The sequence below is a fragment of the Periplaneta americana genome, chromosome 4 (genome assembly GCF_040183065.1).
Source record: "Periplaneta americana isolate PAMFEO1 chromosome 4, P.americana_PAMFEO1_priV1, whole genome shotgun sequence".
In the NCBI taxonomy this organism is placed as follows: Eukaryota; Metazoa; Arthropoda; class Insecta; order Blattodea; family Blattidae; genus Periplaneta; species Periplaneta americana.
In genome coordinates this window covers 56,716,926-56,789,014 of record NC_091120.1, presented here as the reverse complement: position 1 = coordinate 56,789,014, position 72,089 = coordinate 56,716,926, and the positions used below count along the sequence as shown (strand labels likewise).

Here is a 72,089-nt window from a genome sequence, read left to right as displayed (position 1 = left end):
TAATACTATTTTATATGATTCCATTCTTTATTTATGATTCCATTATTTCATTTGTAATTATCATTTTATTTAATTTCCATTAATTTAATTATTTCTTTGTACTTTTATTGTAAATTATTGCTAATGTTTTTGTTATATTCTTTGTGCTGAACTATAATTGACCACTGGCTGTTGTACAGCACATTAAATATAAGTAAATAAATAAAATAAATTATTATTATAATTATTATTATTATTATTATTATTATTATTATTATTATTATTATTATTAGAAATTCTAAATCTCTCTCTCCGGTCTGCAGATGTATAAAATATGCTAATTTGCATGGATCTAACTTGGATTATTTTAACGTGTAGTATATACTTTGAAGTTTTATATTAGTTTTCATTTATGTCTTTTTTTTTAATATGTATTTTAATATTATTCTCGCTACCTTTCATATCATTTTGTTAATTATTAATTTACTTGATTCCATCCTTTCTTTTTCAAATACAATTACTTTTAATCTCATTATGCTATGTAGTTTAGTCATCCATTTTATTCCGTCCATTCAATGTCATTATTGTCGTTGTATTATAATCTTGTGTATCTATGTAATACTATTTTATATGATTCCATTCTTCATTTATGATTCCATTATTTCATTTGTAATTATCATTTTATTTAATTGCCATTAATTTAATTATTTCTTTGTACTTTTATTGTAAATTATTGCTAATGTTTTTGTTATATTCTTTGTGCTGAACTATAATTGGCCACTGGCTGTTATACAGCACATTAAATGTAAGTAAATAAATAAAATAAATAAATAAATAAATTATTATTATTATTATTATTATTATTATTATTATTATTATTATTATTATTATTATTGAGCATTTATAAGCTATGAAAATACTTTGTTCCTGACAACGCAATGTCAAACTAGTACTTCAGTTATGAACAATAAAATAGGTAATTCTATACAAAAGATCCATAGATCGAGTCCACACCTGTGGAGTAACGGTTAGCGCGTCTAACCGCGAAACTAGGTGGCCCGGTTTCGATTCCCGGTCGGGGCAAGTTACCTGGTTGAGGTTTTTTCCGGGGTTTTCCCTCAACCCAACATGAGCAAATGTAACTTTCGGTGTTGGTCACCGGCATTATCACCTTCATCTCATTCAGACGCTAAATAACCTGAGCTGTTGATAAAGCGTCGTAAAATAATCTACTAAAATAAAAAATAAATCCATAGATCGACCACATAGAACAGTTTCCACACAACTTTTAAAGACAGAACAAACCTAAATGACTAAGGAATTTTGTTATTGATTAGCATACAATTACTTCATTTCCATTAAAATGATAAACTAATAACCTTTGAAATGACTATTACACTTTTACTACGTCATACTACTTTTGACCAATAAAACGGCACGGAACATGTTTCAATCAACTTATGGGGGTTATCTTACAATGTTTATCACCTCCACAGGATTTGTTTTTTTCACCTCCCTACCATTTGTTTCTTTGTTTGCCAACATTATACTCTCAATAATGTACCTTTTAAAATGATTCATGTTTATTTTATCATGCTTAATTAAAACTTTTCTATCATTTATCTTGTTTATATTATTTAGGTTATGTTATAGCTTCTGCTGTATGAGATTATGGATAGTCACGTATGAGAAATTATTTAATATATTATATTGATAATTGAAGTGAAATGCAACTGTTTTAATAAAAATTAAACTGAATCAACAAAGCCTTCTTGAATAGTAATCGTCCACAAAGTTCAATTAAGATTGTACAGTTGGCACAACTGGTAACAAGAGAACAGCTCATCATAACACACTACTGCCATCTAGCGGAGTCAAGACAGTTTAGCATTTTAGTAAGTCAATTAATATTTTGTTATATTAGAGTACTTTATTTCCTCTAATCTTTATATACGTTCTTCTAATCCTGTAATAGTCAATTAAATTCCACTAGTTTTTATTGTCTCTAAATAAATTAAAACCTCTCGTGAGAATACTATAGATAAAATAATAACCATATATCCAGACATAACGGCTGAACAATTCAGTATTGCTTACTCGGTAAATATGTACAATATGTTTTTTACTGCGCGCACGCACATGCACATGCACATGCACGTACGCACGCACACGCACATGCACGTACGCACGCACGCACGCACGCACACACACACACACACACACACACACACACATGGAATGTCCCAAATTGACGTATACACTCTTTGAAATACAGGATTGGAATATCTCCTTCACCACTCTGCCCCTTATGTGATCTTCAAGAGGAAATGGATCAAAATCATCTTCAGCACCGCCCAGCCACTATCAACTTGGCGTCCTTGAATGAAAAATACTGGAGAGCGAGAGAATTAATGATTTAGTTGTCAGAAATTCAGCATTAGCAAACAACAATTCTTTGAAATACTATTTCACAGCAAAGAAATTAGATATAAATACGATTTTGGCTGTTTATGATTCAGAAGGCAGTGGAAAGCATGGAAACATGTTCATCTGCTTATAAACATACATGGCGGTTCGTTCGATGAACGAAAGTGGATACTAAAATGTTATTGGAAAGTGGAGAATGTTGTTGAGGTTCAACGACGTTGGAGAGTTAAATTTGGAACACAACCATCAACAAGGTTAAATATCACAAGAATTCTAAACAAGTTTGAAGTCGACTGAATGGTGCAAGATGTGTTGAAAGGGCGGTGCGGAAGAAAGAGAAGTTCCACCGATAACGAGTGTGTTGATGCAGTCATGCAGGCTTTTGCACAAGCCCCAAAGAAGTCAATGAGGTAATGTTCTCGTGAAATTGGTATCAGCAAATCCAGTGATCATGGAATTATGCGCGCTGAAAAATGGAAGCCTTACATTCCGAAGCTTATCCACACACTAAATGAGGACGACCCAGATAGACGACTGGAATTTTGTGAGTGGTTCTTGAACATGTGTGATGAAAGGGAAGATTTTCAAGACTTAACACATGAGCAGATGAAAACACATTTAAACTTAATGTCACAATTAAACGGCACATTTGTATGTACTGGGCTAACGAAAACCCACACATCTTTCAAGAAAAGGCCGTCAATCTTCCAGGAGTAACAGTATGGTGTGGTCTGTCTTCCAGAGGAATAATTGGGCCGCACTTTTTTGAAGGAACTGTCACGGGTAAGAAATACCTGTAAATGTTGGAAACCACGATTCCACGTCTTAATGACCTCTCTGAGAATGAAAATGGGTTTTACTTTCAACAGAACGGGCTCCAGCTCACTTTCATGCCAATGTGAGGAAATTTCTCGATCGCACACCTAATCAGAGATGGATAGGACGAAGAGAAAGTGCTGCGGAGTTCCCGTCTCGATCTCCGGATTTAATCCCTCCAGATTTCTACCTGTGGGGAGATCTAAAGGACATAGTGTACGCCACAAAACCACAAACACTGGAGGAACTGAGAGTTCAGATTGAACATACCTGTAATGACATTCCATAAGCAACAATCCAGTTGGTATGTCGCTCTGTTGTACGTCGTTGTTGGAAGTGTACTGTGGCGGAAGGAGGCCATTTTGAACATATACGGACTTAAGGAATATAAAACAGCAAAAATCGTATTTCTGTGTCATCTCGGTGCTGAGAAATAGTGTTTCAAAATTTGTATACACCAATTTGGGACACCCTGTATAATTTGAGTCTGTCTTCTTGTATATATAATTATGCTCTTCTCTTCTTGCAATATCGCGCTTCCTTTGTAATTTTACTGAAGTGAAGATTTTTAAAAGAAAGTGTGCAACTAGGCTTTAAGTGACAAGTGTCAAGTGTTCAAGTTGGCAAAGAATAACCCTATAATAACCTCCATTCCCGACTCAAAAAGAAGCGAAATTCTATCTAGCATCTAGCATATGGCAGTTTCCCTTTGTAGACAGAACTATAGTCGGATGCCATCGCGTTACTTGTATCTCGATAAATGGCAAGATGCCAAAACAAAAGCAGGAAAAAAAAATCACAGCTGTTACAGCTGACGATGTCTACGATGTCTGCTAGGTACAAGAGAGGAAAATCTTGCCATAAACACAAGTTCAAAACTTTGAAACTCTTCTCACTTTCTCAGCAAAAACCAGTGGCTTCAAAATTACAACTCAAAACAAATTACTTGTACAGCATATCAACAGTCGACAAAATGAATGCTATTCAATACAGTAGGCTACATTGAAATTCTATTTTATAACTATTTTATTAGATTTTGTTTAACGTATTGTGGGCAGAGATTCAAAATACCAGAAATTTCATGCTTTGTCTTTATCGATCATATTAAAACTTAACACACATCAAATATTTCTTCACAACGTTAATAACAGTGCTTCATTTTTTTCTTAGGTAGTGTAATGTAAAATGTAGCTGTAATTTGCCAATTATAGCTACATTTTACATTTTTGGCTATGATATCTATATTTAACTATTTTTCATTTATTTTATTTTGTATTTTTCATTTATATCTATATCTGTGTCTTTTATTTAGGTAGTATCTATTTGTCTGTTCTTTTTTTTTTTTTTTTCCTTTTCTCATTTTCCATTTTAATTTGTATTTACACTTGTATCCTGCATTTGTATCTGTTCCATCTCTTTTTTCATGTTATATGCAATTCTATGTTTTTTTAACGAATATTTGTACTGTCTATTGTAATTGGGGCTTTGCCCTGTTATAGGCATAAATAAATAATAATTAAATTATCTCATTATTATTATTATTATTATTATTATTATTATTATTATTACTATTTCTTACCGACGTTTATTACTGTCTCACTAACATTACTTATCTTTCATTATTTACTTTTACTTTCATTACAGGGAGGAAGGAACTGGCCACCCTACCCCCATTATCTCTTGGCCTAGTTGCCTCATGAGTGATGCCTTATTGGTGTTACTTGAGGTTCAAACCTGTCTTCGGACAGCTGATAAATAATAATAATAATAATAATAATAATAATTATTATTATTATTATTATTATTATTATTATTATTATTATTATTATTATTATTATTATTAGGCCCATTATTATGAAATCAAATTTTCTGATGCTCTTACTGAAAGAACAAGTTTCAGCCCGTAATACAAACTAATACTATTTTTTTTTAGTGTATGCAAGACTCACTTCTAGCCCAATAGGACAAAATCTAAAATAATTCTCGATATATAACTTTTGTTGCAATCAACTATTCAGAGCCATGGATATATCACATTACTTACCCCTAAGCTTCACGGTCCTCTGAGAACCTGAGCTTCCTTCATAATAGTTGCCTATGCCTTTCTCTCTTCTGCTGTTTTTCTTCATATTTTAACCTTTAATTCCCTTAGAACGTTTCAACAGCATCTAACCATCTTGTTCTAGGCCTACCTCTTCTTCTTATGCCCTCAATTTTTCCCGTTTAGGGCGGGTATACCACATTAGGTGTCGCAACTAACCTATTCACCAGAAGGACTACAACGGGTAGAATAAGGTGGAATGATCACAGGAAGTACGGCGGAATTCCTAAAAAAAAATTCGTACCACAATATTGTCTATCTATCATAAAATCCAGTTCAACTCACTGGGAACTGAACCCGAATCTCAGCTATGAATATGACGTGGACTTCATAGCGTTCAAGATATAACAGTTCAATCCATGTTGATTATCATCACAAACTTTCCATTCACGTATCAGGAATTTGCAACAAAGCTTGCTTCCAGACAAGACTGAACTGAATATCTTGAGTGGATAATAACTCTGATCGGCCCAATATTAAATTGACGCACTCTTACGGTATTTCAATAAAAATAATGTCTCCTGATGATTGAAATATTGTTACCACGTTATAGTGACTATAGTACAATACTTACTTTTCTTACTTTTAATTGTACAGTATATTTATATCCATGTATTTTACAATATATTTATATTTTAATGCAAAATGTGATTCTGCACATATAGTAAGATAGCATTGGCCCACTATTAACTTGATTCACTGTATATTACTACAAACGTAGAGAAAAAAATAAATAAATTACTTACCTCTCATCACAATTCCTTTGTCTTTGTAGATCATCAATGTCAACTCCAATACAGTTTATATTTGTTCATTATGTCACACGTTAAACTTTCTTACGTATTCCATAAAATGAAGCTGTTGAAGTCCTCAGTCTGTTCTCACCAATTATCACACACTAACACCACGAAAAAATTCTCACTTTTCACGAATATTTCTATTTTTTGCAAGTAAATGTTCTATCCCGCCACAGTGAAGGTTTCATATTAGACCGAACCTGTTTCATAAAAGTTACAATTTTGCAGTGACAGGTGACGGAGAAAAAAAAGAGATGAAGAGTACGGCACAGTCCCTTTTTATGACCCCACCTCAGGCAAGACTGGCAGGCTACTAAGATAACACAGGATTTAAGACAATCAGTAAGCCGCCCACAAAGATTCAGAACTTACTGAGACCAGTTAAGGACGACCTTGATCTTAGGATACCTGGTGTCTATAAAATACCTTGTGAGTACGGAAAATGCTACATTGGCCAGACTGGACGCACCATTATGGAATGCTGCAAGGAACATCAATGCAGCAGAAGACTGCATTACCCTGATAAGTCAGCAGTAGTGCAACACAGCCTGGAAACGGGCTACAAGATAGATTTCGACACCACCACTATCTTGGAAAGGCATCAGATTACTGGGACCTGGTCATCAAGGAAGCCATCAAAATCCAACTAGAAGGCAATAATTTCAGATAGGGGTTTACACTTGAGTACAGCGTGGAAACCTGCTGTCAAAACACTTCAACCAACCAAAACATGGCAGGCTGTCAGAACTGGGAACTAGCTCCTGATTGCCCACAGCAAGGAAAGCCTTCTGACCTCATATTCTGGCTAGACATGGTCCTACGGCACTTCAATCTCTGAAGATGGCAGAGCTAGTCATCGAAAGCTTAAAAGCAACAATCCAACTCACCTGGCTGAAAACCCGAGAAGAGTTATTCCATCATTGCTACTGACGGAGAACATGATCATGTCATAATTATAGGTCCAATGGTTCGATTTGAGACTTGTGTTGATCAACCTCGACAAGTAAATATAGAAAATAAGAATATTTATGAACCAGTTCATGAATACCTTAAGCACAAGTACAAGATTGGGTTAAACTCTTAAAAAAAAAAAAAAACAAAACAAAAACAAAAACAAAAAAAAATCTGCATGAACAGTGAAATGAGATAAATTCCAACAGGCCTATTATGCAAAATTTGTTTGGCTTATCCAAATTCGAAACGTTTATATGTTATGTATTGGAATTGTTTTTATATTAATAGTATACTGTCCTTTGGGGAACCCTTTTCTTAAAGGCAGATATCTTATACACCAAAAAGCACATTCTTGTTTTCTCGAAACAAATTTAAAATCGTAATCTCATCCAAATTAATTGACATTCTGTGAACAAAGTTATGATTTCAGTTTTACCCACTACCTACTGGTTTTACCGCTTAAATTACTGTACTTTCAATAATAATCGATTGTTTGTTCATCACATTCAATGTTGAAATCGATTATCGCACGCGTATTTGAGAGGCATCTAGAGTTTAATAAAGTAAGCTTGACATAATTCCCGCTTTTATGAAACAAGTTATTTTGACAACTTATAATATTTTACTTTTCATACAAGGGGAACCTGTAATATTTATTAAACATGACATATTCACAAATGTCATAATTAACACAATTGTCGTATTGGTATTACACGTGTATTGGTATAAAATAAGCCCCTGGCCGAGTCCCCAGCTGTTTTCATTTTATGAATTGGTTATAGAATGCCTTGTCACTATTAGCAGACCACCCAACGCATTTAAAGCTAAATTCAAATTACAAGTCTTTACAAGAACAGTGTCACGAAATCACACAATTTATCCGACGAGCAATTCACCAGTAATTGCGGACGCTAACACACGCCTTCACGTATATTTTGTTGCGGAGAACTGTCGAATGTTTCTCTTTCTATTTCATACAATAATTCGGCTTTACTCTTTGATTTCCTATTGTAATACATGAATATGTTTTTTTTTTCTTTTTTTGTAAATTCGGTAAGCATAATTATAATACACGTTAAAGAATTCGGTTCGACTTAAAATTCTCAATTTGTGTTCAACTTATTTTTAATATCACTCAACCTTACATTCAATGTAATTTAACCCTTCAAGTTTCAATACGCACCAAATAATGTGACTAGACGTGACCTACTTTATTATAACAAAGTTTGCTTGCTTGCAAATGGCTTCTCTCTTATGAATTTTAGATAAGGGCGCAAATAGCCAAAGTAGCTGACGCGCCCTTTTCAAACCCCACTTACTTACAAATGGCTTTTAAGGAACCCGCAGGGTCATTGGCGCCCTCACATAAGCCCACCATCGGTCCCTATCCTGTGCAAGTCTCTATTAATACAGTGAAACCTCTCATTTACGGATATCGAAGGGACGTAACAACAATCTGTCCGCATCTGGGAGGTGTCCTTTATTGGGAGGGAGGCTCCCCAATCTAACAGTAAATTTATAATATGCATCATGTATCCCTTCACGCTTTAAATTACATGTATTACTGTAGTTTAATTCTAAATGCAATATACTACAGTAAATTCCTTGCAACTTTGAACTACAGTAGATACGACCGAAAGAGGTAAATACAGTACTGTGCAATTCAATTTTACTCTAGGTCTACAGTTATGCAATACTGTAATTTACAGTTTTCAACTTAACCTTTACGTTCATGTCTCTCGAAACAGAATAACTGATTGAAGTGAAGAGAATAATCCTACTAACCCTATCATGTGTCGAATACAGTTTCACGATCGCAGAAACCTTGGACCCATCAGGCAGGTTAAATTTGATGACTTTATTTATCCACCTGCTCCCAGCTAACAAGGGGTAGCCAGCTGGGCTAGTGGTAGCCTACGAGACCCTTATTGTCTTCTTTCACATTAAGGAATTTTTGCACAGTTCTCAAAACTAAATTTTCCATTTTTGTAATACATTAGGTCTTGAAATCTAAGTTCTGTCCGCAGTCAGGAGGTAAAGCAAGCTTTAGGACTGTGAAACAGCTGTCCATGTCCACGTCTGAGAGTGTCCATAAATGAGAGTTAAATTTATCATTATATCCATATTATTTCAGTTGGGACATAAAAATCTGACCGTATATGAGGAGTGTCCGTATCTTGGAGGTGTCCGTAAGGAGAGGTTTCACTGTATATCCCATCTCCCTCAAACAATGCATAGAAGTAATTTATATTTCGTAAACCAAAAAATTACCAGTAGGATCGCTTCACACATATTCCTTCGTCATAATATTAAAGTTTACTTAAAAATGACATAGTTAATTGTAAAATGAAATTATGGAACTCATATCGGCAATGGTAAACTTCAGCGGTCCCTGTTTAGGTCCTTATTGGACATCAGTGTTATTACCCAACATATATAGAGCAGGATTAAAACTTTGAAATCAAATAGTAATAGTGTTAAATCCAGACCAGCAAGGCTGGATAGGACGTCTATAAATAAATCACAACTAATCTTGTTTAGTCTTTAAGGTACATGCGCAAATTCGGTCCGGTACTATGAATTTTCTCCTTGGTTATTTAATGACCCTGTATAAACTACGAGGTTATTTAGCATCGATGGGGATGGTGATAGCGAGATGAGACAGAGAATTTTCCATAGATTACTTGACATCCACTGTACGGTTGGGAAAATCTCGGAAAAAACTCAGACCAAGCGGGAATCGTACACACGCCCAAGCACAACTCGGAATCAGCAGGCAAGCGCCTTAGCCGACTGAACTACATCGGTGGCGACTATGATTTTAAACAATTATGGATTCGTATAAAATAGTGATATATTTTGTCCGTGTGCTTCCTATATCTTATCAAAAGCATCAGGTTTGAATCTCCTAAGATTTGTGGTTCGGAGAGAGGCTCTGGGTGAGATTTTCTCGCAGTAATTCGCTTTCTTCAATCATTCTGAAACTTACTTTACAATGCGATGATCTGCATGTGTCGATGGAATTTGTGATAGTGAAGTAATATTTGGTAAGATAGACCCAAGGATTTGTCGTATGCCGACCGTTGGGGAAAATCTAAGGAAAAAAAAAAAAATAACCAAGCAGACAATCAGCCCAAGCGAGATTCGAACTCACGCCTGAGTGCAGTCTCGAAGTACAAGTCTAGTTAGTTACTTCCAGACCATGCCATTGATCCTTAAACGTTGTTATTTCACCTTTACGTCATTACCATCAAATCATAAAATCAATGCTTCTGGATAGTGTTTGTAGTTTAAAAGGCTTGTTAAATAGAGAAATACTTTAACATTCAGTAAATTCGTCAGTGCCACAAGTGTAAAAGCCTAGCACTCTTCACTAATTTCATCTGTAGCAACATTAAATAGCAGCCATTATAAACAGTTAATTTATAAAATAATGTTGTATAGAAAGCGTGACTAGAAAATTTCAGTATTTAACAAAACAATTATGGAAGCTACTCAAAACAGAGGGAAAATACTTTGACTAACTGACATAAGCTCCTTTCTTCATTACCACTGACACAGAATTTCCTGTCACCTGTCGATAGGTCAAACTAGCTGATTTCAGAGGCCTATAAGAGTTTCAGTCTGCATATATTATTCTATGAATGCGAATAAAACCACAAAAAAAAAATGACTCTCCATTCCCATAAACATAATACAGCGTGATTACAAAAGTACATCACAAATTTGTTGTTGTTTTCTAATGCCAGGCGCTTGACAATAAAGTCATTTGATCTCTTGCACTCCAATATTTTTCAAAGGAAATGCTACATTTACAATACTGAAAAACTTATAACCTGGGTTCACCATTCCCTTCAACAATTACACTGCTGTTTAGTCAACTGTCTGAAGGCAAGTCTGAACCTCACAAGTGATACCAACATGGCACCACCAACTAGGTCAGGAGATAATGGGGTAGGGTGGCCAGTTTCTTTCCCCCTCCATTGCATACATCGCTGACTAGCTACATATTACATTAGTCAGACTTCAGATGCATACAAACAATTGTTTTTCTTCTGACACATATCGTCAAATGAGATGCATTGCCTGATAATAGATGTACATATCAGTCAGAACCTCAAAGGTAAATAATTACACTGTAAAGTTTAATTTTGTTTACCATAACTTCACATATATTTGATTTGATAACACAATTTCAAGGGAAAAAATGGAACTCTCTGCATCAAAATCCACAGTTAATTCCCGATTTACCACGAAAATCATCTTGGCAACAGGCCATGATTGTTTGGCCAAACACCTGCATAGAATTGGAATATATCAGTCCCCTAACTGCCCATTGTGCAACTCAAACTAAGAAATGGATTCGGAACACCTCAAAATCTGTGCTTCAGTGGCTGGCCATGATATCTTTGAAAAATATTGGAGTGCAAGAGGTCAAATGACTTTATTGTCAAACGCCTGGCATTAGAAAACAACAACAACATATTTGATTTTCACTTCACAAATGTACAATGTGACTGCCACGAGAAACCCAAACAATATCAACTTGGCAATCAAACTCATCCCACACTTTTTGTAGAATGTCTGGTGTTACTGTTTGGATGGCTGCAGATATTCGCATTTTTAGTTCGTCAATGTTAGCTAGAAGTGGTGGAACAAACATTTTATTTTTATATACCCCCCATATAAAGAAATAGGGAATGGGTTAGATGAGGGCTACATGGGGGCCAATGATGAAGAGCCTGATCACGATCTGCTCTACAGCCAATCCATTGTTACGCCAAATTTTCATTCAAGTATCTGCAAACAGATAAGTGCCAATGAAATGACATTCTATCCTGCTGGAAAATGAAGTCCCCAGATTCTTCTTCTATCTGAGGAAACAACCTGTGTTGCAGCATTTCCAAATAAGAATTTTCATTAACAATGGGCGCTTGAAAAAGCAATGGGCCAAAAACGTTTTTTTCGGATACAGCACAAAACACATTAACTTTGGGGGAATCACGCTCGTGTTTGACCCTTTCATAAAGATTCTCCAAGCCCCAAACCCATATATTGTGACGGTTGACTTTTCCATAGATATGAAATGTCACTACATCACTAAACACAAGCTTAGACATCTCTTGGCAATCAACCAAATGAAACATCAGAATGTCACTTCCATAATGCTATGTCCAGTGGCACTCTAAGTTGTTACACTGCCGAAATATAGCCTTTCAAAGTTGGGGTATTCTTTTGTAATCATGCTGTACACTAGTTCACATAAATATACAACAAGTAAGAACAAAAATGCAAAGTTACAAAATTACTAGAAGATTACCAATTGTGCACCATTAACCGACAATCTAGCATATTCACTTTTCATGGCAGACTCCTGAGTTGAAACAGTGACATGCCTAAGTGGAATTTTTGGTATAGCAAAATAGTGCGTCCATTTTCCCTGCACTCATTCCATACTTCTCCTTTACTATCATGAACAAAATAAATGGGGAAAGTAATATTGCCCCTGTGATAAGCCTATAGGAGTGTAAATGACAGCAAACAGAACTGAACCTATCTTCTGCAGCAATGGCTAATGAACCTAGGTATAATTTACATCAACAACAAAACGAAAGGACTATTAATTTCAACAAAACAATACAATTTATAGGTACAATAAGAGACATAATAGTTGAGCGACTCTAGTATTTTCTAAGTCGAAGAATGCCCCATTACACATGTTCCAAGCCGAAGTTTTGGTTCATATGAGGAGATATTCGCTTTGGTTTTCTGTTTAAGTATTACAGTCTGTGCTGAAAACGAATTAAAACTGTAGTCTCTTATGAACTGCGCTACAGTTCTTGAAACATTTTCGCCCGCTCAACAATCATGTTCCTCATTTTACATCTATATACAGTAGTGGCAAAAAAAAAAAAAAAACCAGACCGACCCTTGTAGCTGATTTCAGAGCCTTGTTCACTCCAGAGCACGATACACTGGTAACTAAAGGCTGGTTCACAATAAACCGGGAACGGAAATGACAACAAGAACTAGAATGGAAATATTGTTAAAATAAATGTATTTAAATGGGACCATTCACAATTAACTATTGAGAATAGTCACATTTAAATACATTTATTTTAACAATATTTCCGTTACCTAAATATTTAAAACGTGAGATCTATTCTACAGCTTTATTATAAAAGCAAATTTTGCAATTGAAAACAAATTGCAACAAGTGTGCTTGTGTTAGAGACACAGCCGCAGATTTTAAGCAAATAATTCTGGCTTAAATCGACAGAAACAGAAGAGGTATTTCATTTGGAACATCAGAGTCGTGATATATACTGCCCAGAAATTTTCACCCATGCCCATAACTGACACCAAGTCATCACAGGTCCTCACCTGCATCTCGCGCATGCGTGGTACCAACTTAAGTTCATGTTCGCGTCGTAGTAGTATACCCAAACGAACGAGATCAAATTCATTTCAATCGTGTTATTAGCCATGAAGTTATACTGTTGGAATGGATTATCCTGTAAATGTTACATTGCTGTTTCTGTCTTGGTATCCCATGTGTCAGTCCGATTTTACAGACATCTTCACGTCAAAACAAAATGTTACAGACCATCTTCAGAATCTGCCAATAATATCACATCTTCTGCAAACAGTAATAAACAGAGTGAAAAGTAATTAAACTGACAAACTCCAGGAGGTTGTATGGGACACCAAAACAAACGATTTTCTCTAATGTTATATTTTCCTCAGAGGCTTTATTAAACCAGCAGAAGGCGTATGCATTCTTCAGTTCATGCCGACTCTACAAATTCACATTTTGTTGTAATCTTGGTCCAGTTCAGTGTTTTATTAAACGGGTCTGGTGACTCGAATATTTGCTGCAGCAGGGGAAGTCTTTCACCGCATTAGACATGTCCTGTCCACACCTGTGGAGTAACGGTCAGCGCGTCTGGCCGCGAAACCAGGTGGCCCGGGTTCGATTCCCGGTCGGGGCAAGTTACCTGATTGAGGTTTTTTCCGGGGTTTTCCCTCAACCCAATATGAGCAAATGCTGGGTAACTTTCGGTGTTGGACCCCGGACTCATTTCACCGGCATTATCACCATCTCATTCTGACGCTAAATAACCTAGATGTTGATAAAGCGTCGTAAAATAACCTACTAAAATTTAAAAAAAAAATAAATAAAATAGACATGTCCTGCCAATGTTAACTTTTATATGGAGATATTTTTTAACATCTTTTGCAGTGATTTTGGTGTGTAAATGTTTTTGAAGATTTTTTGCAGTGATTTTGGTGTGTGAATGTTTTATAAGAGATTCACGCAATAAAGCACGACAATGGTTTGTGTTACATTAAATCTGGTGTCCACAGCACAATATGACATTAGCGAAAAGTGTTTTTTTTGGTGTCCCATACAACCTTCCGGAGTTTGTTGGTTTAATTACTTTTCACCCTTTATGTAACTTTAAATTTCCACTGATACTCAAATTATTACATCTGAAGTCTGATTAATGTAATGTGTTACTAATCAGCAATGTATGCAATGGAGGAGGAAAAGGAACTGGCCACCTTACACCATTATCTCTTGGTGTAATTCTCTCATGAGTGATGCCTTATTGGTGTCACTTATGAGGTTTAAACCTGTCTCCAGACAGTTGAATAAACAACAACAAATTCAAATTACCATGTTTTGTTCTCTTCCATTTTTTTATCATTCGATGAGCCAGTTCAAAAGGGAAACAACTGAAAATTTAAAACTTTGCAAAACCTGCACTTTAATTTAGTGGTGCTGTGAAAAATCGAAAGATAACTTAAATTACTCCAAATTCTGTTAATGATGATTTATGTATACTATAAGCTTCAAATTAGAGTGATGTTAATTGGATTTTTCACAGCAACATGAAGCTTTACAAAGCAGTTTCCTCAAAATTTTAAATTTTGAGTTGTTTTCCTTTTGAAATGGCCTGTTGATATGATAAATTAAACTAAACTTGTTTAATTCATAAGACTCTCTTATGCATTTTAATCTAGACCTTTCTTTCATGAACGTTCAAGTGAACAATGAATACAACAATTTCAAAATAATTTTAAAATAAATTAGGCTACTTATAATGAAAATCTTTTTAGGGTTTAAAAATTTTTCGATTTAATTAAGATACATTTTACGCTACTTTTAGACTTCTAAATCAAGTTTAAATGATGTCAGAGTAATTTTAAAATTAATTTTTAAAGTATGTATGAAATAGAATATGTTTAAATGAATAGAATTCTGGAGTGTATGACAAGGAAGTGCAGAAGAAAAGGAAGCACAGAGGAGAACATTAGTAAAAAAAACTTTCCTTTTAATAGAAGTATTATTTATTTATTTAACCTGGCAGAGATAAGGCCATCAGGCCTTCTCTTCCCCTCTACCAGGGGTATGGTATACATATAAAATTCTTAGAGATGCAGGAGCTTCAATTCGGTTTTTGATTTGAACACATTTGATTCTTAAGAATAAAGGACAGCTTACTTACTTACTGGCTTTTAAGGAACCCGGAGGTTCATTGCCGCCCTCACATAAGCCCGCCATTGGTCCCTATCCTGAGAAAGATTACTCCAGTCTCTATCAACATATCCCACCTCCCTCAAATGTATTTTAATATTATCTTCCCATCTACGTCTCGGTCTCCCCAAAGGTCTTTCTCCCTCCAGCCTCCCAACTAACACTCTATATGCATTTTTCGATTTGCTCATATGTGCTACATGCCCTGCCCATCTCAAACGTCTGGATTTAATGTTCCTAATTATGTCAGGTGAGGAATACAATGCGTGCAGTTCTGTGTTGTGTAACTTTCTCCATTCTCCTGTAACTTCTCTTAGTCCCAAATATTTTTCTGAGCACCTTATTTTCAAACACCCTTAACCTATGTTCCTCTCTCAAAGTGAGAGTCCAAGTTTCACAACCTTAAAGAACAACTGGTAATATAATTGTTTTATAAATTCTAACTTTCAGATTTTTTGACAGCAGACTGGATGATAAAAGCTTCTCAACCGAATAACAGGCATTTCCCATATTTATTCTGTGTTTAATTTCCTCTCGAGTATCATTTATATTTGTTACTGTTGCTCCCAGGTAGCCTATTTGAATTTTTCCACCTCTTCAAAGAATAAATTTCCAATTTTTACTCAAAACCTTATTCCTTTGCTGTGGTCATGCCAGAGAATAAGTCCCATTCCGAGGCTTATTTGAACGTTTCGTAACAAGCTGTTTTTTATGGTGATGTGTTGTCAGCCCTTCGCCCAACCCCCAAGCTGGAGGACCAATCCTTATCGGCTGTCCACGACTGCTTATTCAATATATTCACAGCTTAGGGTAACTAAATCATAATTCCCAAACTACAGTTAGTTCACAATGTTATAAACACAGCTAGTGATATAATTCATATACAGTTCATGTTGTGCTGCTGCAGTGGTACGAATTTGTTACCGAGATAAACTGTACATAGATATGACAGAAGGATCACTTTTGCAATTATTTTGATAATTAAAAATAGTCTTGTGCCTATAAATTCCAAACAACAGCCAAAATTCGAACATGTGTGGGTTACCAGATATTTCGGCAATACTACTACTACTAGAAGAACGAAGTGCAGGTCCTTTAATGCAAACTCATCATTCTCCAATCTTTCCTATTTTCCACCTTTCTTTGATTATATCTTCTTCTGGCCCAAACTTTTTTCCATTCACTATTCCTTCCAATACTTCGTTCAATAGGCAGTTTCTACTTAGCCAGTGACCTAACCAATTTCTTTTTCTCTTCCTAGTCGGCTTCAGTTTTATTCTTTCTTCACCCACTCTTTTTAGCACAACTTCATTTCTTATTTTTTCTGTCCATTTCATATGCTCCATTTCTAATGCTTCCAGTCACTTCATTGTAATGTTCATGCCATACTGCATTCACGATCTCAGTTGCTACGTACTGAAGGTAGACTCAACAGCAACTGGTACATGAAAGACGTTGTAGAGGCATAAGTCACACCCTTCCTTCCTGACGCTATATTTCAGCAAGATAATGCTCGACATGTTGCAGGAATGTTCAAGCTCTCTTCAATGCACAGCACATTCAGTTTCTTCAGTGGCCTGCCCATTCGCCAGACATGTCTCCTATTGAGCATGTATGGAATATGGTTAATCGATAAGTAGGCCATCAACAACCTCCAGCAGCCAGCTGCAATGAACTGTCGGCACATATACAAGCAACCTGGCAGGCCATTCCTAAGGAAGAGATGCCGACCTCTTTGATTCAATGCCACGACGTATATCAGCTCTGATTGAAGCTAGTGGAGGTTTCACAAAATACTTATGTACTCATGTGTATTGGTATGAAACGTTGTTCGTCTACATCAATATTAGTAATATGTAAAATAAATTTGATTCATTTCTCATGATTTCTTCTTGGTGTTGCAATTTTCACAGACAGTAGTGTATTTCCAACAAACCAGCCATTAGAAGAAGAAGAAGAAAAAGAAGAAGAAAAAGAAGAAGACGAAGAGAAGAAGAAGAAGAAGAAGAAGAAGAAGAAGAAGAAGCTTTTCCTAAATGCAATGTATCCAGATTGCTGAATTGTTAGAGGAAGTCCTACACCCTCACTGGCATTTTCGCCAAATTTAACACCTAAGGATATTTTTGTGATGACGTGTCAAAACTCTCCTGTACGAGACTCCAGTTAATAAAGCTTAGGAGTCAATGGCCACAATTTTGCTGATACAGTCTAACCTCCATACAATAAAAACCAATACAATTATAAACCCTGTTTACAATGATACATTTTGTTGGGCCTGGCACATTTCCTAAATTTTAAATACACTATGTCCGCAAAGTCATGGTGCAGTTTTGAACACTTATAATGGCTAAACAAAACGAAACCAGATGATGAAACTTAAGACACATTGAAGCATAAATTTCAATTTTGTATGCGTGCAGGTAATGACGCAACACAACAATGAAACAAATCACGCCATTTAGTCAAGATGTGGACAGTGCAAAGGGAAGTTCAATACATCCTATGGCTTGCAAAATATGAATCCATGACGCGTCTTCGTCGTGAATATCATCAATACCATTTGGGTTTATCAGTTGAGTGGATAGCATACAATGAAGAATCGCCACATAGAAATAACATTCACTGGTGGGATAAGAGCTGAAGGAAACTTGCAGCTTGTTGGACCAAAAATGTTCTGGCAGGCCTTTCGGTTAATGACGAGTCTGTTGAAGCTATACAAAATAGCTACCTAAGGGGCCCTAAGAAATCGGTGTATACCTGTGCTCGAAATCTTGGCCTGAAGAAGACTATAAAGTTTTAAAGAAATGTCTCTGTTTCACAGGTTACAAACTGCAGTTGTTGCATGCTATCTGCCCAAGTGATAATAAACTCAAACGATTTGAGTTTGCTGTACAGATGCTTGATGAGATGGACAATGTTGAACAATTCTTACAGAAGATTGCGCTTAGTGATGAGGCCACATTCCATGCGTATGGTCATGTTCGTCATAACGTGAGGATATGGGCTTCTGAAAATCTTCATGCCTATATTGAGTATGAACACAACACCCTCTAAGGTGAATGTCTGGTGTGCTCTCATGCATAATAAAATTATAGGCCCATATTTCTTTATGGAGCAGACTGTGATGTCAAACAACTACCTTGATATGTTGCAATTGTATGCAGTGCCACAAATTCAAGATGAAGGCAAAAGTGTCATCCTTCGACAAGATGGTGCTCCTCCACACTATGCCAATATTGTTCGCGAGTTTCTGGATACAACATTTCCCCAGTGGTGGATAGGAAGAGGTGGATGGAAGGCATGGCCAGCAGATCGCAGGACCGAACGCCTTTAGACTTTTACTTATGGGCCATGTCTGCCGATGAATTGTATTGGCCGATGAATTGTATATACTTTAAATTGAATAGTAATCTACATAGCTCTATTGATAAATTGTTTGTGTTTGTAATTTGAAGTAGTTTGCATGATATGTATTATCAATTTCGGTATATCACAACTGGTTGAATTGTCTATGCCTTAAATTTAATTAACTTGTTTTGTATATTACATATAGCTCAACTGATGAATGATCGTTTCCATTTGTAAATTTAATAATCAGATTGGCTATGTATTGTATACTTTTAGTAGAGCCATCGATGTAGCTCAGTCGGCAGACTCGCTGGGCTGCTGATCTGGAGCTGCGTTCAGGCTTTGGTTGGATCCCCCTTTGGTCTTTGGTTTCTTCCGAGGTTTTCCACAGCCGTGAGACTGAAGCCGGATGGTCTATGGCAAGTCCTTGGCATCAACCCCTTTGATTTGATTACCTGATTGTGTTTTCCGAGGTTTTCCCCAACCAAAAGGCAAATGCCGGGTAATATTTTGGCGAATCCTCGGACCTCACCTCATCTCACTATATCTCGCCAAAATATTGTAAAAAATTGCATAAAATTGTAAAACTTGTAGAAAATTACTAAATTGCAAAACTATAAAAATTTGTAAAAATTGTAATTGTAATATTGTAAAATATTTGACTTGTTCCACATCTTAAAGCTTCATTGCTCATGTAAGATCTATGGACTAAAATAAATGAATGAATGAATGAATGAAAAGCAATGTGATGTGTGTACAGTGTTCATATCAACGACATTGACCATTTAAAAGAGAGAATCCGAGACACTATTCACTTTGTTACACCTGATGTCCTAAGTTGTGTGTGAAATAAATTAGAATATCGTCTGGATGTATATAGAGCAACAAACAGAAGCCACATCAAACTGCACTGAACAGGTATGCAAACTTGGGGAGATTTTCTTTCATTTGGTGAAGATTTCACATTTCTATCTTGTTTCATTGCTTTTGCGTGACTATTTAAAACTGCACTAGGACTTTACGGACACAGTGTGTTTTATTCATCATGGTCAGTGATGGTCAAATTTTGAAGAAACACTGATGGAACAATAAAACATCGTAATACTTTTCATTTACTTGATTTTCATGTTCAATACTTCACTTTTCACTTACTATTGCCATCTTAAAGATAAACGTTTTCCCATTATTTTGTCTATTCATATTTCTGTTGACCGATCTTGCTTAGAGCACAGTACAGTAGCCTTTACTATCTTCCAGTCAAAACTGATCTCAATATTAACAGAAAAGTTATTATTATTATTATTATTATTATTATTATTATTATTATTATTTGTTATAATGAACAAATTACCCACTATAAATTCAAACAAAAATGTGTCAATTCAAATTAAAGAATTGATGGAAGGATTGTTAAGTAAGTAGAGTGTTAACTCAACGAGGATTAGAATATGAACACGAAAAGTATGCTGGTCTTTCTTTCATGACCATAGATCAGATACTTTTTGTTCAGACCTCGTAAAAGATGGCATTAATGGAAAGCTATGACAGTTTTAAATGTAATTTTATTTTATGTGTAGCATACATACCACAATCAAATTAATCATAAAAGAATAGAGCATAATACTGATGCACAGTACTTATGGGATATTGGCAAGATAATCTTTCACGTTGGATGGGTCAAGTCTTCTGAAACCTTGAGCATCACAGATACCAACTTCAATGTTGTCTGCTGTCATCTGCCCTTCAAAGCCTTCCTTTAGTGTCAGGATGGCAGTGTGAACAGCATCATCCAATTCCAAATCTTCACTGTATCTGTAACATTATTAATGGACAACTGCATAAGAAGATTAAGTATTATCAAACAAACGTGTTACCACAGTCTAGTACAGTGTATACAGTCACGAAGCTTGAGGTGATGAGAGTACTAGGAACAATAGATTGTGCCGGTACTATTTCGCATTGTCTGTGATGAGGTGACAGTAGCGATCCTAGAGTTAACGGCAATTCGGAAGGCGGTTGTCTGCTAGTGTTTGCATCGAGAGAGACAGATAGAGAGAGCAAGGCAGTGTACAACATTGCCACATCGTATTTCACGAGCACGTGCAATACAAATAGCGCAAGAGAGAATTTAAATTATCAAAAGACAATAATGACCTTAGCTATTGATTACTGTAAGCATGACACCAAACAAACCCTCTTTCCTTCACTAACAATATTCTTTGCACGGTTCTCAATCCCACACCACATGCTTTTGCAGTCGTTTCTTGCATGTTGGCAACATTGCTGCCAGCATCAAGATAGCCGGCAGCGTTCTGCTCGTCAACGTTTTTAAAATAATTATACACCTTAAACATTATTTTCCGCGCCAGCTTGTGTAATACTCGTCTTTTTACAGTCTCTTCTTCCATTTATTTACCTTACATACACACAGTAAAAGTTAGTTTTACTTATTCAATACATTGAAACACTCGCACGTGAACAAACGAACTCGGGAAGTGCTTGTTATAGACTGATTCTGATTGGTTCTACTGTACAAGCTTGTGACATCACATACCAGAAATGCTACGGTGCATATAGAAGCTAATCGCCTTCCGAAATGCCATCTAGTCTAGTGGTTAGCAACTATCTATGGATGCATATTCCCTACATATTGAGCTTCGTGACTGTATATACTAGACTGTGGTGTTACTTCAGTTTGGTTCAAAGAACCTCACAAAATGGTATCACTATTATGCATTCTTCATTGTCCTACGTAGCTTATGATTACTATTCTACTAGATCCAATACTCATGAATGCCATGAATGACGAATTTTTAAGGACAATAAAAATCATAAATATCTCATCTTTCAAAATGGAAGTTAAATCGACTTACAGCATACAGACAAAACTACTCTTTGAGTGATGTTACAGACAAGATTCACTACCAATTTCTTTCTTATACTAGGTGTGGCAATGAAATTCAATGGTTTTCACTGCCTTCTTGTATGACACTGAGCTGGCAGTGCATTGTTGCCAAACTATCCAGGATTTCAGCCTAATTTTCTAATTAACCATGCACTTACTGTATTTACAAAACTCATAAAAGTTTATTTTAACGTATTCCACTGTTCCCTTCAATCTGCACAGTTATATTACTTCCATCCTGTATGTGTTTGAAAATGTAGTCTATAAATTACAATTGACTCATCACAATTTGCTAAATAAATATGACACACCAGAAATATGGAAGAATTTACTTTACTTCAGCAGTAATAAATTTACCTCTTTTCAAGGAATGTCTTGCCATTGATAAAGTTCTTGCCCATGGCTGTTGCTTTCCAAGCAAAGTATGCTCCAGATGGATCACACTGGAACAAATAAGGCCTTCCTTCATCCCAGCCACAGATCAGCAGTGACACTCCGAATGGTCTCACACCCCTGAAAAAATAAAAATATGAAATGTAACATATCAGCAAAATTCATAAATAGAAGGTAATAGATAATAGGAACATATCACATAAATGGAAAATGATACTACCCAATGTATTATTATTATTATTATTATTATTATTATTATTATTATTATTATTATTACACATTCTTCTTCCCTTCAAGTATTAGCCTATGGTCTCTTATGATCTAACAATTGAATTTTCAACCCAGCGTTTCATTGGAAGACCTATACATCTCTTCTTGTTCGGACACAGTGAAACATGACTTTTGAGATTTATTATTATTACATTACGAACTAAATTACGTAAATAAGTAAATGTACGCAAGAAAACTAAATAATACAATAAGACATTGAGTCAGCAAAATCGAAGAATAATGATATGTCAGTGTCTTCTTCGAACATTCGTGTGACATCACATGACAGAAGAGCACATAACTTTTTGTGAACCTTCTAGTAATGAAGTATTTTAATTTGCAATGAGAAATAAAAACGAGCAACGTAAATACTTACTGGAGTACTGACTCCCACTTATCTAGAAATCGTGGCTTGAAGAACAAAGAATGCCAAAGATTAAAATATAATTTATTTCATGTTTCAGTCAGAAGGTTCATTGTAACAGTTTTATACAGCAATCTTCAATGAAACAATTGAAATTATATATATGATATGAGCCTCCGTGGAATGTAGTTAAGCGACGTTGGATGACTTCTGCAATGAGCACCCGAGGCGGACCTACTCGGGGGAGGAGTTTCGCCTCGGACCAACAGGGGGGCCTTGGGGAAAGTTGCCAAAGCAGGAATGGTATATGGATTTCTGTCAGCTGTAAGGACCGGTTGTTAAGGGAGTCATGTAGTTAGGTCAGTGCACGTAGGGGATCTGTGGCATGCAACTCATTCCATATCGAGGGTTACCGCAATAGAACTCAACAGGTCGCAATGCTGGGCCATCCGTGCCCCCCCCCTCAGTCAAATTCTATTCCATTCCATATTTATCATCATCAACCCATTTCCAAGCAATGGTGGCCCTTCATATTTCTGTATCAGGTACCACCAAAACTATCACTCATATTAACATTTGCTAATTCTCATTAGATATTCATATTTACACCTAGAATAGAATTATTATTATAGACAGTCCAATTATTTCCCTTCTTTCACTACTACTATATTATCTTCATTAATGTTTCCTTTTTGTAATCCAATCAAAATAAATTTACTATCCTAGTTAATTTTCAGTCTTTCATATCAATCCACAAGATCTAAGTTCAATCACACATCAACATCATGTATAACTATATAATAGGACATGGATGAATATATAATAGGATGTGAAACTTACTGAGTTTCCCGTAACACATCCATGTAATAGGATTCGAAACTGTAGTCAGCACCATCTGACGGCAGGGGACTCAAATAAGATGATCAGTGCCCGACATCGTAGGTGGTGAACATTAGACCTATGTGTTGGGTACAATACCCAGAGTTCTCCATTTATCCGTTCGTTCGAGATTCGAGACATTGCCATCTTGGCAGCCAGAAACTTGCTAATAAGTGAACATAAAGTGATACTATGTGTGTGTATAAGCAGTGTATGTTAAACAGTGATGTTTATGGACGTTGTAAAAATAGTGTTGTTGAATGTATTGTAAAGTAATAGTAATATAATAAATTGAACTATCTAAGTAGTTTTTGCAGACTTTTCTATTGCGCTGTACACTACCCAAAGAATACAATCCCAATTATCTAACCTTTTGCTTCATTTTCTGTCTCTGTCTGGTTATATTTTAATTGGATAGTGTAAAATAGATAGTCTCTTTTATCTTCCTGTTGGCTGCAGTAAGAATTTTCAGTGGAAGATGCTGTGAGGAATAAAATGTATTTTTTTTTAATTGGGTTAGTTTGAGAATAGGGATGAGGGTGGGAGGGAATACTTTCTGCATAGTTTAACATTTTCGTCACCAGGTGCACTGCTAAATGCATGGAGTAATTAGTTTTTATTTTCGTTACTTGGTGCACTGCTAGATGTAATAAGTTCTCCTCCGCCCAACAGGTGGCAGGAAGATCAATTTTATTTCTACATTAGCGCCTCTAGCATGTGTTACAGGAAACTCAGTAAGTTTCGCATCCTATCGCATGTCAACATACTTTAATATACTTTTGACCTCATCACATAAACCTTGAAATCTACACCTCAAATATTTTATCACAGTTCTTTCCTTAGTATCTGCGTTAATGTAATTTATATTATTTCAACCTAAAATCACAAGCATCACAACAACACCTTACAATAACACACTTCGACCTATATCTTTCTTGATTCGACATTGGTATCTCCACTACACACGAGAGTGTCACAGCCCCTTCCTCAGCCTATGCATGTTTAAACTTGAACTTAATAGGTTAATACTGCCCACATTTCGAATTTATAGTGATTGCGAAACTTCACCATCTCTAATAATGAGTCTCATTTGCAAGCATCTTCTCTGAAATACCAATTTCTATCAACATTGTTAGCTTCTGAGTCATTGTAGTAAAATGACAGCATGTAATCAGAATCAAGCAAGTCTCCACGCAGATTTTAATATTCATAGAGGCAAGCCTCCTATCAGAACCCAGTGGTATAAGACATTGTATAACAGACCTCAAGGACTGTGATCTTGAAATTCTATTGCATGTAGAATTTATATAAATAAATCTCAATGATTTCTATATTGGCATGCATTCAGACGTCAAAGTGTTGTATATACATACCCAGACTGGGTGTATTCTTGCATCACCATTGCAACACGCTGTACCAACTGTGCTGTCGGGATAGGCACTTGATAGACGAGGAAGTACTGCTGTGCCATCTTTCTTGCTCTCTTCACTAAAAGGCGATAATCTGGGCCCATTCCTGAACAAATAAAAAATATATTACAGTAAAACCCCATTTATTCAGACTAATGGGGGTCCTAGGTTCTACCATGTTTTTTTTTTTTTTTCAGTAGTCCATTGATACTATTCTCGGTAGTGCACTAACAACTGCTAAACACCTACAGCATCCTAGAAGTGAATACATGCAGAATCAGTCAGCTGTAACAGGTTTCACACTACTAGGGGTAGAAGATAGATGGTACAAACAATTCGTAAACAAAGAATAACTTTCATTTGACGGGACCAACATACACCCACTGCCTGCTACTGAATACAAAACACGGGAACTAGAGTCGACGGCAATTCAGAAGGCGGTAGTCTGCTAGCGTTTGCGTCGAGAGAGACAGATAGAGAGAGCAAGGCAGCGTACAACATTGCCACATCGTACTTCACGCGCACGTGCAATACAAACAGCGCAGGAGAGAATTTAAATTATCAAATGACAATAATGATCTTAGCCGTTAATTACTGTAATCATGACACCAAACAAAAACTCTTTCCTTCACTAACAATATTCTTTGCACGGTTCTCAATCCCACACCACATGCTTCTCCAGTCGTTTCTTGCACATTGTCAATGTTGCAGCCAGCATCAAGATGGCCGGCAGTGTTTTTAAAATAATTATACACCTTAAACACTAATTTTCGCGCCTACCTGTGCAATACTTGTCTTTTTACAGTCTCTTCTTTATTTATCTTACATACACACAGTAAAAGTTAGTTTTACTTATTCAATGTATTGAAACACTCATACGTGAACAAACGAACTCGAGAAGTACTTGTTACAGATTATTTCGAATGGTTCCATTGTACAAGCTTGTGACGTCACATACCAGAAATGCTACGGTGCATATAGCAGCCGACCGCCTTCCGAACTGCCGTCTAGTCTAAGGGCGTAGAAAGTAGATTTCTCTACCACCTGCATTCTTTAAAAGGCATTCACACTTATTTGTAGCCTTGCTGTGGAGTGAGAACAAGATGGTAACTTTGTCACTGGCATGCAATGACAGATCTTCGAAACATAAGACACAGTTATATTTTAGACAGTATTTTTTTAGAAAAGGAATGCATGTTATGGTCCAAAAATATTGTAAGTATTTTTACTCAACCATTTCGTTAATTGAAGTTCATTTAAGTGGAGTGTTACTGTACTTCGCCTACATATTTTGAGAATTTACTATTTTCAGTTGCACATTAGAATATTATACAAACTTTACCATTGACATGAAAAACTTAAGAGAGTCGAATATGTGAAGTATCTTCAACTACAGCAGTAATGAATGAAAAGAGAGAAAAAATCTAAGCATAACAACAGTCAATAGCCATTTCTAATTTCTCAAGTTGAGACTTTATCAGCAAGTTTCAAGTTTATACAACCACAATATGAATATAGTGGTCACATATGCAACAAAGATTTCAGTTTTTAGGAAGATGAGAGTTCCACAAACACATGGAAAAGGAAGTTCTTGAGATAAGAATATGGATCCATTCAACAAGTTTATAGAGGATTCCAGGTTACGAAAAAGCATTGGTTTTATGGGCCTTGCCTAGTATATTGTAGAATCTCTGTGGTAGGTAGATGTTTCTATGGCAACTGGTAATTTGATGGAACAGCCCCATTATGCCCAATGTATTTTTAACCTGGAATCCCCTGTAGGTTTAGAGAACATGAACCAAAAAGAAAGTCTATCAGATTTCGTAACTGAAAGAAAAATAAGTCAACTTTGATGGTTAGGTCATATTATGTCATTCTGGAATTAAAATATATATATAAATATATATATATATAATTTGAACTGGTAATGGAAATTACGGGAAAACGGCTGAATGGATTTTAATAAATGACCCCTCATTTTGAAGCTTGAAACTCAAAGTTTTTCAGAAAAATATTAGTTTTCAGTAAAATGTCAATTTTTCAACATAATTTCCTATTTTCCAAAATCCATCTGTCGTCAGTTTTGAGAACTAGCTAATTGCATTTCAGGATAAAACAAAACACACACTACAGTAAACAACATTACACGAAGGCCATGATCTGCAAGAATGCTGACATATTTAGAGCTGAAATTAAATTGGTTATTAAAAACTTAACTTACTAAAAATAATTTACAGGTTCGATTCTGTGGTGTATAATTTTCTGAGTATAGCTGTGTATTGGATATTAAAAACTACAAAACTTGAGATGGTTTGATGACATTATTACCATTAGAAATGAAATATTATTGTAGTTAATGCCATGATGTGACTATTTTTCATTAATTATACATATTAATGCTACATTGATGATATGAAAGTGAAACCTTTTTGGGTTATATAAGTAGATGTAAAAAATAACTTAAATTAGACTTTGATTTCTATATTTTACTGAGTGGCGGCTATATAGTATATATAGTATATGTTACTGAAAGCTATAAAACTTACGTAAGATAATAATATTATTAAAAATCAAATATTTTTATTGTTATTAATCAAGTAGGGTTGGGTCTTTTTCATATATTTAATGGCGGTGTGGTGTAGATATTTATATGCATGGTTCTCTTCAGTATTGGCTCGAGAGAGAGTATCTTTCATTATTATGGAAGCAAATAACTTTCAGAATGTCTGGTATTCTTCATTGAAAATAAATCTGAAAAATGTTTATTTGAACGTCTAATGAACTTAGTTTGCAGCATTTGCTGCACGAGCCACTAGTTGACTAGATTTCTGAGCCAGTTACTGAAAGCTGGTGAAATTTGAACATAGTATTAATTAATTAATATCAGTATTAATATTAATATATAATAGTTATTTTGTGTGTTGTGTTGTGGTTACAATTCAAGACTACAGTCAGGTAGGCCTAAGGGTAAATAAATATAACATACTTAGGTGTGATAATGCAGGTGGGTGATCAATAGAAATACCATTTTACATTTTAATAAATTTCTTTTGTGTTTAGATTTTTATTACAACTTCTTTTCACTTTACTCTGAAATCACAATAATATTCTGACTTTGACAACAGCAACTTTTTACGAACATAAGACAGACATTCCAGTTGTCACAGATGTTACATTTTTATTATTTTCAAGCTCTATATATTGAAAATGAAATGACTTCTACCAACTTTTATTATTAGAATCAATTTATAAGATCAGTATCATTATACAGAAAAAAAAGTTGTTGAATAAAATTTATTATTATTGCAGAAAATAAAGAAAAGGCTCTGTCGCAGATGTTACAAGATTTGTGAACTCACTTCACATGTTATTAACAAAAAGTGTAAAACTCGGTCTCTGCTTCAAGCAAAAAGAGATTCATTCTCATAGTGACCATGTGAAACTATGCAAATCTTATGGCATCCAATTAGTTCACGAAACATAATTGGTGAATATTTTATAGCTGTTTATTCCACGTCATGGATGTTACATTTCGTCATGGACGTTGTAGATGAGTTAATGTCCATTTTCCCAGTTTCAAAACAACTGTTACATTTCTAAGTCAAAATATTCACTTTAACTGTAAGATTGCTAATTGCTATCAACCCAAATTACTGAAAATAAATGTCAGAAAGAATATAGTACAGAGTCAGAAGTTTCTTGATCCTGGAGCTCTGGAATTAACAATGCAGACTCTCAAAATATTTCTTCAACAATAGCTCCTTGAAAAACATAGGCTATATTAACAGCTATTAGAAAGTGCTGAACACTTTAGGAAAACAAAACAATACCTATTACTTAGCAAAGACCACTTAGATTCAATACCCATTTATTTGTAAAATATTTTCCTTTTGAAAATAAAACATTAGAATATTTAAATTTAGATACTTACCTATGTCTTACACTAATAATAAACAAATATTTCTGAAAAATATTTTTTCATTGGAATTCCCAGTTTGCCCAGAAAGGCTGAAGAATGATATTGCTAATTACATCCTATTGCAATGCATGATTTAACCTTATTAAATCTGTGCTTCAGTGGCTGGTCATGATAATATCTTTGAAAAATATTGGAGTGCAAGAGGTCAAATGACTTTATTGTCAAACGCCTGGCACTAGAAAACAACAACAACCTTATTAAATGAATACCATCTAAGAGATTTACAAAGAAAGCTTACAATGGCAATTCTGAAGATAGAAGAGTTGGAAATTCTGAATGAGGTGTCTGAATGATGTGCAATATATTCGAAACCTCTAAGGACAGAGAATTACTGTGAATTTAGGCAGAAGGAAGGAAGCTAATTGTTTCAGAGGGCAGAACTCACTAATCTAATCTCTACAGATAATCTACTCGTAGTTTTTAAGTTATATATATATATATATCTACTTACCACTATATACCATTCCTATGTGGTTGGTAATCATTTCGACCTTGTGGACACTATGCTCGTCATAAAGTATCGACTTGTGTTTATTTTCTGTTGCAAGAACAATTCCATTCGAAGCTTAAAAAATTGAAATAAAACATAACATAAATATTCACATTTATAAATATCCACTGTAATATTTCTGTAACTGTTAGAGAGAAAAAAATGGTACAATACTTATGAAAATGCCTTAATAATAATAATTTATAATGGTAATCTCCTTTGAGGTCCTTTAAACGCTTTGGTCTTGGGAAAATTACTGTGTCTCATCTTTTCCATTGTTTCTCCTGCTTTTTCTATCGAAGGCTTCAGCAGTCTCAAGAGACATAGTCCTGCAGAGACACCTGCGGTCTCAATAAAAATGTTCGCATTCAGACATGTTTATTTATTCATTTATTTCTCCAATGGCAGGTACAATAAAACTCATCAATGACCCATAAGACCTCTTGCTTCCCAGTGTCTGTAGCACTCTGTAGTTTTTGATAGAGCATTCAGACACATTTGTTTGCAAAGAAAGTGCGCTTAGTTGCGCAAGACATTGATGGCCAGTAATTCTGCTGGCTCAAGGATCCTTTACATGATACTGATTTATTAAGTCTAATCTACAGCTACAACACATTTCATTTCTGAAAGAAGTTACACTAAAATCATTCAAAATTCCTCTCTTAAGAATTCTTTGACTGAGTCAAGTTTCAACTTGGGAACTTTAGCTCCAAAGCCAAGCTCAGTAACCATTATATCACTGAGAACAATGGGAAAATTGCTAAAGATCAGTTGGTTTCACTTTACTGTAAAACTACAAATGTGCAACAAATGACCATCTATGATATAACATTATGTCACTGCAAGCAACATATGCATACACTACATTCAAAATGACTGCTGGAAGCATCCTCGTATGGTAAGATGACTGTAGACAAGGAATGTTTTATACCACTTCTATACAATAATTATACACAAAGTTTTTCAGACTTATAAACCACTATCATTTTCCATTGCCCTATTAGTTTTGCCATAGGCCTATCGCAGTCCGGATATTTACGAGAAAATATTTAGACATGGGCTATTTCGTAATGTCCAGCTGGACAAGTTTACGACCAAGCCCGACCTACTTAATATAACTTTTCAACAATGACTCTGTCAATTAAAAGTAATGGCCTTTCTGTTAAATGTGATATATACACACAGATATATAGGCCTATATAATAAATTCTACTATTTTCAATGCCAAGAAAATATTAAAACTTAAAAATAGACAATATCAATACACAAAATAATCTATCATTTTAATACTAACAATCTACCTTTAATTCCAACTGATGGAGCTCCTGCTGCAACTGCTGCCAATGCATATTCAATTTGCACTAGCTTTCCTGAAGGACTGCAAAAACAAATTAATTATATTGTTATGTAATAAGTTCTTTATTTCGAATACAGACCTAGGTCTATTTGTTGCTATGCTACTATTTATAAAATCAACTTCTCTTTCTACGTTAATCGTACCTCAGTCGTAATTCTAAATAAATGAACCTTAATTCAACTCCTGACAGATCCTGTGGGATTTGAAGGACAATCTCTGTAGTTTAAGCACAGTCTACTATGTACAGTCACGAAGCTTGAGTTGATGAGGGTACTAGGAACAATAGACTGTGCAGGTACTATTTCGCATTGTCTGTGATGAGGCGATAGTAGCGATCCTAGTGGTTAGCAACTATCTATGGATGCATGTTTCCTACGTATTGAGCATCGTGACTGTATATACTAGACTGTGGTTACTTGCAAAATCTATTTGGCCTAAAGTAAATGTTGGTATTTAAAGCATTATGCCTAATTATGGGTGATCAACTGTTTATACGACCAAATCGAAACGCATACTTACCACACCAAAGCACCCGGTAAATAAATACCTCGGCACAAAGACAACTCTGAGGCATGAATATTTGGTTAAACGAGCATAATTTGGCTATACCCTAAATCATATTGTATTCTATGATCTAGAGTTATACGTTGGCTTGTATGATTCATGAGGAATGAAGTGACTGAATGTTCGATAAAGTCTACGGAATGAGGTTATGTTAGCTTCACTTCTTCTAGGCCTAAGTAGATTCAATTCTGTCTAATATATTGCAATATTAGGTAAATAAATGCCACAAAGAATATTAAAAAAAACTAGCATTATTTTATGAGAAATATGAATCTTAACCTAACATATTCTCTTCAGACATTCGTTCAAAAATTATCATACATTTTATAATTATAATACATTACAAAGATAGTTCTCAAACTTACCTAAATGTTGTCAATGAAAAACTATATCTCTCCGATGCCATGATTACAATGCAACCTTACCGCACACCAAATACTCAGAATGACAGAACGCTCAAAATTTCAATTGTTTAGTTTCAATTTCAGCAAAATCATTTCGTCTATGGCATGGATTAATCCGTATCTATGAAATCTACAGTATGAAGAGACATCTTTAAAAATATGAAGAACGACAAAGGAATGTGGTAATACTGTTTCTACTCGGCAGATGGCTCGCTATATATCATGAAGCAAAGACGTTATAGTCAAAGACGTTTTATAGTTTAACCAGCGAATAGGGATTATAAAGAATGGACACTGAGCGAATTTTCCTGTGTTTTGTTTCTCTGTGCGCCAGCGGCTAGTTCCACTTTCAAGCGCTAGAGGTAGTGTAATCGAGCATACGCTAAGTTAATAATTGAGAATAGAATTAAGATACAGGATCCAAACATCGCCTACCTTATTGCATAAGCCAGTAACGCTTTGCTTCAAATAAATTCAAGTTAACAGCTTTTCCTTATTTCTCAGTGACAAACTAGTTGTAATAATAATATTTTATATTTCAGATATCATAAATTATATTATCAAATAATATAATACATTATAAAATTAAGTATCGAATTCGTTTAATATCTGTATATAATATAATATAGGTATATGGTTTTACTTGTCGTAAGAGTTTTGTTTTTCCATTTTCAGCGCTATCAAATCATTACATATTTTAATTGTTGTTGGGGGTCAACGTCTGAACTCTCATTATAAAGGAACTCTAGAGTCTAGACATTACAGTTAATGAGGATTTATTATTTTATGGATCCAATTTATTTTATTTGAGTACATAATGTACCTAGATGTATTAATTGTATGTGTTATATTTCCGCTGTGTCGACTGCTAGCTGGTGTGATGTCAGCGCCAACTCTAGGGAGAAAGCAGAATCTAACGCTCTAGCTGGCTTGAAGGTCATTGAAATCGGTCCGGCTACATCAAAGGTACCGACGCGAAGTGTCCATTCTTTATAATCCCTATTCGCTGGTTTAACCGTTATAGTCATGAAGAAATGCACCCAGGAGGCTCGGGTTCGTTTAGCGGTACTAGAAAGATTTTTAAATGTCAATCGTAAAATATTTAACTACGGTCTTCCTAATACTTTGGTACCTAATAAAGAATATTAAACGCAGTGGTCGAGTGGTTAAAACATACGAGTCTAAAATACGAGATCGATGGTTCGAATTCCAACACGATCACTTCTCATCCTGCCTAATGTTTTCCCGTGGTTTTCATAAAACGCTAAGACAAATGTTGGGATGAACCCTAAAAGAAATGGGATCTGCATCCCCTTCCCCATCAGACCCCCTGTGTTCGTTCAACATTCAATAATTCGTTTCTTCTTAATGCCAATGGACTGATAGACACTATCCCATTCTGGCTGTCTTAACTCCTGACAACCTAGGGGTAGGACTTACCATGTATAAGGCCCTCATTCGCTCTGTTATAACCTATGCCACATCCATATGGGGATTCGTGGCAGTGACTCATCTCCGTAAACTCCAAGTTATCCAGGAACAGGTGATTCGGATCTGTACCCATCTCATCTCCCTCAAGTCGTCTCGAGAAAGAAGTTCCATGATGAGCTAAACTTGCCAACCATCGAAGAGTTCATTGTTAGACTGGCTAGGAACCTGTACATGGCAGCCCGTGCCAGCCCCAACCCGCTCATATCTGGCATCTGTCAGTATGATCCTAGGTACGGCCAAGACACCAGACAGGCCCATTAGCTATACTTTTGAGAAAGGAGGACAGGGAGGCTGGCGTCACTGCCAGGTTTCGTAGGAAGCACTCACCTTCTTGTAAAATCCTTGAATAATGCAACAGCTTTGAAATGACTTTGTCCTAAATTCAGCTAAAATATAATCACTCCCCAAATAGTATTCTCTCAATGATCGATGGAATCACCATAGAGCCAATTGGTTAGTCTATACCCATCGAGTCATAGTCATCTCATTTAAGAGCCAATTTCATCTATAAACGGAGTTAATCTTCTCAAAAGAATATTGGACAAAATTTTGTACAACGTCAACAAAAGTGATATTCCTCGAAAGTTACTACAGTTAGTTTTGTCCTCCTTTTCAAAAATAGGTACAATTATGGACTCCTTCCATTGTTTTGGTACAATTTTCTTTTCCCAAATAGCAAGTCCAAGCTTATAAATTTTGTTAGGTAATGTGCTTCCACCCTCTTGTATTAATTCTGCTGGAATTTGAGCGATACCTGGAGACCTGTACTTTTTCAGATTTTCTATCACAATTTCAACTTCAGAGAGTGTGGGTTCGGGTATAAATGGCTCAGCAGTTTGTATTTTAATTTCGTCCCGATCATTTCTATTTGGCCTATGTACATTTAGTAGGCCTAGTTGTCCAAAATAGTTTTTCCATCTGTTCAGAATTGAAATCGCACAATGACAATAACACTCTGACGTTGTAAGCGAAGTCAGCACCTAAACATTCAACTTCGAATCATGATAGGGTGATATGTTAAAGTAATACTGAACCATTTTTATTTACATCTTCAAGGGTGACCAAAATTATTTTTGTTCCACTAGATTCGTGATTTGGACCACTGTGCAATGGTAGGAACTTCTGTTTGATAAAAGGGTACTTGAAAATTAACAAAATAATCATTTACTGGAAAATGACTCAAATTTATTATTATTACACTTTCTTTCTACATTAGACATTGAATAATACAATGTTCCAAAATATGTTTAATTGAAAACAATAATAAATTGTTACATGCTATATTAAAGCTTAGATCAGAAACTTACTTAAAAGTTGTGAGTGTAAAAGACCTACTTACGAGTAAATTAAAGAGTGTGATCCCAAAACTCGCTCAGTCCATTTGGCCATTTTTATGATTTACACATGTACTATGATTTTTTTAGATCTCTATCACTGTATTTTAATCGTCTTTTCTTCCAAAACAAGGCCAATCCTTGTCTGAAAGTTTGTGTTATTGTGCATGTCACTTGAAAACTCGCTCAGTCCGTAGACCAGTGGATAAAGAAACTAGCTCAATCCTTTAATAAAAATGTGTTTGGGATCACAATCTTCAAATATAGATTACAAAAGCTGACTTAAAAATTATTCTAATATGTAAATGAAAAGCAATGTAACAGTAAATGTTATTGGCAGTTCTTAGTTCTAATCTAATCTAATCTAATCTTAGTACTCATTCAGAAGGTAGTAAAGGTACAACAAAGTGACAGTAGGCCTAATTCTTAAGGTCTTCCTGTTAATCTCTTACACAATTAACCCAATGTTCATTTCAATAACACTTTACAAAAATTACTGCATAAATATCATACATATTACTAATTATTTTTTGAGATTTATTATGGGAAAATAATATGAAATCTTAACCAAGATAATAGTACATTATGCAACGAGCCTATAATGGTAGTAATTAAGAAGCAAGTATGATTGTTCATGAAACGAGTGTGAGTTTCATAATTTTCATACGAGCGTCTTAATTACCATTATAGGCAAGTTTCATACGACTTTTTATGCTCGACCATATTTCTAACTTGAAAGTATTGAAAATTAGGTCTTTTTATGGTTATGTGCGAACTGACCTGAATTGTGATATGTGCGCAGACGCGAAAGTATTGATTTTTTCCAAGCCGAATGTCATTGACCTTGGCACAGAATAAGAATGAACATTAGTCTGATATAACCTGGAAATTGATTTAGAATTGAAAAACGAGATGACAAATTGAATTTATTTGAATATTATTTACAATTAACGCTAATTATTATAGTAACAGAACATAACCTTCTGCAACAGTATTGGATTTCCAGCCTCCGTGACTTTTCGCTAATTGTCTGTCAATTGCATATCCAAGAATAATCGATATAATGGTACAAAGCTGACTTGTGATTGGCTGAAGACCTGTACTTTAATGAGGTGTACTTTAATGACATGCATTAAAGGACTGCTACCAGGTGTATAATTACTACATTTCGGCATGGTCGAGCATAAAGTTATAAAGTTAACTACCGGTACTTAGCACAATGGTCCATAAACTAGATTTTTTAAAACGATACAGGGCACTTTTCAAAACCCACCAATGAATCAGAATTTGTGCCTAACCCAGATTCATAGCACATATTTTACCTAAACCTTTCGCAGAGACTATTTTCACAGGGCAGTAGTCTTAAATGACTAGAATTTGTATCACAGCCTGTTTATATGTACTTCTAAAAACCGGCAAACATTCGCTGATGGAAGGTCTTAGAAGGACAAAGAAATTACCAACAGTCATATTTGTAATTTATTCAGGACTACAGACTGAACTGGATACAGCACGAAAGAGGATGGTTAATGACGGGATGAAACCAAATAGCGTCTATATTACCGACTTAAAGGAAAGAGAAGTTTGGGACGGCTGAATGAGCGACTAACTGACATTATAACAGGTCACGAGGCCTAAAATGGGAAAGGATGATGATGATGATGATGATTATGATGGCAGAAGATTCATCATTTGAAGGCGATAAAATAAATAATAGCAGAATCTATGTGATTATGAGCATGAATCATAAACACATTTGCTAATACGTATTAATGAATAGTATGTACGTACACAATAGCTTCCCAGAGAAAAGATCCAAATATACAAAATGTCCATACTAGAAAGTCCAGATACATATTACTCCAGGGAACTTAATCCACGAATAAAACGTCCGATAGACAAAGTTCTATGTGTAAAAATGACCAATAGGCTGAATGATCCAATATGAAACAGGCCAATCAATAAAGATAATTGTGTAAAACAATACAATGAAATCCGATGTTTAATGAGAAAAAAGATTCTGTTCCCTATGGTACCAAGGAATTGAAAGTCTAAGCTACATCTCTTCTGAATAACCTACCATCGCTTTCTCTCTCATTTCCAACAAAATCTAATCAGATATAATCTGAAATTATAATTACAATAAAACTGTTGAAGTTACCTCATAAAAAGAATTGAAGAACTTCCTGTATTGTTTACAGTTCTTGATCTGATCTTACATATGAGCACAGGGGAAAAATATACGAGTTCAGTAAAATATAACATCTTGAATCTTGCTTACACCACTTTTAATACTTAAATATAAATGATTGGTAATGAATGGCACCCCCACAACAGGCAGCGAAGTTCGAGATGATGCCGAGATGTAGTAGGCTCTGAGGATGGTGTGAAGAAGCACCGAAACAGCTGTAAGCCACATGTGCTTATATATAATTGAACACGAGTAAGTTTGCCAATAAACCAATCATTTAAAATATAACATTTGAATCTTTTAACTTTACGCAAGTTACATATGTGTAAATTAATTTTCTAATCACATCCCTCATTCAGAATTGAATCTTTACATTTTATGTAAAATGAAAGATTTCTGACAGGGTTGAAATTGTTTACACTTGCTAGAAAATTTGTACCAAATAAACGTGGCCTACATATTAACAATCGATTGTCCCTTTAATAACTGTTAATTTCAAAATCTTATTCAAAGTTTTCTTACAACAATTGAATTTTCTGGCTTCTTTCAGGATGATCAGGCATCCGGCTTTTGGAGGGCATGTCCTCCTTTTAAGACTTATCCTCCATTAATTTAATATCCCAAAATGTCCATCACAAAATGACTACTGAAATCCGAACTCTACGTAACACATGTTATTTCTTGTCTTTTACCGAAAAAAAAAGAAGTAATTTTTATCTATACAGGTTGAGATAACACCAAAAGAATAGCTTTCTTTGGTTTGCATTGGTAATTTTGTCCTTGAACTAAATTTATCAAATGTAGGCTAATGTTCATAAACAGAAGAATATTTGAGGAACTTATTTTCAAAACGGCCCTTGTCCATTCCCATAACTTTGTGAGAAATGACGAAGAACGTTTTTAGGTCTAAAATTTCTTACCAGCTAAGCAAGAGACATTATGAAACCAAACAGGTTGGGTGCATTTAGAATCAAATGAGAGCGTAAGACTCTTTGATTTCAAAGCTAAAACTAATATTTTGTCGCAATTTTGCTGTAGACAAAAGTCAGTTTGATTCCAGTAGTCATTTTTAACGCAAGCTTTTAATGGTTTAGAGAGCATTCTGAAGACAAATCATGACAGTTGCATGTAGAGTTATATTTTAAAAATGCTTGGACACCGGAAGCTCGTTTTCATTAACAGGTGGACAAGAGAAGTTTTACCAAATGAGCTCCTCATTTGATACTGTATCTATTATAAATTGGATTTTGTTTACATTGAGAATTAATGTGTACAGTATTATCACATGAACAGCATGAAAGCAATAACAGACACCAAAACAACATTTCGCGGGTGTCGTGTGAAGGGGGTTAAGTCAAATTGCAAGGTTTGTAAACTTCTCTCCTTTGGTACTGAACAAAACCCCTCTGTCACAAAATATGGAGCACTGTAACTGCATCATGGATGGAAGAATGACTTAACCCCTTTAATACAAGAGAAAAGTAATTGTGGATAGTTCAAATCTGTACTTATTCCAGTGTAGCCAAAGCAACTTAACCCCCTTTACACGAGCACCCACGATTTTAAGTGTACAAAACAGTGTCGTTACATGAGGGTACCATGGAATTATGCATTGTTCTTCTTTTTAGTAAAATGTCCTCCTTTTTCACCATTCTGTCCTTCAAAGACATTTTAGCATCTGGTCACACTGGCTTCTCCTCTTAGGAAAAATACGACTTTTCCATGACCAGTTTGGTCCCACAGACTATGTGAACACTAGACTGATTATTATTTAAGAAGGTTAAATAAATCTAATATGAATTAAGTGAATCGAAAACTTTTCACAAAAAGGAGTCCGTAATAAAATGGTGAAACTATGCAATGCAGATTTCTTTGTATAAACAACGTCATCACATTTTGAAGTACCGGTAAGTATTCATAATTTGGTTATATTATACTTATACATTAAACATACCGGTATGTCAAATGATAAATGAAAATCATTGTAACCATCATTGTGAGTACAATAAAAGAACTATTTTGTATTGTGTTATTTACATATTCATCTACACTATATATTTTAAATTAGACGCAGTTTACTTTAACATGAATTTAATTACATGCGCATAATGAAACACTTATTAATATTGTTGTTGTTTAGTCAACTGTCCGAAGAAGGTTTGAACCTCGTGACACCAATAAGGCGTCACTCATGAGAGATAATGAGAGATAATAAGTTCCTTTAACCCTCCATTGCATGCATTGCTGACAGTAACATATTACACTAATCAGACTTCAGATTTATTAATTTGGATTGAAAAGGTATATATTACTGCAAATACAGTAGAACAAATTCATTATTTATGTACAACTGGTTCATAACGGACTTGATATACAGTTTTCAATGAAGATATCAAGTTATGGTCTCTGGAGAACATTATGCAACAAAGAGTGTTCCCATGTTGAAGTCAGTCACTGTCACTCCTGTGGGTTCTGAAGGATATTAACAGAACTGCACAGAATCCGTTCTAATGTTCGTCACATTGTAACACAACTATACTTGAACATTTCTCTGAAGTGTGAACAGAGTGTCTACCAAAATAAATATAAAATTTCTGACTTTTTCTTGACCTTTTTAATCGACCCCTAGTTGAATTAAAATTGGAATTTAGCAATATATATTTTTTTTTTATTTAACGAAAAACCTCTACCGAGGCCAGTTACGATGAAAATCTAAAGTTTCGCCATTAGAAAACAACAATAATAAACAACAAATCAGATCTCAACTACTCTTTGTTAGTCTCAGCTGTCGTAAGAAAGGGAGTTCACCAGTGGCGGTTCGTGAGGTTTCAGTTTGGTAGGGCTGCAATATAATTTTCTACATATGGCAATACCTACGCATATCACAGTGAAATTTATATTATTAATACATTTTTAATCTGTATTGAAGTTGAAGCATAACGAATTACTGGTCTAGTTCTTTTTTGTGCTGCTGCTATTGATAATACTTATGCTCAATTAAGAGTGAAGTTACGAAACACTATACACATTAAAATTGAAATGGAAAATACTATGGAAATATGCAATAGTGCGTTGTGTTCTGAATAAAATCAAAGATATGTCGCTGCTTCCTTCATAATTTTATTTCACCATCATTACCATTCCACATATTAGACCTAGTGATCTCCTATGGTCTCTAGTCATCATTTTTTAGATCTTCCTAAGTTTCTGCGACCTCTGGGAACGTATGTTAGGATTCATATTGGCAAACAAGTATAGGACATTCTGGCAACATGTTCTCCAGTTATTTACTTGTAGAAATTTGAATGTAATTAAAATTCCCTTGGACAATTTTATTTGAATACTAAGTCTGCCTCCCTTGCGACTGGAACATTTTTTGTTCACTTTATCATTAAAATTAACAATTTTGTCAAACATGCTTAACATTGCCAAAGCACAAAGACGGTCTTCTGTCATATATTACTTACAAGCATTCACTCTCTCTTCAGAATAGAGAAGCACCTCTCAGGCTCAGCTGTAGTCACATGGGAGTAGTAATAATTATTTTGAGGAGAGATTCCTATATCCAATATGATTTCGTACATTAAGATGTTGCAGAATTATTGCCTTTCATATAAAACAGATGGTTCAGTTTTCAGACATTCTTTACACAAGATAGGGTAAATAATTTTGCTGCTGGCAAATGTTTATTGAAAGCAAATATCTCTCTTTTACCTTTTAAGTAATGACATCACACACTTCTTGTTTTTTTTTTTTTCTTTTTTTTTTTTTTCCGCCAGAGACAAGACACGTTTGTTTCTATCTCATGATTGCCTCAAGAAATGCATTTACTGCATTATAGATATCAATGAAGTTGGGATTATGATGCTGCAGATAGTTATACAAAATATCCACGAAGGATGATCTGATAAAAAAAATTCTATCCAAATGTTAACTCCTGTCAATCCACGTAAGAAGAATCCTACTTGAACAGTGGAATGATTTCTGTCAATCTAATGTTACTTAAAGCATTTTATCATTTTATTAGGTTTTCCTTATTTGAAAAACGATAATAACTAATCGATCATCCACGAAGGATGATCTGATAAAAAAAATTCTATCCAAATGTTAACTCCTGTCAATCCACGTAAGAAGAATCCTACTTGAACAGTGGAATGATTTCTGTCAATCTAATGTTACTTAAAGCATTTTATCATTTTATTAGGTTTTCCTTATTTGAAAAACGATAATAACTAATCGATTATTAAAATTCCATCTTATTTTTTATCCTCCATCTATTCCTTCACGAACGCTATTCGGCATAGCTAATCATGAGGAACACTTAGAAAAGATGCAGGTACAGCAACAAGATTAAAAAAAATACGAGCTTGTGAATTCTATGATGTTGCTTCTTCTATAATTAGCTTTAGCTGATGTGTATAGCAATACATAAAATTTGCACACTTGTATGATTGTTTAATAATATTGTCTGCATACCTCTCTTTTCCCAAATCATGTCTGCTGCATCATAAGTTTGTCTGCACTAGACAACTTCACGGGCTGCAAGGAGTGCAGACCCTGGCTTGCCGTATTTACGAGCATTCTCCCCCACTCTTTCCCATCAGCTAGCCGTCCAGATGCTATGCACGGCCCAAACTGTATACAGCTCGACAGTTCTAGATGAACGCAACTATCTACTCGACAGTTACAGTAGAACGCAAATATAAGAATTTAAAGAATATCCATAATTAGTACCTCAATATTATTCAAATACAGTACTTGGTTGTTCTTTAAAATTTCAGGAAGGGCTGCAGTACTTATGGGCGAGCCGCCACTGGAGTTCACTATTCATGTGTTAGGTTCTCCAATGCTCTGCCTAATTACCTTAAGAGTTTTGAAAGGTCAAGAAAAACGTTCAGAACAGGATTAACAAAATTTCTCCATATTCATATTTTCTACTCAACTGATGAATAATTGTGTATGATTGTAAATTGAATTAATCTGCTTGCTATATATTGAATATTTTTATATAACTTTTGCCTTGTTTCACATCTCAAGTTACAATGCTGATGTAAGTTCTATGGAATACAATGAAATGAAAATGAAAAAGAACAACTTTAGTTATATCCTTGAACGCATCTAAAACAGTTACCCATAATAACATCAAATAATCTATGTGCATATTCTTGTAATTAGACTATACAAAGACAAAAGATGAGTTGTTAATTTTGGTACAATAAACTAGTTTATATACATTGCGCACATTTTGATGAATATATGATTCAGTTCCACATAGAGTAAATGAAAATATACAAATATTTACTTGGTTTATAAAGTGAAAAAGGCTGGAAGGGGAAGGGGGAGGGGAAGTTTACGAGTAACCTTTGCTAATATTACATACAAAATCTACAAACATTGTTCCATAAAATTAATGCACACAAGTTTATGTACCAATCAAATCAATATATTTAATGATGTACGTGAAAATGGAACATTTATTAACTTCTAGCTTACTTCAAATGAAGTATAATATCTTTTGGCAAGCTAAATTGGCAATACTCATTTTTTTAAACAGTTGAAAAAAGACATATCCAACATTTTAAGTTGCATGGCTCGCTGAAGTGGTGTGCAACTACAAAAATGGGTCAGTCTTGCCATCTATCCGTAATATGTATGTATCTAATGCCTACCCACTTCATTTTACGTGTTTTGGGTATACATACATACATAAAGTTTGTTTCTCATTATATGTCAATTTTCGTATTTAACAAGGGATGAGTATGATTAAATTAATTCATTTTAATTTAGCCTTTTGTTTATATAAGCATAAAATATACATACACCTAATCATGTACACATCTTTACTTTTAACAGTACGAATTTAGAACTTCGACATTGGATGTTCAATGAAGAGAAATAATGTTTAGACAAAAAGCCAAAAAAAAAAAAGACAATTTTTAAGTTTACCAACAACAACTTCATTAACCATCACTACAATTTTTACATTATGATGTCACGAAATGTGCAAATAATATTACGATGTATGACAAAATTCTATGCAATATTTTTCATACACTGGGTCTACCACTGGTCTGCCACTGGATAGATCTTCTAGCGAGCTAGTCACTGAAAATGATCCATCTACCAGTAAATTGTAACCCCTCAATACGAAGTATCTGTTATTTACATTGAACACTCGAAATTATGACCACAAGCCTTTATGTAAGCTATGAATCACATCTTGGGAATGTTTCCAAAAACGAATGGAGTTTTTCACTGAAATATTATTAATTTTTTAAGCAGTTCTGCACGACAGTCTGAACTTACATTACTGCCTGCTAGAAGGCGCAATGGCTTTCAATCGCTAGCACCCATGAGAAACGAAATTTCTCAACTGATACACAGTTCCTTTGTCAGAAAAATCGAGACTTTTTTCCCCATAAATATTACTTGATAACTTTTTCAAACAAACTGGCGTTTTTCATGACTGTATTTCATTTCACATATATGTAATACTAAGCATTCACAAGACTACAACAGAATGCTTTCACTTAGGTACTAATGTAAACAGGTTCAACACATGACTACATCTTAAAACAGCTGATACGAGTGGAGTGCCAAAAGTAGAAAGACTTTGTCAAGAAAGACAGCTCCATAAATACCCGATGGCAAGTTAAAAAATTTCTTCCTGTATTTAGTGATTTATTATGTACTAGCCGTACCCGTGCGCTCTGCTGCACCCGTTAGAAATAAATATAAAGTAATTACATAATTAAAATAGGACATTTGATCCAGGGAACATTCGTGTTTGAGAGAAGGATAAATCGTTTAATATGTTACTTAATTTAAATTGCATCCAAATAATTAAAATGCAATCATTTTGGTCCAGAGACACTCATTTGGTACAATGACAATTCCTTTCACATGTTTCTTAATTTTTATTACATGCAACCATAGTTTAATGAAGATTGACATCATTTAGATTTAATGTGTATATTTTATTTTACTTGTTATAGGTTTCCATTGAATTATGGTAATAACTTAATTTTAACCCTTGTTTTCTACGTATTCAGTAAATGGCACTTGGCCCACTATGGTACTGAACCCTTCAAATAACTTAAATTATATTATATACTATTACATATTATATTATATTATATTATATTATATTATATTATATTATATTATATTATATTATATCAGAAGTTACTGTAATAACATTATAGCATTATGTCCATCTAGAGAAACTACACTTTCCAGTGGTGAAATAATAATTAATTACACAAATCGGTTAATTTAGCTTCCAATATTACTTCATACAAACACAGAAACATTCTCTGTAGGCTATCTTTCATAGCTTTCGATTGTTGCTGTCCAAGGCCCCTTATAGACGAAGTCATTTGTTTTTTAATTCATTACACGGCCTTAGATGGCAGTTATTTTAATTTTAAAACTCATTTATCTCATTAAATATCAGTCCTATCAAAATTTTTCAAGGAATAAATCTTATCGCAAATTATTTTTAAAGAAACTTTTGTTATGTAATATTTTTCACAAAAATCAATAATAAGCGAGATATTTCGATTTATTTAATTCAGGCCCCCTTATAACCACCCTTTTAAATAACGTATTTTGAATGCCATATAGCCTAAAATCTAAGTTACAACGAACATAATTTATATTCCAATTTTCATCGAAATCCGTTCATTCATTATCGCGTGAAAAGGTAACAACATACATACAGACAGACAGACAGACATACAAACAAAAATTTCAAAAAAGCGATTTTCGGTTTCAGGGTGGTTAATTATATATGTTAGGACCAATTTTTTTTGGAAAATCGAAAATTACCAGAAAAATTTCGGTTACAGAATTATTATTAGTATAGATAGATGATGTAGTATTATGCTTTATCTGAAAGCATGTATAGCTTAAATAAAGAAATTTTATTCCAATATCATTCAATGCAGCTTCCTAAAAAACCAACTCCTTAAATGTAATGACAGACAGAAGATTTTTGGCCTCTTCACAGCAACATGTCACGTCCCTTGGCATACGTAGAGAGCATAGCAATGAGTTCCGTGATCTTGCTCCAACTGACATGCATCTAACGTTCAGTATCAGAACTGAAAATCCTCTGCTTGGTAAAGACTATCTCAATGAAAGCATGCATGATGCAACATACTGCAAATTCGTACACATTAAAATATTACGCATAGGCCACTTACTGAAGAATCAACCCTGTTTCACTAGAGGCAAAATAGTGCACTATGGCATAAAGCATTAATCCAAGAATACATGTGCAGTTTAGGTTGTAAGGCCGAATCGTATATTTCATAATCAAGAACTATATTAAGTCACAAAGGCACTTGTGGGAAAATATTTGCCATATTTGAATTGTACTTGAAGAACCTATATAATATACGTGAATGAATGTATGTATGAGTATTTTGAACAACCTTCTTGTGAAATATTTATTTTTAAGTAATTCGGACAGAAATTTGGCCAGAATTTGAAACAGGCTTTTAACCTCAGAGACATAATATGAGTAAAAATCCTTAACTTCATAATTGTTTATGTTTTTCCAGCAGTTTCGGGAAATTCAATGTTCGTCATATCTCTTCTTATCACAATCAAAATCACAAAGTAACAACAATATAAGAAATGTCCGAACTTAACATGCTGCCTTCATTTGTTTCTCGCTTAAGACATGTAGTGAATAACATTGTGATCAAATGTACTAAAATATGGAAAGAGTATTTTAAAAATAAACTTAAATCTATAAAGATAAAAAGTTCCACTTTTAAATGGAACTGCATTTATAAACATTCAAGAGTTCATTTAATTATGGTCAAATGTGTGCACTAAATCCTTGCTCATTCAAAACTGTTGTAACAATAAAACCACTTTATAATTTGAAATAGTATTACAAATGTTATTTATTAATTGTAATACTCTTGGAGTAGTAGTAGTACTAATAATAATAATAATAATAATAATAATAATAATAATAATAATAATAATAATAATAAACAATAGGACACACCTCAAGAACTGTAAAAATTTAACAGCTACAAATCTGTCATTACGATACTTTTTTTTTACTTGGTTATTTAATGACGCTGTATCAACTACGAGGTTATTTAGCGTCGATGGGATTGGTGATAGCAAGATGATATTTAGCGAGATGAGGCCGAGGATTCGCCATAGATTACCTGACATTTGCCTTATGGTTGGGGAAAACCTCGAGAAAAACCCAACCAGGTAATCAGCCTAAGTGGGAATCGATCCCGCGCCCGAACGCAACTCCAGATCGACAGGCAAGCGCCTTAGCCGATTGAGCTATGCCAGTGGCTCATTACGATACTGGGAAGCAAGAAGGCAAATGGAAGAACTCCAATATGCCGAGTATTAGAAACCAACAATAATAATTGAATTGAATTTAAAAGAGGGGGCACTATGGCCCAGCACTGCGACCTGTTAAGATCTATTGCGCTAACCCTCTAGTGGAGAATTCCCAAACCCACACCGACTGATCACACTAAGATTCTCTGTGTGCCCAGGTTTCGAGCAGGCAACCTCATTCTTCTCTAGGCCAGCACCCTCCATGTGTCGCCAACTTGCGTTCGGGGAATGTTACGGAATGATAACGAAGTGGAGATATGGTGACGGAATTATGTAAATGCCTAATTAACCATAAAATAATAATAATAATAATTTAACAAGATGTGTACAGTTTGAATTGTTGATAAAATATAAAACAACATTTAGACGGTTGGATCTACCCTCGTCTTCAGGTGAACGGCAGCAGAAGAATGTATTTCACTCATGGCTGTAGTCACAAATAGTTAAATCGACGTGACTGATGAACACTAAATCTAACACAAAATTCTACAATTTGATTGTGCTTAGGTTGTACCAAAACCATACTGATTGATTCCTTGGAGACAGAACTTAACGTAGAATCTCTTCTTATGTACATGTAGATAAGAATTCTCTTAAATATAGGGCTAATCAAAGCTTTACCGCCTAGTCATCCTCTGCAGCACTTAAATGAAAACACAAGCTCATTTACATAACTTCAACAAACAAAATTTCAATTTCATAGATCAGAAGGTTTCATCTTGCTAAATAAATTGTTTTGTACCTCCCTGGAAGCGGAGGACTGCAAAAAATATAGGAAGTGAACTTTCTTGCAACCTCAAAAAAAATTTCAGCATTAGAAATGAAAGCCACCACATTTGAATTGTTAAACACCGAAAAATATGAAGACATTACTACAGACAAACTGATGGATCTGTCAAAGAAGACTTATAAGAACTACTTCAAGTATTGACAAAGAATTACTAGTTAAAAAAAAAATTATATATCTTCTCACCATTCGTGAGTTGCCACAAGGGACAAAGAGTACTTAACCATAGACATTTTTACAAGTTCATGAAAAACCATTAATTTTGTTTTAACAATGAAATTCTTACAAGTACATAGCTACAAATATTTTTTTTTTTTTTTTTTTTTTTTTTAGATTAGTGGAAATATACCTATTTTTAGAGAGGCAAGTGTTACAGTAAAGAATGCTACTGAATTTAATTTGATTTCGAATATAGGTGATTCTTCAGGAGAGCAATTGATCCTTTCAATGCAGCTAAGGTTGCAATCGGAATAAGCCTCTTAAACACATCTTTCATGAAGAGAGTAGCGGTACCTCTTGCTCCAACCAGAAGTCCAATTACTTCAAGCTCTTTTAACTGGTATTCTTGGAGATAATAGGGAATGGTAGGATTGTAGATATTCTTTTTTGCATTATCCACTTCTGGTGGCTGTTCCTCATCCGTTTCGAAATGCATAGTGGGATCAATTATGTATCCAGATCTTGTAGGTTCCTTGAAAACTGCTCTGAACATTGTGTTACCATAGATAACAAAATTTGCTTCTTATGCAACTCTAAAAGTGCATCTACACGGTTCAACTTTAGGCATTCAAGCAATGCATGCAAGATTGATATTTAATGTTAATTAATATATATATATATATATATATGTAGTGAAGATGACGTTCAAAACAGCACACCATGTAGTCACAAAATCTTCATGCATCTTAATTGAACGCATGTTTTAAACTTGATTCTTTCAATATTCTTCCCAGACTGCATGCGTACAGTATGGAAAATTGAACCGTGTAGATGCAGCTCAAGGCATCTTTGCTGTTGATGAAAAATTATGGACCAAGTTATAACTACGTAATACATTTTTTTCTTTTTCTAATATTAGATACTTGACTGCTCATCATTCACCCATATGAAGCTGTGTAGACCAATTTCACGACAGAGTCGTCGTCCATGGTGTGCCATAGGAGGCTGGTCTATGCTACGCCTGCAATGAGATGACATGATGGAGATTTGTTGGGATGTCACAGGGGAAGCTCGGACCAGAACTCCCAGACAAAGCCCCTGCATTATCTGGACCATGGGCTTGCTCAACACAAGTCATAAATTGGAGGTACGCTGGGGATCAAATCCGTGTTCACAGGATTATGACTCCAATGCTCTGGCTGCTGGAAAGTTGTATGTTGCTGTTGTTTTCTAATGCCAGGTGTTTGACAATAAAGTCATTTGACCTCTTGCACTCCAATACTTTTCAAAGATATCATTGTCAGCCACTGAAGCACAGATTTTGAGGTGTTCCGAATCCATTTCGTGGTTTGAGTTGCACAATGGGCAGTTAGGGGACTGATGTATTCCAATTCTATGCAGGTGTTTGGCCAAACAATCATGGCCTGTTGCCAATCTAAATGCAGCTTTCGTGGTAAATCGAGAATTAACTGTGGATTATGATGCAGAGAGTTCCATTTTTTCGTATGTAATATTTATTTCCACTTTAGTAGCTAAACTTTCATGTTCCTAATGGAAGATCCTGTATTAACAGATTCAGTTTAGGAACACTAAGGTCATTTTGCCAATTTTATTGCACCATATATCTATAAGTCTGTCATCGTATCAGATCAGTGTCATAGAATGTTTAATAGCAATTTTAGACGTTCCTGTATATAGAAATATCATTGACAATGAATGAACAAAATAGTTTTCACATGAAAAACTAACCATAGTAAAAAAAAAATGATGTTATCTTCATAACAGCAAGATAGATTATAAAGGTTTTAGTGCTCTGAACCCTTGAATGTTTATTTATTGCTAACCACTAATGAAACAAACCTCTTCAATCCTTATAAACACACTTCTTCAGCTATTTTTTATGCAAATTGGACAGGTGTGCGGTTGTGTCTGTCTTTTTAGGCATACAACGTGATATGAATGACCACACCGAAATATAGTTACTCCTCCATCTTTCATAAGGACTGAAGAATTCAGTGGCAGTGCGCAACATGGACAAGTTCCATCAACCATGTTTACTTTTGCACCCCAATGGTGCTCCTCTGAGGCAAGAGAAAATTCTGCAGACCTTCCCAAATCTTCTTTCAAAGCCTCTTCAAGAGACGTACTAACCTGAAATGTTATAATATTATATTAATAAAATATTTTCTTATCTCATGTAAAACTTATTCATAAAAGAATGCAATTTTCAAGAGAAATAACAGTTGGCAGGTTACCAATGGCATAATTGAAAGTTCATATTAAAAATTACCAGACATACAGAGTGAGTCATAATTGAGGACCGTTTTTGCAAAACTTGCTAACTGAAAAAACTAAATTTTACAGGAGAGACAAAACACTATAGTAAGCAAGTTTTGCTGTATGTCTCACTTATAGCAGAAAGCAAGTTTTGAAAAAACGATCACACTTTGACACACTACAATGAAGAGAAATAACCCAATTTTACTAAGACACTTTGAACATCATGTAGAGGCCTGCCTTATGTTAACGAATTGATCAAAATCTCAATTTTGCAAATTTTGCAGTTAGCAAGTTTTGCAAAAACGGTCCTCAATTATGTACCATAAAATATTGCAGAGTATTCTATACACCCCAAAAAAAAAAATTGTCATATAAACATATAGCTGATACTGTATTGTATCAAGATATGGCAACATTGCGTTACATCAAAGCTAGTCTACTAATTACTCATGGCTAAAATCGGAACTAATAGTCAGTGTTGTTTTGTGGTTAAAAAGAGATGTATTCATACATTAAGAAGATAGCTGAACCAAAGGGAGGGGCTACTCATCAATTAGCACTGGTCAGCTTGATGAGTTAATGACTGAATTTGGTATAATTTTCCTCTATTCAATACCTAATTCCCTCTTTACCTTTTCCTATCCAGTCCTCTGACTGAACTGTTACTTTCTTCGACCCTGACGGCATTAGAGCATTCGAGGCCTAGGGGTTCATTTCCCTTTCCTTCCTTCTCTTTCTACTTTCCTGTTCCTAGTGCTGACCTGCTATGGCACTAAAATCGTCCTTCAGTGACTTAAGGAGGGAAAGCTGGTGATTAACAAGATCTCCCAGCTAGGTCCAATGGACCCATCGACCAACAGCAGGTATGGTCCTCCAGACATCTGGGGGGTTGTGTGTGAATGAAGTAGCCACCAAAACGTTAAAATATGGTGTTCACTTAAATCGGCTATAACTTGCCAATTTCAATCTGTGCTTCAGCCATGATACTATTTTTGAAAAATATTGGAGTGCAAGAGGTCAAATGACTTTATTGTCAAATGCCTGGCATTAGAAAACAACAACACCAACAGCATTAAGAAGATTGATTGATTGATAGTTGGCCATGTCTTGTAGTTATGGTGATGTTTTGTTGATTCATGATGTTGAGAATTGTAACTGAGATTAGTGTTATTTTTACTTTACTGAATTTCATAACATAACAGTTGGCACTAATACAGAATGGGGGAACCATACACAAACAGTGAAATGACCGATATGATCTTGATTTACGGCCATTTACTGTCGATTATCATTTGTTAGCATTTTTTATGCCATTTTGTGTAATCATGGAGGCGTGGAGTGGAGTCCCAGAGTCACCGAGCATCATGCTTTTATTGTCGAGACATTTTCAAGAATGGTGATTGAGTTGTGAAAACACAACACTGGCACACTGTGTTTATTTCCTCAATCTATTATTGAATGTCCTGTACCTGAATATCAAATAAAATAATATTACTTACGTAAGGTGAAAATAAGGCAGTTTCTGTTGCTTTCTTTGAGTATTCATTGAGCATGTCAATGACTTCATTCCTTAGGCCTTTTGCATGGTTGTCAATTATTGCTGAATAAATGCAAGACTGAAAAAATCTGAAACATACATAAAATATATTACTATAATACGATAAATTACACATAAATTACATATTGGGTAACAAGGTGTAGTGAAGAGCATTTCATAACTTCTACTCAAATTACATCCCATCCTCACCTTGCTGTGGTGCAACCTGTTTTTAAGGGGAGGCAGAGGTGAATATTTCAAAATCCACAAAATTTATCCGATTTGTTTGAAACTGATCATGGATACTAAGTATGTTATTAGTAATGGTCATACCAAGTTTCAACTTTCTAAGTACAATAGTTCTGTAAATATTAATAATTTTATAAAACTTTATATTGCTTGATAGAAAATGCTCCATGCACCATATTGTAAGAAATTTTCAATATTTCTTTTCATTTATATGTTCAGAGAAGGTATATAAATAATGGTAAGTATTAGTTTATTATGGGCATAATATAGTAATACAGTTATCTTGGTTTTAATTTCATACTTTTAAAGGCACAAAATCAAAAACTAACATCGTAGTATCAAAATAAAGATAATAAAAATGGAAAAAACCAAATTTTCATTTTTTCTTCAGTTTTGTTCAAAATTTCACCTCTGCCTCCCCTTAAGAAATGAGGCTCTGTGAACTGAGTCACAATGGTACAACTTGCATAATATATTCGTTACTGGAGGTACATTAAAAGAAAGCCACAATTTAAGTCACACAGTATTTGTGTGCATTCAAAGTTGGGTTCTGGCATCTTGTCAGCCCATTTGAGTTGTGTGGATATAAAGGAAAAATTGTGACTGTGTCGTGTATGGTTCCTGGGGTAGCTCAATTGGAGAGCATTCATGCACTAAGCAAAGGGTCCTGGGATCGATACCTGGCCCCAGAACAATTTTTCCTTGAAATTATTCAAACCTTCTTCACAGGGAGCTACTACCTGAAAGCCAGATTTGCATAATGGTACAACTGTTCCAAAAAAAATGGAGGAAATGTCATTTCAGCATGCTGACCTGCCATGGCATGCATAAGCATCCCCCTAAGTAGTGAAGAGGGGATGTGGTTAGGGGAGTTGTCTGACAATCCTTCCAGCTATGGACCCACTAAACAATGGCATGTGTGGTCCTCGAAACAGTTTGGGAGTTGCATGTAGGTAATATAGTAGCCATAATATAAAATATGATGCCTATGTTAAAACCATTATACTTTTTACTACATCACTCTTCGATATCTTTATGCATGATTCTAGGGGAAGAAAAATATTCCGGAGGTAAAGTTACTGCACTCCATTTGAATCTCCAGGAGAAAGGGGACTACTTCTTCTGACCTCTAGCAGAACAAAGGCAAGCACGAAATGTATAATGACGAAATATGCATCATCCTCATAATACTCATTTGCTTACATAATAAATCCTCTTTGGATCATCCTCATAACACCCATTTGCTTATATCAGGCCTGCACAAACAGCGCTCCTTCGGAGTGGGAGAGCGGTGTTTACCGCTCGCCGAAACAGAGAGGAAGATACGTCAGAATGACACAGACTTGCTATAGGTAGAGGAGAGGGAAACGACCACTCAGTTATCTAGTGGAGTGCAGTGTGTAGGCCTATTCTCAGTAACTGTTTCATGTTGCTTACCTACTGCTACAGTATAGTATGGAGGAATCTAAAGGACAGAACATAACATTTAACATTTAACAATTTACAGCTCGAACTTATTGATCTTCAATGTGACTTAAGGGTTAAAGATCGTTTGAATAATACTACTAGCCTGGTTGAGTTTTACAAGACTAAACATTAGCAATAATATCCAAGACTACACAGGCTGACTGTGAAAATGATTGCTATGTTTGGCTCACATTTATATTTGTGAGCAACTTTACTGTTTTCTATAATCAACTTTAATAAAGGCAGACATCGAACATCTGTAACAGATGTTTCATTATGATCAATAGGCTACTGTTCCTTTCATCTGCCAACAGTATGCAACCTCGTTTTGATGTACTGATAAATAAAAATATAACAAAATGATATTGTACATTTAAGTGGCTATAGAATTTCTATTACTTCTGTAAAATAAATATTTCTTTATTAATTAATAATAGTCCAAGATAGTTTTGCAAACACTGAATGGGAATTCATTTCATAAGCACTCTTACTAGTACTTCCTTTTGTGTTTATTTTGTACGAGATCCACCCCTTCTTCCAGTCCACCCTTATATAGAGAGCAGCTAATATCTGCATTCCGATCATGAGCTGTGAGCCAGCTTGGAGAGCGCAAACCTTGTGCAGGCCTGGCTTATATAATAAATTCTCTTTCGATCATCCTCATAACACTCATTTGCTTACATAATAAATACTCTTTGGATCATCCTCATAACACCCATTTGCTTACATAATAAATACCTTTGGATCATCCTCATAACACTCATTTGCTTACATAATAAAGTCGGAATATATCACTATTTAATTCATCTTGAGGAATCATATATCAATTAAATTCTACTTTTGCGAAGTCTGAATATTCATATCTTCCCTCTTTGGCGAATGAAATATCGTTTTTATTTTATGTAAACCTTACCTTCAAAGAAGTTCACTAATTTTAAAAGAGTTTTAGCTTTTAAACAAGTCATACATTCCTTCATATCAATATTCTTAAATTTCAGATTTCCATAACACTTACACTAACCTTGTATCTAATTCGCCAGGTTTGATGAAGGCTGCATACTTTGTCAGAAGCTGCACTGTTTTACGTGGACCCAGCACTTTCACTAACAGAGGTCCCACAGAGGACCACAATATTCCTCCCACTTGACCATCATGCAGCTTCAATTCTGACCTACAATTTAAACAAGTTCCTGCACGAAATGTAGCTAAGAGATCAAGTGTGTGGTCCCAAGCACCTTGATCCATGCTGGCTAACCAGTGTGTGAGCTCTAACGTGTCACCCAGATGAATGATAAGTGGAATAATTGAGCTGAACCCCTCATTTCTCTTCTTACGAAGTATAAAATGCCACAAAGATGGCACTTTCTTGCAGATCTCGAGGAGATTTTCTTGATTATTCTCCCAGTAATACAGCACCAGTGACTCTGCCACCTCAGAATGGAGCAATGATGGCGGAACAAGCACAGGAAATCCACAAACACAAGAACCATTCTCTACAGAATTTAGTTCTTCAAATGCAGCAATAATATACAGTCTTATTTGACTGTCAGCAATTATTTCAGAAAGGTTATCCTTACTAGCTGACATTTTCTCCAAATAAGAAAGAAATAACGAGTAACAATGAGATCTTGCATATTTTTTAGTTTTATCAGTAGCTTCAAGATACTGCTGTAACCTCAATACAAGATACCAAATATCTTTCGTGGATACCCGTTTTCCTAGTTTACAACAAGTCTCAATACGTTCCATATTAAACATAAAAAATATAGTATTTAGTAAAAGAGGCAGTGGCAGTTCTTCATAATTGGCAGTTGCTGATTTGTCCATAGAAATATGACGCAAGGTACCATCTTGATATCTATCCAAAATCACACATAAAGACAAATAATAGCAATGTAAATTTGCTTCCTTTATGTACTGCAATGTTAGCTTCGGATCCAACACTTCTGAAAATATAATAAGTACCTTACTTAACAAAATATCAAGGTTCAGAGTTTCATCTGAACAGGTCGACTTAATTTGGTCCGGGAATTGTTCTGTATGCTCCATACAATGAGTTTTCCTTTGCAGCCAATTTATCATTCGTTTGGTTCTCAGAGCGAAGTGGAATCCTTCACGAATTACCTTAACAACGTCGTCACTGAAATAATAAGAGAAGGGAAAAGCAGCCATTATACTCAATTCTGTATTAAGAAGATACATTTTCGAACTTTGTACTGAACCATCTTCATCAGCACCACAATGTTTCTGAATTAAGTTTGCAATGAATGACTCATACAGCCTATCAACATTATAAATTAAATCATCTATATGTTCAGTATTGTTTTCTCCATTTCGATCACAAGGAGCAATGTGACTACAGATTTCAGTAACACTTGAGACATCAAGTACAGGAAACTGTAATGTTTTATGTTTCAGTTTTTCATTTGATGTATGCACAAGCTCATCTTCAGGCGGGAAGAACTGTTCACCATCTGAAGAGTGCAAAATTTCCTCTAAAATAGAGTCTCTGTAGTCAGCCGGCCTTACATCTAATGGTTCAGGGCACGTTTCCTGATTTAACAACTTCATTTTACCCTCTAAGACTTGCCACTTTTCTTTGAGAGATTTCCAGGATACAGAATGTCGTAATTCTTTTAGAGCCTGAACAGCTTCTGGAGGGAATGCTGGGTCTAAAGAATATAGAGAGTCATTTGACTTTGTACTTTTGAATTCAGGTTTTGTTTCAAAAACTAGACCGTCACTGTGGGAATCATGAACTTCTTTCATGCGACATCTGTGATTACTCTGAGTATTATTTTCAACAGAAACATCCATACTGCTGACATGATGAACAAGCTCAGGAAGTGAGGTTGTGCTGCCAGACATCCTATGATGTGGATGTACTCCATTTTTCTTTCTCCGAATACTTTCAGGTGATGCATTTAAAGACCGTGATTTCTCTTTATGACTGTCAACATTCAAACGTTGAATATTTGAAGGTGTTGGTAGCAATGATACCCTGCTTTCCTCTTCACTGCATAGGAACTGAGTGTTTCCGACTAAAAAAATACCAGATCTTAATCGTTGAGCATTCTGTCTTTCTTGAGCATATTTTCCTATCTCATTTAATAGTGGCGAAATTTTTGTGGCTACTTCTTGGTCGTCAAGTTTTGTTCCTAGATCTGCTAGAAGCTGCAATTTGCTAGACGTTGGAGCCAACTCCAGCAGGTAATTGTTATGCTGCTCACAAAGCTGTGCACAAAGTGTGTATTGCTTACGTAGATACAGTCGCACTAGAAACTTGTCTACAGGCAACATTACCAATGCATGCATATGACCAGTGGCAGTCCACACATAAATCGCTTCATTCAGGATTTTGGCATCAATAATATCTTTGAAGCTGTTGTTCCACAACACGACAGTTCCTTTGTCAGGGTCTAAAACATAAATACCATCTCTTTTATATGTGAATACGAACTTCTTTGCAATTATAAAAAGTTTTGTAAAATTGAATGACTGCTGACACCAGACATCATTTTGAGTAGGATCCGAAACATTTCCAATCTTCTGAGTAGAGGACTCTGTCTCATGAGTTTTAGTAATGGTGGTTGGAGCAACTGCAAAAGCTTGTTTGAACTGATGCGTACTGAGAACTGTTCCATCAATGTGGACTTCCCACAAACGAGAGCCAGGCCGAGCACAAAACATTTTGAGATTCTGACAATCCTCGTAACCAAGCAGCTTTTCTCCTTCGTTAAGTGAGCTGAAAGCACCCCCCATGGTGGATTGTCTATGTTCAGATCTTGACGGGAGGTCATTGTGGTCTCCTGCAGTGTAGAAACAAGCACCATATTCTCCATCACGCAGTTTATGACCAATCTGGCGATACTGCTCCTTCAGAGTATCACAAATGTAACAGCGTGAGAGTGTGGACACCAGTAGGAGTTCTGAGCACCAGTCCAACTGAACAATACGTGAATCAAGCTGCATCAATACGAAAGACGGTGTCTGGAACATGTTCTTCGCCTGCAAAACACAAATTAATTTTAAAAGAATTGCAACTTGCTCATTGCTAGTTAGAAATTTCACAACTTGCAAGTTATTGAAATCGTATTCTTCGCATCAAAAACCAGAAACTAATACCACAATCTAGTATATACAGTCACGAAGCTTGAGTTGTGAGGGTGCTAAGAACAATAGACTGTGCCAGTACTATTTCGCACTGTCTGTAATGAGGCGATATTAGTGATCCTAGTGGTAGCAACTATCTATGGATACTTATTTACTACGTATTGAAGTTCGTCACTGTATATACTAGAATGTGCTAATACCATCATGGGATAACAAACCTCGCTCAAGACCACAGAATCTAATGGCCTTCACTATTGAAGATTAGTTTAATTTTTTGTCACAACACAGTCAAACTACAATTTTGGGTTAAATGAGCGCTGAGGTAGTTTCCTTCTCAATTCGCTTCCACAACTTCAGTTGTCTCCTCTGTAACACCAACATAACTTTGGTGACATTACGAAAGTTTCACGCTAGTGTACACTCAGGCTGTGCCTTGCATATACGAATCTGTGACAGGTTAGATTAGGTTAGTTTAGGCTTTTATTATGCCTTGCTTATACGAATCTCTGCAGGATTTTCAAAGCCTTGTGGTTTTTGTTTAGTGATGTTGTCAGCATTATGGCCAATGTGGAAACGAAGTTAAAATGTAGGAATTTTGTGTCTATTTCATTATTATTTGTTGTGTTTCACTGTATTCCAGTGGTTATTGAATTAATATAAGTTTTAGCCTATGTTCTTCACATTACATCGTATTGTGTGTTTTATGACCCTACGTTCCTTTTCTTCACTAGAAATCACAACGTTTGCAGTTACATTACCACACACCTCTCATTTCACACGTAATTTACTACATTTACGAACAACTCCCTTTTCTTGAAATATTTCCCTATAAAATTCTTCACTTTTGAAATCCATCTCCGCAAGAAATCCCTTACAAATTTGTCCATCTTCACTTCCAAAATCACCGGAACTACGTAAAAGCTTGTTTTTCCCAATTTTGCTCCAAAATCGACATTACTTATGTTACAGTATCTGTAATTTTATATACAGTACTACAATGCTTGATAAAGAGAAAATAAAAAAGAGAGGGACAGACAGAGAGAGAGAGAGCGCGTCATATGGTCCCAACCTTTTTGCCCAATAAACAAATCACACATTGATTTCACTAACATTAAATGCAAAATACCTCCACATCACTTAAATAACAAAACAAGTAATCTAACTTACTAATTTATTAGTTCTGAGTAACTAAAGATTACCTAAAAATTCATGTTCCTCTTACACTAAATGCACATATTACAATCAAATTCTTACCGTAAATACAGACACACTGAGGGCTGAAACCTTCCCTGAATCATCTCCAATGAACAGTTCATTGCTAAATGAATTCCACTGCAATGCTGTAACTTCTGAACCATGATGTTCAATGGACATTTGAATACGTCGAATTCTCTGAGAGTGGTGTCTCTCCAAAATGCATACCACACCTTTGAGAGTGGCAAAGGCAAAGAACTTTTCATCTGGAGATATTGACACTTTTGTTACCGAACCTTCCTGAAAAATCAATTCAAAATATTTAATAACAAATATTAATAATTCGAAATTATTCTTTATTTTGCAATACGATTATGTCTAAAATTCACTATCACATAATTCAAATTGCAGTTCTTAACAATCTAGATTGTGATGCATCAGCCACATAAACTATCGTGGCAATGTGACAAATATACAAACAAATACATAAAATGATTTTTTAATGTCACAATAAATATGCATCACATTTAATAAACTGTATTGTTCTAAATAATGTAGAATAATACTGTTGGAAAGCTTATTTTTATACTTCTTCAGAACATGGGATGGGTACAGTAGGAGAAAGAAGAATAAAGTATGTAAGATTTGCTGCTGATATGAAGAGGAGATGATGAAAAGGGATATCCTATTGGAGATAAATGACATTTGTAAACAGTATGGGATAGAGGTAAGTGCAAACAGGATGAAGACCATGGTTATTGGAGGAACACTAAAGATGGTAAACTTGCGAATTCGAAATGAGGCAGCTAAAATAGGAAGAATGACTCAATTACTAATGCCTCTTTCATAGTACTGCATTACTACCTACGATAATTAGAGAATCACACATAAATATCTACACCGCACTGCTATTAATAGCTGAAAAAGACTCACACCACTTGATTTGTAACTATAAAACTATTTCGTTTTTAATAAAAATATGTATATCTTATGTAAGTTTTATAGCTTTTAGTAACATATACAGTATGTAGTATTAGTAGTATTTATTTATTTAACCTGGTAGAGATAAGGACTCTGGCCTTCTCTGCTCCTCTACCAGGGGACTACAACTACAATATGAAGAATAAAATTACAATTAATATTAAATATGTAAAGCCGTTACTGGTACTCAGAAAATTATAGAAATGAAGATCTAATATAAGATATCCTCTATGTTTACTTACATAACCCCAAAATGTTTCACTTTCATATCATCAATAATAATATTAATAGGACTGAGAACCTATCCCTCCCTTCCCTAGCTTTCAGGGTTGAAAAGCTGTTGGTGCTGGCCAGAGAGTACGGGTGGTAGTTGCAGGAGAATTTACTAAGGTTGCCACAATGTCTGCATACACGAAAGTAAAAGCCTATATTCTTAACACTGTCAATTCATCACTGCTTTACGTATTATTTTCTTGTTTTGCCTTCATATTTGCAGCACACTTAAATACAGTTCTTGTCCACTACTAATATTGTTTTGTCACTATTATGACACTACTGTTTGTAACTAGACAAAATATGATTGTACATGGCACTCATGGTTTCTTCAAACTTACAAATAAATATGAAGAAAGGCTACAAGACAAGCACTTAAAGATATCTGTCAGTAATACAGGTCGCAATAAATACTATATACAATCATATGTAAGTATGTGTAAATTATATTACCTTGTTTGGAAGAAGTTGCAGAAAAATACATGGTTCACGTCTGAAAACATATAGACCTCCACTCGTTGCTCCAAAAATTAAGAAGTTTCTGGATACATTAAAGCACGTGTACTAAAACAAGAAAAAATCGAACATTATATTAATTGAATATCTGCTGAATTTTCACATGTGCATTCTTAAAGTCGAGGAGAAGAAAATATTTAAGATTTGGAGATAGAAGCACCAAGTGATCAGTTGAAGCCAGAATGCAAATGTTTCAGCCACACACATGGCAACATAGATCTGATTATGCTTCCATTTGAGTTGAAAGAAATGCTGCTGTATCACAATAAAGTAAGGTCATCTTATAATTCTTTTCATACCTATAGAGCAGCCGTTTTTAACTGGTGTGTAACGAAAAAATGAAAATAATAAAGATTGTCGTAGCAAAATTGGAAAAATAAATGTGAAAATAGTAAAAAAAAAAAAAAAAAAAAAAAAAATTAGCCCATAAGAGTCAACTTTCAGCGAAAGCGGTACAAGTCAACATTCATTAAACACAGTGAGCCAACATGCATTTTGTCAATGTTCACTAAGACCCTATGTAGCTTATGATGGTTAGATTCAATTGGATAGTAATGGTAATAGCTGTAACAATGCTACTATCTACATCGTCAACATAATACATTAATTCCTTAGGAATATAGTTAATATAAGCACTTTCATATGTTGTAATTACCTAGTGACTGGTTCCAGCTTTATGTCAACCATTTAAGTTGTGATGATGGCTGACATAAAGCAGAAACTAATCAACTTGGTAATTAAAACTTAATTCATTTTAACACATGAAAGTGGTTATATTAACTATATTCCTAAGTGTCTTCTTCACTTGGTTATTTAATGATGCTTTATCAACTACCCACTATGTTATTTAGCGTTGATGGGATTGGTTACAGCGAGATGGTATTTGGCGAGATGAGGCCAAGGATTTGCCATAGATTACCTGACATTCGCCTTATGATTGGGGAAACCTCAGAAAAAACCCAACCAGGTAATCAGTTCAAGCGGGAATCGAACCCACGCCCGAGCACAACTCTGGATCGGCAGGCCTTAGTCAACTGAACTACATCGGCGGTGATATAAAGTTTTAAAAATGTGTAATCAAGATGAACATTAATTCCATCAAAAGCAGCAACTATTTCTAAAATACAATTTTAATATTACAGAGTCCATATTTACCTTAATTCTTTGTGTAGATTTTAATGGAGCGGATATTGAAGAAAGATTGTCAATTTCAGCAAGCACATAGAATTCATTAGCCATTTTATTAGTAAGGCTAACACTCTACACGTAATTTGTTACAAAAACACTTCAGTACGTAGCACAGATTCTGTATAACAAGAAAAAAGAAAAACACTCATAATCAACACTAGTAAACATTACAAAAACACCAATAAAGGTAATAAAATTCACGGTGATCAAGGCTGAAGATTATAATAATAATAATAATAATAATAATAATAATAATAATAATAATAATAATAATGCGATGTGCTTATCACACCTGTTATGCATTCGAAAGGTCTGGAGTTCCATCCCAACTTAGGTTTCTCGTAGGCCTAGTTTATTAAATCTTTCAAGGCAAATGCTGGGGTAAATCTTTATAACAGCGTCACCAAAGGAAGCCAGATAGAAAGGTCACCCCACCAAAGACAATACGAGATACCGTGGGAGAGAGGAGTTTGGGTGGTGTAGTGACATTCTTAAACAATTGTGAGTATATGCAAGGCATATCAAAAGTCTAAACTAACCTGTCAATGATTCGGCCTTATGAAAACTCACTCTTTTCTATATGATCAGTAAGAAAATGCACGAAAATGAGACATATGTGCTGTCCTTTCCTGCTGCCTACCCTCTGCACCTTGACAGAGCGATCCTGCCTGCCTGCACCTCTGGTGGCCCTCACTTTTAAAGCAACTTTCCACCCTTATTTCAGTGTGAAATTGGTATTAGCACTCAATTTTTCTTTTGTTTACGGTATTTATGACTTGACTAGAAGCCAAGTACGTAAATACATTTGTACCTTAACGTGGTATCGCACTTGTAAATAAATACCAATGTCAGAACAGTACAAATTATAAACGGCCACAACGTGCTTCCCACCCAATGCTATAACCCTTAATCATCACACTCCGCATGCCACCAAGACATCCTCTGTCACAGACCAGCTATCTGTCTGGTAAATAGCGAAAAAATGGTCAAAGATACTGTCCTCTGTCAGAAGAAATGAAAGCTATTTGTGTGTGAATTTTTTTCCAATTCATCTGACGCTCCTTTACTAGACTCCTATGAAAACTAGATCTAACTAGGCTACAGTGTATCCTATATACAGTACGTACCGGTAGTAAAATCACGAATTAAAAGCAGTAATGAGCAATGAGTTTATGTCAGCACTAAATCAACCAACCAACAACCTAACTTAAAATACCGTAACTAGCAGTACATACTGAATTAGGCCTAATTATTTGGTTTATTTTATGTTACATTATGTAAGTTTTTGTAAGTTCAGAGTAGTAATAGGCTATTCAAGAAGTTTAGCAACCAGTTCAGGCGCGCTTCCGAACAGGGGCAGCGGCATTTCCTCTAAGGTTAGAGCCCAGTTCAGGTGTGTGTGTATTAATCGAACATTAGAGGCCAGAAAATATTGAGAATAGGACGGATGTTTATATGACATTTTTTCCGATTAATACACACACACCTAAACTGGGCTCTAACCTTAGGGAAAATGCCGCTGCCCCTGTTCGGAAGCACGCCCAATAATTTACCAACCGGTTCGTCCAAACTGGTGCGAACCAGCCGAATATCACAACTGAGTCTGTTCAGGTGATAAAAGACAAAAAGAGATTAGTTTACATTGCGATATGTATAAACTGGATAAGATATTAGGCTATTATAATAAAATTAACAGGTTCAGATGGTTTAAACTTGGTGTTTAATGCAATACTTTCAGAATTTATTAGCTTTCGCTGCAACTATGCTAATTTTATAGGTTATTCCACTAAAGAATGTAAAATTTAAGACTGTTTCATTAAAGGAGACTTTCACTTGTGTTGCATTCATTTTCTAAAATCATAATTAAACATGGCATTTTAATTTCTACTGCCGGAACTGCACTTTGTTTTGAACGGTGCTTAATTACATTATATTTACTGAGAGTTCTCTGTTTTTCTAACCAATTCATGGCTTTAATTATATAAATGCTACAAAGAATATAAATAAATGTCATAGTGTCTTTTGCACTAACTCGTTACTCTCATAAAATGTCTATTTACATGTTCATCCACAAAGCATTACCGATCATGGCATTGTTAAAAGGGCTAAAAATACCTATAATATGTAGTAACCTAAGTTTCTCAAATAAAAAAATTCATGCCCTTAAAAAATTTCCTGGCTAACCTAGCGCTGAGGTAGTTCCCTTCGTACTCCGCTTATACACCTTGCATATACAAATCTGTGACAGGTTAGGTTTGGTTAGTTAAGACTTTTATTATGCCTTAGATATAGGATTAACTGCATCTCCACAAAAAAAAATCTTATAAATTCAAGGATTTTCACTCCCGAAATCACCGGAACTACCTCAGCGTTAGTTTCACCATTTTCATAATCCCACTGGCACAAATTCGAAATCAGCACTGTAAAGGAAGTTATTAATGTTTGAAATACAACATACCGTACATAATAATAAACACACGTACATTTAATGACTATACCTACTTCACATACATTCTGCTCTATATTACTATCAGTGTTATAAAGATGCACTATTCATGCCTTTCAATCTGTAAAACAATACTGCTACCAAAGGTCACACAGATCAGGTGTCAGCGTCTGTCACATGTCAAGCATGTGTCATTTAAATAGGTTACTGTTCACAATACTCAGTTTCCTATTCTCCTAACTCTTTCATTGAACCACATCATCATACTTAAACATTAAAACATTTAAATCTCATTTTATTTTACTAATTTACTTGATATTATCCACCTATCACAGCCAACACCATCTGTCCATCTCCAATCACGCCCCTTTGATCACAATTCAGAATTGAACTCTCGATAAATCTCGCACTCGCAGCCAGCATCGCAGCCTGCTTTATCGATGATCAAACAAGAGGAGTAAGATTGGTAAGATTAAAACGTCTTTGGGTAAGATCTTCAGTAGGGAGAAATCATCCCAGAGCACATAATAATGTGCAATCTAGGACATCATTCAACATTTTATCTCTATTGAGTCGCATAAGACCTCCAAATTTTGAAGTAATTAAAATATTTTAACTCAGTTGGTACAGCAACGGTCTACAAATTGCAAGATCCCGGGTTTAAACTGGAGTAATGGGATGATTTTTCTTATTGTTAAAACTTTCAGAACGGCCCCTGGGTTCACTAAGTTTGCTGTAAAATTCAGTACCGATAATAATAATGGTCTGAACCTCACAAGCAACACCAAGAAGGCACCACTTATTAGGCAACTAGACCAGGAGATAATAGGGTAGGATGGCCAGATCCTTTCCCTCTCCAACTAGCTACATATTACCCTAGATCATATATAGTATATATGATCTAGGATACTACACTACAGTCAGACTTCAGATGCATACAAACCGTGGCTCGTTAGCCACGCATACAAACAATTTCTTCCTCTGAAACATGTCGTCAAGTGAGATGTACTGCCTGATAATAGATGTATACGTTACATATCAACCAGAACCTTAATCAGAGAATTTTTTTTTCAACTGTCCGAAGGCAGAATGGAACCTCATAAGTGAAGCATATTAAAGGAATCATTCATGAGATAACTAAGCCAAGAGATAGTGAGGTATGGTGATCAGTTCCTTTCCTCCTCTATTGCATACATCGCTGATTAGTAGGCTAACATTGTTATTATTATTATTATTATTATTATTATTATTATTATTATTATTATTACAAAAATTGACCTATTTGCTGTATCTAAGGTGTAGGTTGTAAGTTTGGCCAGAGGAAGGCAGAAACAATGGAAAGATCCTGTGCTGAGGATACCAAATGTTCGTTTTCCAAACATTGCCATGACAAACAAATCACTCTTCAAGACCTTTGGGACGTCCTCCAAAATGCCGACAGGAAAGTTTGTCACCTGCCTCATAAGAAATACCACAAGCTGAAAAAGAGAGAACTTCGTCGGTAATGGATAAACTTTTTATAAAGTTCGGAATAGTAATATACGTTACAAGAGCGGTATGTTGACGTTTTCATGTTCGAGGAAAAGATTGAAAAAGCGAAACGTAGTTGAGCTTTTTTAATTTCCGAGAACATGAAAACAAACATACGGCTCGTGTATCGTACATTATTTTGTGCGAAGATCGTTTATTACATACCTGAAACACGAATTTCTAATTAGTTGCAATGAAATCTCCATGTTGGTTTCTTTTAATGACGGCAACTTCGGAAAACCAAAATATCTTTCTTCAACATTGTTGCTATAAAATGTTTTCTGTGTTTACTATACTCCAGCAGGCCGTGATATACGTCTGTCTTTTTTCCCCCCAGTCTATAAATGCGAAATTAAAACAAACGGTAAGGCTATGTAATGATTTATTTTTCATTTTAATATTTTAACAATATTATTTATATAACATATTGCAGTAATAACATCGGCATCTGGAATCTTGTTGATTTTTTCACGGCTTCTTTAATGTTACTTGTATCAGGAATGCAATAAGTTTCGTGGAGTAGTAGACTTTACTTAATTTTTGCAAATATTTAAAAACAATAATTAACATTGCAATTTAGGTGAAATTGCAGTGGTAAGTTTCTAATTTATAATTATTACTATGTTAAACGTCTCTAAAAATAATATGTTAAAAGCCTAAAGCAGTAAAATGAATGTCGCGCTTAAGCGGTAAGAAGAGGGAAATTGTTATGTGTGTTACGTTGGGAATACTGAATGTGGTATTTCACACTTACCGCGTATTAGTTCTGTGCGGAAAACAAGCAGATACGCACGATCTTGCACAAATAATATTTGCAATCTTGTTGTGAATGCAATTTCTATTTTACAGTGAAAAAAAAAACGGAAGGCAAAAACAAAACATATTTCATTTCATATGGTTGTGAATGAGATTATTTTACAGTGAGAGGGCCGAAGAAAAACAAAACACTTTATTTTCATTTCGTATTATAGTGTATTATCGTGAGCTAGATTTTCTCGACTGTCCAATTAAATTTGTAATCAAGACTATAAAACTATATTTCTTTTTAATGGAAAGTTCAGAAAAACATCCAAAACATTTAATTTCATCACTTCATAGAGACAATTGTCGGTCTTTCCCTCACTCCCCAAATCTTAGCAAATTCTTTCGACAAAAGTTATAGAACTATTGTGATCCTGTCGTAGTCAAGACATTGACCTGCAGAAACAACTCTCCTCCAATGTAGAGAACTTGATAGGACGATATATATATTTTTTTCTAGAGCCCTCTTACTCAAGGGCAGGGTTAATTATGTGTCGTAAATCTATGAAGAAGGACCGTCGATTTTATTTTCCTTCCGAAGGAAGCTAGACTGATGGTTTTATCACCTCATAAAATTCCATCGTCCTTGGCGTATTTGAACTCGTGAACTTCGTATCTAATCAGAATCACAGTAGTCACTAGGACACAAAGGATGGCTTAAATCAATCTTACTCAATTTTAGAGGTTATTCAGAATCTTTTAGATATCTCAGTCTAATATATACAGTCACGAAGCTTGAGTTGTGAGGGTACTAGGAACAATAGACTGTGCCGGTACTATTTCGCATTGTCTGTAATGAGGCGATATTAGCGATCCTAGTGGTTAGCAACTACCTATGGATGCATATTTACTACGTATTGAGCTTTGTGACTGTATATACTAGACTGTGATAATATTATGGCGTAAAAAAAGCAATAATTAAGCGATCATGGCAAGGAAATTGAAGTAGGCCACTAAAACAATCCTTCTGTTTTGCGAATATCTCTTCCAGGTTTAGATTCCTGTAAAGCTGATTTGAATAATATTAAAGGAAAAAATTTTTCACCACATACTGTATCTCACACACATACAGCATCTTTTTTACGTCCTGGTTCCTTCAACTGAAAACTCGTTTGAGAATTGAGTCTCTCTTCCACTACTCGGAGCAGGGAAATTTACTCCTATCCAGTGGCGATTCGTCCATGAAGGATATGAGGATGATCCAACAGTTTAATTTCGTGCCTCTGAGGATAGAAAACATTTTAATTGCAGATTTTAATTTTTAATGCGTCCCGACGTAATAATTTTCTTCAAACTTCCACTTTCTGTCGTGAGTTGCCGCCACTGCACATCTCAGATCTTAGAAATACTTTCCGAGGAACCATCCAAATATATTACAGCAAACGGTTTTTTTTCTAGCAGTGAAGTTAAGGACAGGGGAGGTTGTGGTAGGCAGGGTATGGCTTAACTTTAACCGCGTTTGAAGATGTGACCGTATAACCTAATAGCTATCCCTTCTTTCTGGATGGTGGAGACCTTGTCAGAGACTACAGCAGAGACTACAATACGAATTTTCAAGTACCCTTGCACCCTCCTTAAACGCAGTTCATTGGTCATTTTAAAAGAACAGAATAAATGAGATAATAAATAATTACAATTATATAATATAAAAAATAAAATGAATAAAAACCAAAATTACATAAAAATAAATAAAATAAGCTATAATAAAACACAAGAATTAACAGGACTTTCAGATGACAGGACTGCCGAAAGAATATCTGAAGTTGTATTTGATCATTTATAAGAATCTAACTGTAGCAAGAAATTAATTGCGTATGCTCTATTATTATTATTATTATTATTATTATTATTATTATTATTATTATTATTAGTTTCTGTCTTGATTATGTCATCAATCTCATATCCCACAAACAAAAAATATCATGAGTCGCCACTGCTCCTGTCCCTTAGTTTTGACTATAAACATTGGATAAGATTGGTATTTTCTCGTCTTTCTTATAACATGTAAGTCTTCGCTTGGACTTCCTTATATTCCCGTGATGCTCGTCCATAGTATTTTCTCACGGCTAGTTTTTATATCCGTAGTTGTAGGGGCCAATCAGAAAACACTTATAGCGTTTGAAGAACCTGTCACTGATTCAGCTGTTCAGTTTATAGCTTTGTCATTGTATAGGCTTTTAATTATTGTTATTAATAATAATATTAATGTTTGCACTAGGTCAGCAAGTTTCACGTGTAGTGGCTATACTGTTTATTAAAAAGTGCTACTAAAGCTATAACATTTCTAAATACACCGAGTTAAACTCAATTTGCATGTAATATTTCAGACAGTAACGATCTTTTGCAAGCGCTAGCATATCTGCTTCATATTAAGGTCTAGTGAATTCGTCTAAGATTGTGAGATTTTCTTGATTTTTATACTGTTCCTCAGGAAATTACAGAATACTACTTTCTAATACGCCTCGACCACACAGTTAACAGTAGGCCTATAATTTTGTTCAATCGGTTATAGTAACCCTAGAATAACAAGGACGCCTAATAACTGTTAGAGAAATTGAATAATTCTAATTAAAACAACACTGGCACTCAAAATCTCCACCTCTAGTACTGTTTTTATTTTTTTAGTATGCCAGATAATTTAATTAGAGAATTTAGTAACTTTCATTTTGACTTGTTTTTACAATCCCACTAAATATCCTGCTTTCTAATGCCTTTGTACCCTACATTTCTAGCTGAATGTATTTATATGACCAGAGATCGTCTTGTACGATGTCTCGAGAATCCCAAGTCACGAAAGGCCAGACGCATGACAGTCAATTCAATGACCAGTTAGTTTCCCACGCATAGTGACACAATTATTGCGTCTTTTATCTGATGGCTGGATTCGCTATCTTTTTACCTTTTATCACCATCAGTCTCTCATTACTTCTGAAAATTATGGTTTGTGAATTTAATTACAAAGAATGAACTATTAAAATAATCGGTGAAAATATAAATTCAAAAATCAGTAGTTATAAAATAAGTTACTGTTTAGTGATAGCCTTTCATATTTTATTTAGTAGTTGTGAATCTGTGTCGATATCTGAATAATACAAAGTGGACGGCTAAAACAGTCAATTGAAAGTCAATTCTGATTGAGTTATGGTAAGTATGGTGTTTTATATTTTATATAAAGCACCGGTATCTGTAAAGCAATTATGGATAAGTAAAACAAAAGAAAAACTCAGTAGATTGAAGTATTCCATAAAATACCAAATTATGGAAAAAGTATTGTTAAAATTCGGAGAAAATTGAGTACTTTTCTCCCAGATCTAGTACTTTTTTTTTCCAACAAGTTTGATACCTTTTATTTTTCAATAGTGGAGACTCTACTGACACTTTGGCTTCAAGGCAGCATTCAAATAGGACTATAAGCCCTCTTAATGCAAGAATAAACGCCATAACATGATCATGTCTTATTCGTAAATTTCCCAATATAAAATATTATTCTGTCCCGCGCTGTGGCGTCGTGGTCTAAGCCTAAGGCATCTGCCTAGGACTCGCGTTACGGAATGCACGCTGGTTCGAGTCCTCATGGAGGAAGAAATTTTCTCACGAAATTTCGATCAGTGTATGGGACCGATGTACACCCAGCATCGTGATGCACTTGGGGAGCTAAGATAGGTAGCGAAATCTGGTTACGAATGCCAGCTATAACGGCTGGGGGAAGATCATCGTGCTAACCACACGATACTCCATTCTGGTTGGATGATCGTTCACCTCTGCTTCGGCATGTGGGCGTGAGGCCAGCAGCCGGCTGGTCGGTCTAGGCCCTTCACGGGCTGCAGCGCCACGGATTATTAAAATATTATTCTATTGCATGAGTCACAGCACGCATGTTGAGCACATTTAATTTGCTTAAAGACCCTTTTGGACTAATTATAAATTACTGAAGTGGGGGTGACGTACAGTACAACGTTGGTGAGGTACAGTTACAACCCATCCGAACAAATCTGCTGGTTGCTCGTTCTGAAGATCCAGTGGTCGAATCCGCTAACTAATTAACTTGACTTAATAATTTTCGTTTTCTTTCTCAGGCATCCCTTATGAAATTTTACACAATCGTACCACAGCTTACGTGTTGTCTCCATGGGGACTGACTTTGAATCCTTGGCAGGTTCTACGAAGAGATGTAGTGAACAAGTCGCTGTTTGTATTCGGTTTTCTTAGCTGTCCTCATTCCACCCTCGCTTGTTATCGCCATTATCTCACTTCGTAACTGAATAGTCTCTTAAACGAAATATATTACACTTACAGAAACCAGACCAATAAATTGTAATGTTTTGCGTAAATAAATTCTTTGTCATATTACAAGCTTTTCTATATGCTTATTGATACCATCGTGTTGTAAAGTGAAAGCGCTAATATTGTCATGCTTTATAAATAGTTTTGTGTCTTGTTTTAACGTTGTGTGGCCTTTGTAATACCAGCGAACTCTGTCTTCAAATGTAATATATACTGTAAGGAATTTTGTGTAATGTTTATTTATAGTTTAATGAAGTGTGAGAATTTTTGTTTACAGTTCTCGATTATCTTTTATACACTGTGAAAATCTAACCTCGAGTTTAGGTTTTGGAGATATGAAAATACTGAAGAAATCATAACCTCTCTTTCCCCCCCCCCCCCCCCCGATTTCATTGGATATGGTACCCAACTTTGTAAGTAGCTAACATTGCAGAACAGATTTGTTTGGTAAAGGAGATAAATAGGCCTAGCCGACGGGCTCCCCCCCCCCAAAAAAAAGAACTGAAGATAGCACATGCTACAGTAGGCCTACATAAGTTAGGTTTTCCAAACCCAAAGAGAGGTTTTAGGCTCTGGATTCTGCAAAATTGCTGATCAATGGAAGTAGAAAATGTAAATAATTTATATTCTACATGTTTGTTTATTCTCATGATCTACGTTATGTAACATTAACAATTTTGTTTAGGCTTACCTAAGGTCTTCTACTGCACCTTAAAATAACTACATTCTCTTTTATCATAATCACGAATTTTTATTTATGTTAACTTGGGTAAATCACATAAACAAACAAAATTAAGAAAAACTGAAAATACTGGCAGTCTCCATATGATTGAAGAAAATTAAAATCTCTTTATTATAGGCTATTACGCAATTTAAAAGTACAGCATATAATTAAGTAATAAAAAAGCCGCCCTAAATAAGGGTTCGAATAGATCGGCCTACTAATCAATTCATAAAGAATAATCATGAAAACCAATTGTCATGCATATGTATACAGTATGTATGAGCATCTTCTAGGCCTATTGCGAAATGTGAAGAATACAATGTGTTTTTTTCTGTATGTTGACACTTTTCCTGAATAGAGAAGCTTTATTTGTCTTAATAATAATAATAATAATAATAATAATAATAATAATAATAATAATAATAATCTATGCTACTAATAAATCTGTAGCCGAAATTTTTCTGGTAATTTTCGATTTTCTAAAAATAATTGGTCCTAACATATATAATTAACCACCCTGAAACCGAAAATCGCTTTTTTTTTATTTTTGTTTGTATGTCTGTCTGTCTGTATGTTTGTTACCTTTTCACGCGATAATAGGTGAACGGATTTCGATGAAAATTGGAATATAAATTAAGTTCGTTGTAACTTAGATTTTAGGCTATATGGCATTCAAAATACATTATTTAAAAGGGGGGTTATAAGGGGGCCTGAATTAAATAAATCGAAATGTCTCGCTTAATATTGATTTTTGTGAAAAATGTTACATAACAAAGGTTTCTTTAAAAATAATTTGCGATAAGTTTTATTCCTTGAAAAATTTTGATAGGACTGATATTTAATGAGATAAATGAGTTTTAAAATTAAAATAACTGCCATCTAAGGCCGTGTAATGAATTAAAAAACAAATAACTTCGTCTATAAGGGGCCTTGGACAGCAACAATCGAAAGCTATGAAAGATAGCCTACAGAGAATGTTTCTGTGTTTGTATGAAGTAATATCGGAAGCTAAATTAACCGATTTGTATAATTAATTATTATTTCACAATTGGAAAGTGTAGTTTCTCTAGATGGACATAATGCTATAATGTTATTACAGTAACTTCTGATATAATATAATATAATATAATATAATATAATATAATATAATATAATATAATATAATATAATATGTAATATTAT

General features: G+C 34.9%; 2 protein-coding genes across 4 annotated transcripts; both read right to left on the bottom strand.

Annotated features, from left to right (window-relative positions):
- Positions 1-20,506: 20,506 nt before the first annotated feature.
- On the bottom strand, positions 20,507-32,111 carry Prosalpha2 (proteasome alpha2 subunit). Its single transcript, XM_069823356.1, has 6 exons — positions 31,940-32,111; positions 30,955-31,031; positions 29,615-29,728; positions 25,149-25,290; positions 22,227-22,382; positions 20,507-20,776 (listed from the first exon to the last, which is right to left on the bottom strand). The coding sequence occupies exons 1-6, from the start codon at positions 31,978-31,980 to the stop codon at positions 20,602-20,604; spliced, it is 705 nt and encodes a 234-aa protein (XP_069679457.1). The 5' UTR covers positions 31,981-32,111; the 3' UTR covers positions 20,507-20,601.
- Positions 32,112-34,632: 2,521 nt separating this feature from the next.
- On the bottom strand, positions 34,633-63,940 carry p (WD40 repeat domain-containing protein pink). 3 transcript variants are annotated; one of them, XM_069823354.1, is made up of 8 exons: positions 63,881-63,940; positions 61,090-61,240; positions 59,872-59,982; positions 58,225-58,464; positions 53,879-56,865; positions 51,104-51,230; positions 49,185-49,475; positions 34,633-37,209 (listed from the first exon to the last, which is right to left on the bottom strand). In XM_069823354.1, the coding sequence occupies exons 2-7, from the start codon at positions 61,171-61,173 to the stop codon at positions 49,212-49,214; spliced, it is 3,813 nt and encodes a 1,270-aa protein (XP_069679455.1). In that variant the 5' UTR covers positions 61,174-61,240; positions 63,881-63,940; the 3' UTR covers positions 34,633-37,209; positions 49,185-49,211. The 3 variants fall into 3 exon arrangements, with proteins under 3 accessions (XP_069679455.1, XP_069679456.1, XP_069679454.1); XM_069823355.1 differs by having other exon boundaries at positions 63,895-63,936; XM_069823353.1 differs by having other exon boundaries at positions 63,625-63,930.
- Between the last annotated feature and the right edge of the window lie 8,149 nt (positions 63,941-72,089).

Bases quoted from the DNA above. Each gene is read 5' to 3' on its own strand.
- Prosalpha2 (XM_069823356.1), bottom strand. From the start codon at position 31,980: ATGGCATCGGAGAGATATAGTTTTTCATTGACAACATTTAG. The intron at 22,383-25,148 runs GTATGTATATAC...TTATTTTTTCAG, and splicing joins CAAGAATACACCCAGTCTGG to GGGTGTGAGACCATTCGGAG. The intron at 20,777-22,226 runs GTAAATTTATTA...ATAATGTTACAG, and splicing joins AAGACATTCCTTGAAAAGAG to ATACAGTGAAGATTTGGAAT.
- p (XM_069823354.1), bottom strand. From the start codon at position 61,173: ATGGCTAATGAATTCTATGTGCTTGCTGAAATTGACAATCTTTCTTCA. The intron at 58,465-59,871 runs GTAATATAATTT...TTGATTTTTCAG, and splicing joins TGCAACTTCTTCCAAACAAG to GAAGGTTCGGTAACAAAAGT. The intron at 49,476-51,103 runs GTAAGTAATATT...ATAACATTTCAG, and splicing joins CTGCCTTATTTTCACCTTAC to GTTAGTACGTCTCTTGAAGA.